We start from the raw sequence: 70,465 nt of genomic DNA on the forward strand, positions 1-70,465 counted from the left end.
TCACTCTGAATGTCTCTCTCTCTCTCTCTCTCTCTCTGTATGTGTGTGTGTGTGTGTCTTTCCCCCCACCCTTTGGGCGAACATCCTCCTCCTCCCCCCCCTCTCGTAACTCCCTGGCCAACTGTGGCTGAGCCGGGAGCATTCGCACATGCAGGGAGACTCCAGCCTGAAGTGGCAGGAAGTGAAGGCTGCCTTATGTGCCAATGTGGCGCAAAAATTCATGCATAATTCAGAATTCCAAATCCAAGCCAAAGTCCAAAGTCTGAGAAGCAGGTCCAAAGTCCAAATGGAGGCAACATGAAGCACAGATCCAAAGTCATGTGAACAGCAGTCACAGAGTTATAGTGCCTGCATGTTAGGAAAATGGTGGTTGTTTCTGACACTGCATTGCCCAAATGTTGGACTAAGAAGGCATGTGCTGGTGTAGCTCCTTAGGAGGAAAGAGGCTGCCTCCTTGCGAGTAACCTCACTGACCTCCATTGTGCCTCTCTCTGTTCAGGCCCAAGGGGGAGGAGGCAGTTCCTCCTCATCCTTCCTGATCAGCTGCAGCTGCAATTCTTCTCCATCCTGGGCTTCTGGCTGGATCTGTGAGCCCTTCCAGCTGCATCTCTCCCCTTTCCTCTCCAGCCAGGTGCTCATCCACTTGTTCCTCTGAAGGATCTGGACTCCCTTCTTCCTCCAGCCCCTCCATTCCTTGCTTGGTGGCTTCAGCATCTTCAAAATGTTCTTCTGGGCCGCACTCTGAAGTCTCCATGGCTGGCTCTTCCATATTGTCTGGATAGGCATCCGATGAAGCCTTCAGAGGTGTTTTCTCTTCTTCCCTTAGTTGTCTATTCTGCCCACAGCAACCCTGTGGGGAAGGAAGCAACCAAAGAAGAGAAAGGTTTGCACTGCCCTTCTATACAAACAGATCCCTCTTGAGAGAGGGATCTTCTAGGAACAGATGATCGCTATTCCCCCCAGTGTTTCCTTGCTCTTGTCTCTCTTATACCTCCAGCTCATGATCATCAAGAAGCCTTTATCCTAGAGCACCTCCCCCATGTTTTTCCAGCTCACTGTCTCTTTCTCCTCCTCTCCTTCCTGGACAGAAATTCCCCATTTTCCCAGGATGCCCCCCTTCCTACTCCCATACCCTTTCCTGTCTCAGTCTCCTTCCTTGGAGCTGGAGGACCAGAGAAGCTGAGCTTTGACTGATTTTCCCTTGTAGAGCAGTCGATCGGAGGGTCCCCAAGAGGAGGGGCTGAACCCCACAGGAGCCCCAGACATCCCACCATCCCTCCATGGCTATCTTGGGAAGACTTTCAGGATGAATTTTCAACCCCAACAATCCTGAAGATGTTGGTTCTCAGCAGGGGTGAAATCCAGCAGGTTCTAACAGGTTCTGGAGAATCAGTAGTGGAAATTTTGAATAGTTCGGAAAATCGGCAAATACCACCTCTGGCTGGCCCAGAGTGGGGTGGGAATGGAGATTTTGCAATATCCTTCCCCCAGGAGTGGGGAAGGAATGGGGATTTTGCAGTATCCTTCCTCTGCCATGCCCATCAAGCCACGCCTACCAAGCCACACCATGCCCACCAAACCACGCCCACAGAATTGATAGTATAAAAATTTGGATTTCACCACTGGTTCTTCTTGAAGCCCCAAGTTTTGTCTCTTAAATAGACTTCAGCAATTGTGAGGCTCACCTCAGATGTCATTTTGGGTGGGAGCATTGCCGTTGATCGAATCTCATCTTCAGTGCCATAAGGAGAGGAAGGACAAAGTTTTTCTAAATGAATATCCTCAGGGTGAGTTGTCGTTGCCTGACGGAGTTTTTTCCTGTAGTACCACCAGCAGCCTTATAGAAGGCAAAGAGAGGAGATGGTTAGTTTATTTCTGGGGCAGTAGCTCCTGCCTGAGATGGATTTAAGCTGAAGACCCCAAAGGGCCCAGGTGATAAAACTGCCTGGATTATAACTCAGCATCTTAATTTGCTTATTATGGATGAAAGGCAAAATTATTGGCTGCCTACCAGTAGAGGTGCTGACCATGGGGAAGTGGAAGGGGCATTCTTGGGAGTATTAAGAAATAATAAAGTTGAAACTGTCCGTGTTCCTATTAGAGCTCCTATAGGACAACAGAGTCCTGTTTCTCCACCACCAGTGAAGCCATTCAAAGGTGGCCAGCAGGGCTGTTCCCAATAGGGGTTTTCTACTAAATGATCAGTGACTTTTATTCAATGATGCTACACCTCTGGGAATTCTGTCATTGGGATAAGACAGATGACGCTTCCCCATGTGTGTTTTGATTTCTACTCCAAAACCCCAATCCCGACCTTTCCTGATAGGACCTTGGCCACCATCAATTACTTTTAAGCAAGGATGTTAAACTTCTGGGAATTGGTACACGACAGATGGTAGTCCCCATATATTCCAGACATGGTAGTTCTTAATCCAACTCTCGCAACATTTGGTTTGATTTCTACTCCAAAACCCCAGTCCCAACCCAGCAAGATCCAAGTACCAGCAACCTTGGTAGAGCCTTGGTAGTACCCTAAGGCACCCTGTTATTAAGAACAGCTGCCTGCAATTACTGCAGGTTCGAATCTCGCCAAGGCTCAAGGTTGATTCAGCCTCCCATCCTTTCTAAGGTAGGTAAATTGAGGACCCAGTTGTGGGGGCAATAAGCTGACTTTGTATAAATATACAAAAGAATGAAGGCTATTGCTTAGCACATTGTAAGCCACCCTGAGTCTTCGGAGAAGGGCGGCATATAAATCAAATTAAAAAAAAAACAAAAAAACCTTGTCTGATCTTGAAAAGCTAAGCAAGGCCTAAGTGGCTTAGCACTTTCATCTGAGACTGGCCCAGCAAGCAAGACCAATTGCAAGCAAGTCAGAAGGCCCATCCTAGAGGAGAGAAACGGCAAAGCACTTCCGCCTTGTTGCTGACAAAATGACCTGGATGTTATTGGGCCACACTTGGCGAAGCTCAATTGAGGGAACACTTCCTACATCTCACGTCTCTTGCTCTGAGCCAAGCAAGCAGAAGCTCCTTCCACCGCTGGACCTTCCCCTCTGCAGTTGTCTGTTCCCAAGTGTGATTGCAAGCAAGGGCAGAAAACATGGGTCCCCTCACTCAAAGACCCCCACCTTCCACCAGAGCTTTCCTGAAAATCCTTCTTGCCAGGTGAGAAGACACTGGGCAAGTTTATGGCTTTTCTGGCATTTTAGAGATTATTTATCGGACTTTTCTTGGATTCCTGACCCCCTGATATTCTGTATTTGCTCCTCTGAAGAAAGTCTATAGAGCTCAAAGAGGCTCCCTCCCAAACAACAGCAAGGATGAACATTCTGAGATTTACAGGAAATGGAAAAAAATGGCTGCATAGTTTCTTCTTCCTTTTTAATTCTCATTCAAAATGAGAATTGTGGGGAAAGGTTTTGTGGAGATCCTGGCTGCAAATGCCAGGGAGGCTCTCTCCCATCACACCAGAACAATCAACACAAAAAGACACAGGGCTTGGGGTCAATAAATGGGTTTCACTTACCGATCAGGAAGAGAATCAGAACAGCTGAGATTACGATAATCACAACTCCCACTAAACCAAGTGACATTATAGCTAAAGAAAGAGAAACATGGTTCTGATTAGACAGATGCCGACTTCCCTGACATGGAGATGCTGAGCAATGGAAGCATTTCCCAACCTGAACTGGCCTCCAGGCAGTGTCTCCACCTGAAGGAAGCCTCCCTTCCCTCTGAGGCTGAGGAGGGCAGAGCAAATGGCCTTGAAGGGCAGAAGGAAGATCTACAACCCAGGCACTGTCAGATAAACGGTGCTTAGGCCTGAGCCAAGAAATCAGCTTAAGTACAGGTGTCCCACAGATCCTTTCTTTCTTTACATAACGATAAATGGAGGAAGGTTGAAGCATGTCCAGACTACAATAGTTACAGTACCATAGTTTTGTAAAACGAGTAGTACTGAAGTAGCTGACATTGCTTTCTACTGTATTTTGTTGGGCTGACAAAGATCCAGCCTCGTCTGCCGAAAGGGGCAATGAATGACCTGGTATAAGCTGTCCCATCAGATCATTCTACAATGTTTCATATCACATCTCCCATATCTCCTTTGTCTATATAGTATCATATCATACTGTATTGTATCGTATCACATTTTCATGCCTTGCTCTTAAGTTCCAACTTAAGAGTTCCAACTCTCCTGTCAAAAATCACTACCATCACTAAATGCAGGATGTTCCCTTGGATGTCACCCATCTCGCCAAGAGGTGACATATTACAAATGCAGAGCCTCTCACCTGTTTTCTCTTCCCATGCCAAGACCAGGGGCTCCGGCAAGCCCTCGTGCTCCAGGTGACACCTAAAATGGTGCCTCTCCTTGGGGTCGATCTCAATGCTGAGCCGGACATAATAGGTCTCGTCTGAGTTGGGGGCCACGTTCCTATGGAGGATCTCATTCTGGCAGACCTCTCCGTCCCTCCTCCAGGTGGCCTGGATCTCCTTGGGGTAGAAGCCAAAGGCCTGGCAGATGAGCACCTCCAGGCTGTCATTCACCACCTTGCGAGTCAATTTCCCCACTGGAGGCTCTGCAGAAGCAGCAATAACACCTGAGTTCTCAGGATTTCAAGAGTTTCCGTCAAGGTGATTTACTAAGTGGGAAGACCTCCTTTGGCCATCCTCTCCCGCTCCTCCCTCTCCTCCTTCTCCTCTCTCTCTCCTCTGGGACATGGAACTCTTTAGATTCATTTTTGAAAGGGACACGTAGACTTTGGGATAATAGTCTCACTCGGACCAAAATGATTGTAATGCTTGAGCTTTGATTCCATTTTGACATCCTAAACTGAATTTGTTCAAGTTGTTTCAGATGGAAATTGGGAAGAGAATCATCTTTAGGTTCTGCCCCAAATGCAGGATGTGAGAATTAGATTTCCTCAAGAAAATGGAACTGGATCTCAGCCCTGATATCTTGCTGGTTTGGTTTGGTTTCCTTTTCCATTCCCCCCTCCCCTGCCCTTCCCTCCCCTCCCCTCCCCTTTCCTCTCCTTTCCTTTTTTTGAAGAACTTAGTTTTTGGGGGCTGAGGGCTTGGATATTATTTTTCCTATTGTGTTTTGATAAACGTCCCTAGTTCATTTTGATAAATTCCCAGTTAGGGCAGAAAGGAGTCCGAAAGGAGAAGGGCAGTATATAAATCTAATCTAATAAAATCTAATAAAAAATAAGAAAACATGAGGGGATGGGGAGAGAGCCTACAAAAAAAATGTCACAAGTGTTTCCAGGATTGCTGTGGCTATCTGCCTACTCACAAACAGTATGGTTTTAATCAAGCCATCTGCTGTTGGCAATTACCTGCAAGCCTTCCCCGCCCTAGTTAATTGCAGGTTAACTCCCTATATAAGCAAGGACCTTTTGCTTGCTACTCGGGCCTAGTTTTCTAGGCCTAAATGCACAGCTCCTGCAGGAAGCTTGGTGCAAATGCTGCAGATGGAAGAAGAATGCAGATAAGGACTCCAGACACTGTTGCAGAGAAACTCCTACGGATGCTTGCCTTTTGCTGTTTTGTAGCACGCAAGCTATCATCGGGACTGCTGTTGCTGGACCTTCTTCCTCCCACAAGCTTCAAGCAATGTTTGCTGTTTGAACTGTTTTTACTTCAGGTGACTTTCAGCTGTGAAGCTCGTGCTGCCCCCACCATGATTGCCTTGATGATGTATCGACGCCGAAGCTGCTTACCTTCATGCTAGCTTTATTCTTTTGTGAACTGTTTCGGTATTGTGGAGAGGGATCTAGGGAGATAGCCTTGCTTCACATACCCAGATAAGACTTTGTTTTTAATGTGTTTTCTTAAAGACATAGTGCTTTTTAAATGTTTTAAAGTAAATTATATTTTTACACAAGACGCCTCTATCAGAATCATTTCAGTCTCAGTGTGTTTACTCATGAGCTGGTTCACGGTCCGGGGTACCCCTCAACCCCATTTCGTCACAAAAAATGCACAACCTGGAGCCCATTTGGCCACTCACCTGTCTTCTTCAGAGCCTCCTTCTGGTAGGACAGGTATTTCTGCAGCCACTCCATGCAGGTCTTCTCCAGGAAGACTTTGTTTCTCTTAGACAACCTTAGGTTCTTCCACTTCTCCTTGACCTTCTGGGCCTGGGGCTGAACTGCCACCCATCTGAGGGTCTCCTTGTTAAAGCTGATGAAGTCCATCCCGTTGTAGCTGTACTGCAAGAACCCTCCTTTGCTCCCATCTTCCCAGAGCTCACAGCCCACACTCCCCTGCCAGATGTGAAGCTCTGAAATACACAGAGAGGGTGGAATTGTCCAGAGTTCGTCTCCCTAGAGACCACCCCCCACTCAAATGATTGAAGTGTTTACTTCCCCCCCCCCATCCCACCAGGGGAGCGAAAATGGGTCTTGCCTCCCCTCTTTCTTTCAATGGCAGGAGGTCTTTTCTGTGATCTGGGGCTACACTTAGACTTTTTGATGTGGGACTGAAGATCATGAAGATTATGAGAGAGAGAAGATCTTGGGGAGGGGGAGGCTGTTTTCTTTCCTTTGCAGGAAAGCATCTCCCATCCTCATGTTCTTTACAGCCATTGGTGGTCAAAGGCAGAAACAATATTGTCCTTTCCTGGGATGGGGCTCATCTCAACCCCCCAAGATCCCAGCCTCTCACTTTCTATTCTTTGCCTGCTTGTCTTTTTTCCCAATAACCCAAGTGAGAAGATGTGGGAAAGTGAGATTTGAAGGAGAATTCAGGGCTTGAAGGCAGTTCTGCCTCTGCTCACCTCCAGTCTGGGGGTTGAAATTTGATAACTGCTCCAGGTCACTTCTGAACATCCCCTCAGGTGTCTTCAACTCCACCGCCTCCATCCAGGGCACCAGAGAAACCATCTTCCTGTTGAGGATGTCATATCGAGCAATGGGCTGACCATCCAGGTAGATCACGGAGAGGAACTGGGGCAGTCCCTGGCTGGGCTCTGACACCTTCAGGTAGGAATAACGCAAAGAGTGCCTGGAGGAGTCTGGAAGGGGAAAAGGGTGAAGGACAGAATTAGGAGGGTCTGTATCTCCAGCTCCTCCCTCAATGCTATCATGAAAAGCAGCTCCCAAACAGAAGACCAACTGTCTGCTATACTTTGGATGATTTCAGTCACCCCGGAAAGTGGCCAAAGGAGACCCTAGCAACTCTTGGTTGACTTTGGAAATGGCTGGACATGGCCACATCAGGTGAGGGCACCCTCAGGACCCTCACAACTGCTTCTGTGCCTGACCCCATTGGACCCTACATGCCCATGGCCTGAAGGACAGCAGGACAGGAGCTGCTTGGAGTTTCACCTGAGTGTGGAGACTTCCTGCTCCTAGAAGCTGCACCACACCCAGAGGAGGCCACTCTTGGTCATATTCCTTCGGGGGAGGGGGGACTTTTCTGATCAGGAGGGAGCTGGACTGGAGGGAGGCTCAGCCTTTGTCCTGGTAGGAGTGGGGAGGATTCGAAGGAAGAGAGCAGAATTCAGAGCATTCTGTTTTGACTTTCACTCCTTGCTCAGAAATTCACTCAGAATTGGAAACTTCTAGAAAATGGCATGTTGAATTGTGGGGGTGATTTTTTTTCTTCTGTTGACAATCAGCTGACTTTGCTGCCAAAGCCAGTTCTTTGGCAGCCCCTTCCCCAAGTTTTAAACAGGAGCAACTAGGAATAATCCACGCTGACCTTTGGATGACTGTATATATGTCTGGGAAGAGAATCTGGAGAATTGCAATTCTCAGTAAGGGTAGTCATTGTGGTCAGTTTCCATCTTTTGCATTTTTAACATCACATGTTGTTGTTGTTTTAATTAACTTTTTCAATTGTTAAATAGTCTGGCTGCAGGCTGATGCAGTCTTATATTCATGTTGAATCACAATTGTGAACATTCGTTCTTTTATTTTGGACTTAAAAATAAAAGGACTTTATTTTTGGACTTTCACTTTTGCTGCAAGGAAGCCAACAGCATGAGAGATTTTTTCCTTTTGTAGTGATAGTAATTGGATCTGATTTATACTGGATTCTTATTGTAAGAATTTTGTATTTTATTAGTTTTTAAAAGCACTCTGATGTTTCGTTTTACTTTTGTACATATCTCTGTTTTTTTACTTCAAAAGATGGGAACTTTCCCTTTTTTCTTTCTTTCTCTCTTTCTTTCTATTGTGGGGACTTTTAATTCAGCTTCTTCTGTTAGGGAACAGTTTTTCTTTGCCCTTGAGAAAGAATTGCCGTATTTTTCAGAGTATAAGATGCACCTTTTTCCCCCCAAAAAGAGGATGAAAATCTTATACTCCGAATGTAGTCCCGCCCAGCCTCACAAATGGAGATTTCACAGGCTGAAAGAAGCCTCTGAAAGAAGCTTCACAAAAAAAGTCCCTGAAAGGATTTTATCTAAAATAATATGGCAAGCAACAAAAGAAGAATCAGTAAAGGTTCTTGTTAGATCAGGCGCAGGAACAGAAGACGTGACCAGCTCGATACATGTAACAACTTTATTTACAGTGTAACAAGTAAAAGAAGACTGCTGGCGCGCTGCCGGAGCTCTCCTTATATTCGCTCCCGGCAGACGCACCGCCCCTAGACAGGGATTCAAATCTCCCGCCCGATGGCTGGCAGCCAATCAGGGCGGATGCCCTTATAAGGACATAACACTCCTCCTCCCTTAGTCTGAACTGTCAATCTCGTTTACAAAAGTCACGTAGTCGCGCAGGTACGTAGGACGCCTCGGCACCCTAGCTGACCTGCGCAGTCTCACTTGTTCTCCGTCTCCGACCTGGATGGACGGGGCTCTGTCGTCTCCGGGCTCCCTCTCCGGAACCGGGCTTGGTTCGGCTGTCGAGTGAGCGGGGTCACCCCCAGCGCCTCCGGCCGGACCGCAGACCTTGGATGGCTGGTTCTGATGGTCTTCTTCCTGGCCTGTGGATCTGTTGCCTCGTCTCGGTGGCTCGGTTCCGACCCGGGAAGAGCGTCTGAGTCTCGGTAAGTCCATCGTTTGCTCCTCCCTGGTCTCCCGGGCGCTGCGGTTCGGTTGCGGTTCGGCCTGGTGCCGGGTGGGTGGTGGTTCTGTTTGGTGCCCTCTGGACCGGCCCGCCGGCTGCGGGTGGTGCTGGCCCGTGTTGCGTTGTCCGACCTCGCAGGGGTGGCGTTGGTCTGCTAGGTCGGGCTGGCGTTGGTCTACCCCGTCTGGTCGGTGGTGGTCGACCTGGTCGGGCTGTTGTTGCGGCACTACCTCTGCGGGGCGGCGGAGGTCTCCCCTGCCGGGGTGGTGCAGGTCTACCTGGCCGGGTTGTTGTCGGCTCTCCCTTCCCCCTAGTCCCTGGTCTACCGTCGGGTGGTGCCTGGGGTCATCCGGGTCGGGGTGTCGTTTGTTGGCTGTCTTCTGTGATGGGCGGGGGTCCCCCACGTCGGTGATTCGTGTGCCACCCTCGCCCGTGGGTCGTGGGGTGCCCCTCTTGGCTGGGTCCCGGTCTACTCGCCTGGAACTGCAGTCTCCCTGGCTGGGCTGGCATAGGCTGCTGTAACTGGTGGGGTGCGCTGCTCCTCCTCTGGGCAGGTCCCGGTCTACCTGCGGGCTGGGTTGGTGGTCCCTGGCCTTGCCGTGCCCGGTGCCCACCTGGCTGGGTTGGTGTTGCCATCCCCCGTGCGGTTGGCCCCGGTCTACCTCGCTGGGCTGCCGGTGTGACAGCATTTGGTAGTGGGCTGGGCCAACCTTGTCGGGGTGGTGCTGCTCTGCCTCGCAGGGGTGTGGTAGGCCTACCTCGTCAGGGTGTTGTAGGCCTACCTGGTCTGGGTGTTGTAGGCCTACCTGGTCTGGGTGTGGTAGGCCAACCTCGCCGGGGTGTTGGAGGCCTACCTCGTCGGGGTGTTGTAGGCCTCCCTCGTCAGGCTGGTTTTCATGTGCCCCCCCCACCTTTTTCGGAGTTGGTCGATGTGGCGTCTCGTGAACTGTCCATCTTCCAACTCAACGATGTAGGATTTGGGCCCGGTTGTGCTGGCAACTTTCCCCTTCAGCCACTTAGGGGAGCCGCTGAAATTCAGCGCGAAGATTGAATCTCCTTTGCTGAAGGCGCGGAGCGGGCGGCTGGCGGTTGCGGTCACTTCCGGGCTGTATTGGGGGTGCAGCCGGTCCAAGGGTGACCTCAACCTTCTGCCCATCAACAGTTCGGCCGGACTCTTGTGGGTGGTGGCGTGTGGCGTGATGTGCTGGGTGAGGAGGAAGTTGTCTATGCGCTCTTGCCAGTCCCCCGGGCCCATCTTGGTGAGGGCCTCTTTGGTCAGTCGGACCATGCGTTCGGCTTGTCCGTTTCCGGCCGGCCTGTAAGGGGCGGACAGGGCGTGGCGGATGCCCAGTCCTGCCAGGAAGGACTCCATGGCCAGGGATGTGAGCTGGGGGCCGTTGTCTGAGACCAGCACATCCGGTAGGCCATGTGTGGCAAAAAGGCGGCGCAGGGCTCGGATGGTTGCTTCAGTTGTGGTAGATGCCATGGGCACCACCTCGAGCCATTTGGAGAAGGCATCTACCACGATGAGGAGGTGTCGCCCTTGCATCGGACCCGCGAAGTCAATGTGGATCCTCGACCAGGGGTTGCTGGGGGTCTCCCACTTCGCGACTTCGGATTGTGGCGGCGCTGGGCGAACTTCTTGGCACGGGTCACATCTGGAGACCCATTATTCAATGTCTCTGTCCATGGAGGGCCACCAGACGTAACTCCGTGCCAGGGCCTTCATGCGGACGATGCCCGGATGCCCCTTGTGCAGGGTTTCCAACGTCCGCCGTTGCAGAGTGCTTGGAATCAGCACCCTGTCTCCCCATAGCAGGCAGCCTTTTATGGTGGACAGCTCCTCCTGCTTCCTGGCGAACGGGCTGAACCTTTCCTCTGGCTTTTCTGCTGGCCACCCTCTGAGGATCCAGGACTTCACTTGGCGGAGTGTGGGGTCCTTTTGGGTGTGGACGGCCACATCTGCGGACGACACCGGGCAGCTGGCGTCGTCATCAATGTGGAGTAGGTGGAGCGTGGGGGCTGGGTCTTCGACCGGCTTCTTCGATGGGCATCTGCTGAGAGCATCAGCGTTCCCTATGGCTGTGCCTGGCTGGTGCACGAGCCGATAGGAGTAGCCAGCTAGGAAGATGGCCCATCTCGTCATTCTTGGGGACATGAAGGTCGGGGTTGGTTGGTCGCCTGCGAGGAGTCCCAGAAGAGGCTTGTGGTCTGTGACTATGGTGAAACGTCTTCCGTAAAGGTATTCGTGGAAGCGCTTCACTCCAGCCACGATGGCCAGGGCTTCTTTGTCCAGCTGGCTATAGTTCCGTTCTGCGCCGGACATTGTCTTTGAGAAGTACGCGATTGGGGCTTCCGAGCCATTGGGCAGGTCGTGGCTGAGGACTGCCCCCACCCCGTAGGGCGACGCGTCGCAGGTCAGTCTGATGGGGAGCGTCTCGCTGTATTGGATGAGGACGCTTTTGGACGTCAATAGTCCCTTGATGGCCCGGAATGCTGCTTCCTCTTCCTGGCCCCACTTCCAGGAAGCCAATTTCCCCAGCAGGCGGTGGAGTGGCTCAGCAACTGTGGCTTTCTGTTTTAAGAAAATGGCGTAGAAGTTGAGCAACCCAAGGAAAGCCTGAAGCTCCGTTTTGTTTTTTGGGCTTGGAGCTTCATGGATTGCTTCCACTTTTGATTTGGTGGGGTGTATGCCTGTGCTATCAATGAGGAAGCCCAGGAACTCGACTTCCTGTACTCCTATGATGCACTTGTCCCGCCTGACCCTCAAACCCTTGTCCTTGAACCGCTGCAGGACAAGCCTGAGCCTTTCAAGGAGTTGGGGTCTCGAGTCACCGGAGATGAGCACATCATCGAAGTAAGGCACCACCCCTGGAACGCCTTGGAGAAGGCGTTCCATCATGGATTGGAAGATGCCAGGGGCAGCGCTGACTCCAAATTGGAGGCGGTTACATTTAAATGCCCCTCTGTGCGTGACAATCGTTTGGGCCTCCGCCGTTTTGTCATCCACTGGCAGTTGCTGGTAAGCCTGGGCCAGGTCCAGTTTCGCGAAAATTGATCCAGATCCCAGGGAATGCAGCAGGTGTTGCACCACTGGGACTGGGTATGCGCTCTGTGCCAACGCCTTGTTGATGGTACAACGGTAGTCAGCACAGATGCGCACAGACCCATCATGCTTCAGTGGGGTCACAATGGGGGTCTCCCATGAGGCATGATCGATCGGTTCCAGGACGCCCTGGGCGATCAGCTTATCCAGCTGTTCATCTACTTTAGGCCGCAGGGCAAATGGAACTCGGCGGGGCTTGAGCCTGATTGGGGTGATTCCCTTGTCCAGATTAAAGGAGATTGGCCTCCCCACAAATTTCCCCAGCTTACCATCGAAGACTTCTTTGAACTCTTCGATGATGGAGTCGAGTTCGTCCCTGCGGATCTCGTGGATGCCCTGAAGTGAAAGTCCTAGAGGCTTGAACCACTCCACGCCCAACAGGTTCGGTCGGCTGTGCTGCACAATGGTGATGGGTAGCTTTCCATCGAAGTCGTTGTACTTCACATGGATGGTTGCTCTGCCTAGGATTTCAATGGGGTTTCCGTTAAAGTCCACAAGTTTGTCTTTCGGGGCTTTCAGCTGGGTTCTTTTGTATGCCGGTTTCAGCTGTTGTAGGTGCTGCCAGTCCATGATGGAGAAGGCGGATCCGGAGTCTACCTCCATCTTGCATGGAGACCCCTCTGCTAGCAGCGTCACGTGGAACTTGGTGGTCCCCTCGTCACTTGTGTGAGCAATGGTGGTGGTCTGGTGCACCGTTCTGTTTCGGGGATATTCCTCCTCCCCGCGCCGGGACTGGTTTGAGGACCGTTTGGATGTCCTCTGGTTATCTTTGCGATTTTCCCGGAATCGCGGTCTGGGCGGCTCCGGGGCTGGGTCTGTGGCTCTGCAGGCCTCGGCGATGTGGCCCCTCTTCAGGCATCGGCGGCAGGTCGCGTCCCTCCATCTGCAGGTTGCTCTGGGGTGGTCGCCTCTGCAGCTGCCGCATCGCTCTCCACGGTCGCCATGCTGTGGTGTTTCCCGCCTGGGAGGGCGGGACACCTTGTGGACGGCCATTTCCTCATCAGACTCGGATTGAGTGGTTGCCTCGTCTGATGAGGTTGGGCCCGACTTGTGGATCTTATGGATCCCTCTTGCTTTTACCATTGCAGCGGCTGCTTGTTCGGACGTCTCCGCCGCTGTTGCCTCGTCGAGGACGTCTTTAAGCGGAATCCTCTTCCTGCTGAGGAATTTCTTTTGCAGCCCCACATCTCGCATTCCAAAAACAATGCGGTCCCGGATGGCGTTGTCCACATTGTCGAACTCACAGTTGGCAGCGAGTTGGCGGAGCGCTGCCACGAATTCTTTGATGGATTCACCTTCCCGCTGGTTTCTTTGCTGGAAGGTGAACCTGTTTGCGATGGGGGTGCCTGTAGGTGCATAGTGCTCCTGTAAGACGTCCTGCAGGTCGTTCCAGGACATCTCCTCGATGTCCCTAGGTGCCACGAGGTCCATCGCCATCTCTAGGACGTCCGATCCGCAATGAGCCAGGAAGAGGGCTCTTTTCCTCTCATCATCGAGGTTCTGGTATCCATTGCCTCGCAGGAACTGCCGGAATCGGACCATGTATGACCTCCACTTCTCCCGGGATGGGTCGAACGGGTTCAGCGCGGTCATCGGGGCTTGCGGGGTAGCCATTCTGGAAGTCGCTGTGGTGAAGTGACTTCAGCTCTTTGGGCGATCGTGCCGTGAGTCTTTCTCAGGTTCTCTTCTCTAGTCCTTCGTCGCCAGTGTTAGATCAGGCGCAGGAACAGAAGACGTGACCAGCTCGATACATGTAACAACTTTATTTACAGTGTAACAAGTAAAAGAAGACTGCTGGCGCGCTGCCGGAGCTCTCCTTATATTCGCTCCCGGCAGACGCACCGCCCCTAGACAGGGATTCAAATCTCCCGCCCGATGGCTGGCAGCCAATCAGGGCGGATGCCCTTATAAGGACATAACAGTTCTAACCAAACTATGCTAACAAATCTGGAGAATGACACAATAACCAACAGTTCAGAAGAGGTTAATCTATATACCAATACCAAAGAAAGGAGATTAAACAGAGTACAGCTAGTCCTTCAGAATAAAAGCCTCTGAAAGAAGCGTCAGGAAAAAAAGCTTCTGAAGAAGCTTGAGAAAAAAAGCTTCTGAAGAAACTTGAGAAAAAAAGCCTTAAAAGAAGCTTGAGAAAAAAAGCCTTGAAAGAAGCTTGAGAAAAAAAGCCTCCAAACAGAGCTTCAGAAAAAAAGCCTTTTCGGCAATGGAATTTCAGAAGTTTCAGAGGCAGAAAAAAAACAAGGCACAGAGCTCACAACCAACTAACCCAGTGGTTCTCAACCTGTGGGTCGCGACCCCTTTGGGGGTCAAACGACCTTTTCATATGGGTCGCCTAAGACCATCAGAAAACACATATTTTCAATGGTTTTAGGAATAATTTAATGGTTGGGGGTCAGCACAACATGAGGAACTGTATTAAAGGGTCGCGGCATTAGGAAGGTTGAGAATCACTGAACTAACCTGTTGCTAAAATTCACCTCTGGGAACAGCTGATTGGGGGCATTCCTGAAGGCTTATCCACCCACCAATCAGCTTTTTTCTTATTTACCTCCCCAAAAACTAAGGTACGTCTTATACTCCGGTGCATCTTAGACTCCGAAAAATATGGTACTTATAGTCTACCCTGAAAGCTTGGCTATAAGAGGATTCCCATCATATTAAAAATTAAAGTAACAATAAATTAAGGACTTTGGATATGACATACTATGTATTTTCTACAATGTACCTAAAAAGAGATTTAAGATAAGAACCAAATGACTCTAATGCAGTGGTTCTCAACCTTCCTAATGCCGCGACCCTTTAATACAGTTCCTCATGTTGTGGTGACCCCCAACCATAAAGTTATTCCTAAAACCATCGAAAATATGTGTTTTCTGATGGTCTTAGGTCAGGGGTCCCCAACCTTTTGGACCTCAGGGACCACCAAGTTCATAATTTTAAATTTCGCGGACCACTAATACGAATCCAGTACGCCGCTTGCTGAAGCACCTGGACTCCCAGTGACGGGATGGGGTCCTTCAGGCACTCTCCCTCCTCTCTCTCTCTCGCTCTCTCACTCACTCACTCACTCACTCACTCACTCACTCACTCACTCACTCTTTCTCTCTCATTCTCTCTTTCTCTCTCTCTCTCATTTTCTCTTTCTCTCTCCCCCCTCTCCCTCTCATTCTCTTTCTCTCTCCCCCTCTCTCTTTCTCATTCTTTCTCTCTCCCCCTTTCTCTCTCTCCCCATCTCTCTTTCTCTCTCCCCCTCTTTCTCGCTCTCTCCCCCACTCTCTCTCTCTCATTCTGATTCTCTTTCATTTTGTCTCTTTCTCTCTCATTCTCTCTCTGATTCTCTCTCTTTCATTCTCTGTCTCTTTCTCTGTCTCTCATTCTTTCTCACTCTCTCTGATTCTCTCTGTCTCTTTCTCTCAGTCTCTCTCTTTCATTCTGTCTTTCTCTTTCATTCTTTGTCTCTTTCTCTGTCTCATTCTGATTTTCTTTCTCTCTCTCTCTTTCTTTCTCTCTTCCATTCTTTGTCTCTTTCTCTCTGTGTCTCATTCTGATTCTCTCTCTTTCTCTCTCTCTCTCTCTCATTCTCTCTCTCTCATCTCATGGGCCAGCCAGTGTCTTGGGGCTGAGAGGAAGTCAAGCATCTCCCTGAGAGACTGAGGGCCGGAAGAAGTGTGGGAGCAAAGCACTACTTGAACTTGCATGGCATGAGCATTCGCCTTGGTATATTTGCACCAGCCGGTGGCCAAGGCAGCCCTCCGCTGAAAGTGCGGCATCAGGATTCCGCCTTGGTATATTTGCGGCGCAAGGCAGCCCTCCTGCGGCTTGGGACTCAGAGCGGTAAATGGTGACTGGTCCGGGGAGCAGCTGGATTTTGCTCTCCATTGCGGACGCCAGATTGGCCCCCTGCAAGCTCTCGTCTCTTGAGGAGCACTCCCTGAAGCGGCGCTGGAACCTTTGGTCGGGCTTCTCGAGAGACGAGAGCTTGCAGGGGGACGATCTGGTGTCTGCAATGGAAAGCAAAATCCAGCTTCTTCTCTCTGCTGTAAGTGCGGCATCAGGATTCCGCCTTGGTATACTTGCGGTGCAAAGCAGCCTTCGTTTCCTGCCACTTGGGACTCGGAGCGGTAAAAAGCATCTGGTTCGGGGAGCAGCCGGATTTTGCTCTCCATTGCGGATGCCAGATCAGCCCCCTGCAAGCTCTCGTCTCTCGAGGAGCCCAACCAAAATTTCCCGCACCACTTCAGGGAGCTCTCCTCAAGAGACCAGAGCTTGCATGGGGCCGCAATGGAGAGCAAAATCCGGCTGCTCGCTGGACCAGTCACCATGTACCGCTCCGAGTTCCAAGCATCAGGAGATGAATCCTGATGCCGTACTTACAGCGGAGAGAAGAAGCTGGATTTTGCTCTCCATTGCAGACACCAGGTTGCCCCCCTGCAAGCTCTCGTCTCTTGAGGAGCCCGACCAAAGTTTCCAGCCCCGCTTCAGGGAGCACTCCTCAAGAGACGAGAGCTTGCAGGGGGCCGATCTGGCGTCCAGATTAGACAGCAAAATCTGGCTGCTCCCCGGATCAGACGCCATTTACCGCTTTGAGTCCCAAGTGACAGGAGTGGAGGGCTGCCTTGCGCCACTGGCTGGCACAAATATACTGAGGCGGAATGCTGTTGCCGTGCAAATGAAAGTAGTGCTTCGCTCCCGCAGCTTCCAGCCATCGCAAACGCCACTTCTTCCCGCTTCTGCCACCCTCTCCCCCACCGCCACAACAGCACCATTCATTCCGGATGGTGAGGGCTGTGCTCCTTTTTCCGTATTGCACCACCTGCAAAAATACGAAAATTTCTCCGCGGACCACCAAAGGACCATTGGATGGTGACCACTGTCTTAGGCGACCCCTGTGAAAGGGTTGTTCGACCCGCAAAGGGGTCACGACACACAGGTTGAGAACCACTGCTCTAATGTTAAAGCCATCTTGGAAAGTTTTTTAAAAATATTAACTTTAAAGTTTTAAATGAAAAATTAGATAAAAGGTTTCATGAATTTGTAACCATTTCAAATCAACTTAAAGAAGACATGGCATTCAAGTGGAGATTTGCCAGGGAATTGCGCAGCAGGTGTCCAAATGAAGTCAGAGACACTGACACAAACTTGTAGTTTTATAGAAATATATTTTATATCAATATATACAGTGGACAAAAACATCATGAGGTAAATCTTAACAGCATAGAGCAGGGGTGTCAAACTCAAGGCCCGTGGGCCAAATCCTGCCTCTGGGGTTCTTAGATCTGGCCCATGGGGCTGACCTAGCAAAGGATTGGCCACGGTGCCTCTGCTAGCAAAAATGGGGCACGGGAGGGCCATGAGTGGCCCCCCACACCCTGTTTTTTGGCTGGCAGAGTGCTGCAGGAGGCCATCCAGGCCGGAAACGGGGCCCAGGCGGAAGGTCCGCACCAAATGGCTGACCACCAGAGACCTTTACCAAGCGGAGGATGACTTCAGATGCCATGGTTCCCACTTCAACAGCTCAGGCAGCTAGCCCTCCCCCAGTCCCATCAGAGAAGTCAAGCCCGGGGCCATGATGAAGCCCATCTGATTATGACAATCACAGCTCCCACAAAACCAAATAACACTATAGCTAAAGAAAGAGAAACATGGTTCTGATTAGACAGATGCCGACTTCCCTGACATGGAGATGCTGAGCAATGGAAGCATTTCCCAACCTGAACTGGCCTCCAGGCAGTGTCCCCACCTGAAGGAAGCCTCCCTTCCCTCTGAGGCTGAAGAGGGCAGAGCAAATGGCCTTGAAGGGCAGAAGGAAGATCTACAACCCAGGCACTGTCAGATAAACGGTGCTTAGGCCTGAGCCAAGAAATCAGCTTAAGTACAGGTGTCCCACAGATCCTTTCTTTCTTTACATAACGATAAATGGAGGAAGGTTGAAGCATGTCCAGACTACAATAGTTACAGTATCATAGTTTTGTAAAACGAGTAGTACTGAAGTAGCTGACATTGCTTTCTACTGTATTTTGTTGGGCTGACAAAGATCCAGCCTCGTCTGCCGAAAGGGGCATTGAATGACCTGGTATAAGTCGTCCCATCAGATCATTCTACAATGTTTCATATCACATCTCCCATATCTCCTTTGTCTATATAGTATCATATCATACTGTATTGTATCGTATCACATTTTCATGCCTTGCTCTTAAGTTCCAACTTAAGAGTTCCAACTCTCCTGTCAAAAATCACTACCATCACTAAATGCAGGATGTTCCCTTGGATGTCACCCATCTCGCCAAGAGGTGACATATTACAAATGCAGAGCCTCTCACCTGTTTTCTCTTCCCATGCCAAGACCAGGGGCTCCAGCAAGCTCTCGTGCTCCAGGTGACGCCTAAAACGGTGCCTCTCCTTGGGGTTGATCTCAATGCTGAGGCAGACATAATAGGTCCTGTCTGAGTTGGGGGCCACGTTCCTTTGGAGGGTCTCATTCTGGCAGACCTCTCCGTCCCTCCTCCAGGTGGCCTGGATCTCCTTGGGGTAGAAGCCAAAGGGCTGGCAGGTGAGGACCTCCAGGCTGCCATTCACCACCTTGCGAGTCAATTTCCCCACCGGAGGCTCTGCAGAAACAGCAACACCTGAGTTCTCAGGATTTCAAGAGTTTCCATCACGGTGATTTAATAAGTGGGAAGACCTCCTTTGGCCATCCTCTCCCGCTCCTCCCTCTCCTCCTTATTGTAAGAATTTTGTATTTTATTAGTTTTTAAAAGCACTCTGATGTTTCGTTTTACTTTTTACATAGCTCTGTTTTTTTACTTCAAAAGATGGGAACTTTCCCTTTTTTCTTTCTCTCTCTCTCTTTCTATTGTGGGGACTTTTAATTCAGCTTCTTCTGTTAGGGAACAGTTTCTCTTTGCCCTTGAGAAAGAATTGCCGTATTTTTCAGAGTATAAGATGCACCTTTTCCCCCCCAAAAAGAGGCTGAAAATCTTATACTCCGAATGTAGCCCTGCCTAGCCTCACAAACGAAGATTTCACAGGCTGAAAGAAGCCTCTGAAAGAAGCTTCAGAAAAAAAGCTTCTGAAAGGCTTTTATCTAAAATAATATGGCAAGCAACAAAAGAAGAATTAGTAAAGGTTCTAACCAAACTATGCTAACAAATCTGGAGAATGACACAATAACAAACAGATCGGAAGAGGTTAATTTATATACCAATACCAAAGAAAGGAAATTGAACAGAGTACAGCTAGTCCTTCAGAATAAAAGCCTCTGAAAGAAGTGTCAGGGAAAAAAGCCTCCAAACAGAGCTTGAGAAAAAAAGCCTCTGAAGAAGCTTGAGAAAAAAAGCCTCCAAACAGAGCTTCAGAAAAAAAGCCTTTTCTGCAACAGAGTTTCAGAAGTTTCAGAGGCAGAAAAAAAAGCAAGGCACAGAGCTCACAACCAACAAAATGTTTCATGAATTTGTAACCATTTCAAATCAACTTAAAGAAGACATGGCATTCAAGTGGAGGTTTACCAGGGAATTGCGCAGCAGGTATCCAAATGAAGTCAGAGACACTGACACAAACTTGTAGTTTCATAGAAATAAATATATTTTATATCAATATATACAGCAGACAAAAGAATCATGAGGTAAATCTTAACAGCATAGAGCAGGGGTGTCAAACTCGAGGCCCGTGGGCCGAATCCAGCCTGTGGAGTGCTTAGATCTGGCCCATGGGGCTGGCCTAGCAAAGGATTGGCCACGGTGTCTCTGCTAGCAAAAATGGGGCACGGGAGGGCCATGAGTGGCCCCCCCACACCCTGTTTTGGCTGGCAGAGTGCTGCAGGAGGCCATCCAGGCCAGAAACGGGGCCCAGGTCTAAGGTCCGCACCAAATGGCTGACCATCAGAGACCTTTATCAAGCGGAAGAGGACTTCAGATGCCGTGGTTCAGTTCAGGAGCTAGTGAAGGACCTCCCAGTGACCCTGACGAGGGAGTCCGTGACCACCATCCCACAGTGGAGAGCAAAAGGACCATTAGACCTGGATGAGTCTGGGTGTCAGCTCTGGCATGCTCAGGTCGGAGCTGCCATTCAGGGAGGGGGAGAAAAGACCATCAGGGGACAATCCCAGGGGAGGCAGCCTTGCTGCAAACAGCCGGACATTGTCAAGTCCCTTACGGGGCCTCCAGAACTGTCTCAGAATGTTTCCAGCAGCAGGCGACCCTCAGAAGCACAACGTACAACTGCAAAATAACTCAGAGTGACTCAGCACTTTTGGGAGCACTGGGTGAAGGGGCAGGGACATAGGAGAGGGGGTGTGGTGGTGGTGGGAACTCTTTAAAGGTGGTGGGGAGCACCAGATGTTAGCTCTGTCAATTCTTTCTTTGCATTATTTATTGCTTGGGTGGTCAGCGAGTGCTGGAGAAGATAAAAGCTTCAAACTGAAACATTGTTTGGCTGGGGGGGGGGGTTTCTGCGGAATCTGACACTGGGGACTGGAGATATTGGATGGCAGTCCACAGCCAAACCTTAGAGGGTCTACTGAAGAGGTTTGGCTGGATGAGCAACGGGCCTGGTAGCTCAGCAGACTGATAGCATTGTGATTAACACCAGCTGTCTGCAATTACTGTAAGTTCGAATCTCGCCAGGCTCAAGATTGACTCAGCCTTCCATCCTTTCTTAGGTAGGTAAATTGAGGACCCAGTTTGTGGGGAATAAGCTGACTTTGTATAAATATACAAAAGTATGAAGGCTATTGCTTAATGCATTGTAAGCCGCCCTGAGTCTCCGGAGAAGGGCGGCCTATAAATCAAATTAAAAATAAAATAAAATAAAATAAATAAAATGAGCCTCGAAAGCCTGGGGCAAGCATGCAGGGCCAAACAGACAAGAGTGATCCTGAGCCAGTCGACCTTGACATTCCCTCCCCGATGTGACCAGGTTCCCACTTCAACAGCTCAGGCAGCTAGCCTTCCCCCGGTCCTCCCCCGGTCCCATCAGAGCAGTCAAGCCCAGAGCCGTGGTGAAGCCCACCAAGATGCCATAGAGCGGACAGCCCGCCTGGCCACCCACACCGCCAGCTGGGGTGGCAGGTGCCTCCCAGTTGGGCTTACTATCCCAGGCACAGCTGGGTCCAAGGGCTCCTGCTCTGGTGCCACCACAGCCCCCTGCGCCCGCTCCTCCACTCCCCACCCAGCTGCTCCAACAGCAATTAAACCCACCTTCGATGGACACCCAGATAAGCTTGCATTCTTCCTGAACTAGGTGTGGGCTCACATCGACGACTATGGTCGTGACTACCCCACGGTCCAAGCAGTAACTGCATACTCAGAGGGGGAAGTAGCCAAGTGGGTGACCCAGCTTCACGATGAAGATGCACCAGAGCTGGGAAACATTGATGCCTTCTTGCAGGAGTTGAGGGTTAGATTCAAAAATGAATCCCAAGCCCTACAAGCTGAATCCAAGGTCTGTGAAATCAAGTAGAAAGGTCACCCTGCCAAAGAGTATTTCAGGAAATTCAGAAGAGTTGCTGGGAAGCTGCAGGACTGGGCAGAAGAACTCCTGGTCTACTTCTTTAAAGAGGGCCTAGACCCAGAACTGCTTCACACATGCATCTGCTGAGGGGTCCCTGATCACATCCATGAGTGGTACCGAACGGCAGTGGCTGTGGACCTCAAACTTAACTGGCACAAAAAGCACGGATCAACCAAGAGGAGCCTGAGTGGCGTAGGAGGCTAATGCCTCCTACTAAGGCAGCATTTAACATCCAGCTGCCTGCAATTACTGCGAGTTCAATTCTCACCAGGCTCAAGGTCGACTCAGCCTTCCATCCTTTCTAAGGTGGGTAAAATGAGGACCCAGATTATTGGGGGCAATGTGCTGACTTTTTAAACCACTTAGAGAGGGCTCTAAAGCAGGAGTCACCAACCTTTCGGACCTCAGGGACCACTAAATCCATAATTTTAAATCCCGCAGACCACTAATATGATCTGCCTAATGACCGGCTGGGTGGGCGTGGCTAGGTGGTCATGTGACTGGGTGGACATGGCCCACTCAATGTCACTCATGTCGAGGGGAGCCTCGCCAGCCTCTACTCACCCCTCCCCTCCCAGCCACTCCTCCCCTTCCCACCCGGGCTCCTTAGGGCCCCAACAGGAAGCAGATGTTGGAGCTAAGCAGCCACTATGAGAAAAAGTTGGCAAAATAGCTCAGTTCAGATTGGATCTGACCGAGAAGGAGGCTCAGCAGAAGCATCTGACTGAGGACTAGGAGCATAGGCTTTCCAAGCAGAGGGAAGACCTGCGGGAGTGCAAGGCCAGATACCGGCACCTGGAGGCTCAGCAAGATGAGATGGTCAGCCAGTTCCAGGCCATGATGCAATCCCACTGGAATAAGGTCCTCTGGCTCTTCGCCACCAGCGGCACTTCCCTCCAGCCTTCTCCCAAAGCCCTGAACCAGGAGGTCAAAGCAGACCCCAAGTCGGAATTTCTGTCCCCTCTGACCCTGAAGAGGGAGACTCTCTGCAGCAACTCAAAAGTTCATTGCGTGTATCGGTCCCAGGGGCCGTAGTTTGAGGACCCCTGATTTAGTGCAATATAAAAAATGCAAATAATTTTTCTGCAGACCACCAAAATTTTCTCATGGACCACCAGTGGTCCATAGACCACCATTTGGTGACCGCTGCTCTAAAGCACTGTGAAGCAGTATATAAGTCTAAGTGATATTGCTATCTTAGGTCCTTCCTAATCTCACCTTCAAAAAAACAGGGAGTAAAGCCACAAAATGACCAGCTTTGTTTGCAAAATCAGCCATTTATTGGCAGGAGAAAAATAACTTCCTGTCTGTTTGGACAACCATTTGTCTGAAATGGCATAGAGTTTCCTGCCTGATCAGGGGGTTTAACTAGAAGACCTCCAAAGTCCCTTCCAACTATGCTATTCTATTATTCCACTCAATATGCCATGATAGGGAGGAGTCCCATTTTATGTGTATGTTTAATATTTTGGTTTCTGCATGGTTTTTTTTTTTTGTTTCTGTTTTTGTCTTTTTTGTCCTTTTTGCATTTATTTTGGGGTTGCATTTTAACTTTGGAAATAAAGGGGGGGGAGAAATTCACATAGAATTGATTACAAACGAAACACCAAAAGTTATTGTCCCACAGCAGCAACTAGTGATTAAAAACTTTGTTGTATTGTACATATGCCCCTCATTCATAAGTTGATAACAGAAGTCCCTAAGCAGCTCTTGGCTGACCTTGGAAACAGCTGGGCACATCTGGTGAGGGGTCCCTCCAGGTTCACACAGTTGTTTGGTCAGGAGAGAGCTGATTGACGCCTCGGCCTTTGCCCGCTGGGGGTGGCGGGGAGGAGGAAGAGTTGACCTGAGCTCTAAACATTCTCTAAGACTGAAAGAAAGACTTTCAGACTTTCTCCTCTTGCTCATTTGAGATCCAGGCACAACACACTGGAATTGGGCAAAAGATCCTCTAATAAGCATTCAAGAAGAAGAAGAAGAAGAAGAAGAAGAAGAAGAAGAAGAAGAAGAAGAAGAGGAAGAGGAAGAGGAAGAGGAAGAGGAAGAGGAAGAGGAAGAGGAAGAGGAAGAGGAAGAGGAAGAGGAAGAGGAAGGAGAAGGAGAAGAAGGAGAAGCATTCTGCGCCAACTCAGAAAGCTCAAACTGCCCAAGGAGCTGCTGATCCAGTTCTACAGAAGAATTATTGAGTCTGTCATCTGCACCTCTATAACTGTCTGGTTTGGCTCTGCAACCCAACAAGACAGACACAGACTTCAGAGGATAATTAGAAGTGCAGGAAAAACAATGGCTACCAACCTGCCTTCCATTGAGGACCTGTATAGTGCATGAATCAAAAAGAGGGCTGTGAAAATATTTACAGACTCCTCACATCCTGGACATAAACTGTTTCAACTCCTACCCTCAAAACAAGGCTATAGAGCACTGCACACCAGAACAACTAGATACAAGATCATTTTTCTCCGAACGCCATCACTCTGCTAAACAAATAATTCCCTCAACACTGTCAAACTATTTACTAAGTCTGCACTACTATTAATCTTCTCATCGTTCCCATCACCCATCTCCTTCCACTTATGACTGTAACCTTGTTGCTGGTGTCCTTACAATTTATATTGATATTGTTTCCTGATTGCTTATTTGTAACCTATGACTATCATTAAGTGTTGTACCTTATGATTCTTGATGAACGTATCTTTTCTTTTATGTACACTGAGAGCATATGCACCAAGACAAATTCCTTGTGTGTCCAATCACACTTGGCCAATAAAAATTCTATTCTATTCTATTCTATTCTATTCTATTCTATTCTATTCTATTCTATTCTTTTGACTTGTACTTCTTGCTGAGAAATTCATTCAGAATTGATGACAAATCAAACACCAAAAGTTATTGTCCCACAGGAACCACGAATTATTTTTTTCTTAGTATTTATTAATTTATCAAAATTTAAAATGAAGAAGTACAAAGAGAAATGAAAGTAATGGGTAAATAAGGGAGGAAAAGGGGGACGGAGAAAAGTGTAAGGGAAAAGGGGAAAGAAGAAGAAAAACATTGCTTTCCGACTCCTTTTGATGCAGTAGTAGAATAAGGAAATAATATCAAACTTCAACTTTTTACTTTTATATATGAAAAGAAGGACTAGGGGTGACATGACAGCAGTGCTCCAATATCTAAGGGGTTTCTGTGAAGAGGAGGGAATCAACCTATTCTCCAAAGCACCTGAAGAAAGGACAAGAAGCAATGCATGGAAACTAAGCAAGGAAAGAGGCAACTTGGAACTAAGGAGAAATTTCCTGACAGTGAGAACAATTAATCAATGGAACAACTTGCCTCCAGAAGTTGTGAATGCTCCAACACTGGAAGTTTTTAAGAAGAGATTGGATAACCATTTGTCTGAAATGGTACGGGGGGGGGGGGGGTTTCCTGCCTGAGCAGGGGGTTGGACCAGAAGTCCATCAAGGTCCCTTCCAAATTTGTTCTGTTCTTCTAATCAGCAAAACCCCACCCAAATCAGAAGCAACCAGTTATTAAAACCTTCCTTATATTGTGCATATGTCCCTCATTTATAAGTTGATAATAGAAAATAAAAAACTACTAGAGGAAGCGGGAAGAGGCTGGGCTGATTTTGGATATTAAATGATCGCCGTTCATTTTCACTTCCTTGCTCAAAAACAAATAGGAACGGATTACAATTAAACAGAGTGGATAAAAATCAATGATTTAAAAAAAAAATCAGATTTTTTTTATTTAAATCAGATTTTTTTTTATTTTTATTGAATTTATTTTAATAAAAAACTTTTGGGGTAAAAATCTATCGTAAGATAGTTTTCTATTTAAGATAATCTATTTCTATTTAAGATAATCTAATTCTATTTAAGACATCAATAATTTAGTTTATTCAGCATGAAATGGAGCTTAGTTATGTAGCAGGAGGCTGTATATTCTGCAACACTGGGACTATCGGTGAGTCAACAGCGGGTCAAAGGAGCAGCAGAGATGACAGTTGCTCTTTAAAAATTACGATTTAAATCGAGTTGATTTACATCAAGCCTTTTTACTAGTGATTTAAATCATGATTTAAATTGTGATTTAAATCGACTCGATTTAAATCAAATCCACCCTGCAATTAAAATAGAAAAAGTTCTTAAACGAGGCTGAGCGAGGGACGGGAGACGTTTCCTACTGGGAAAGGAACTTGCCACGGAGGGTAAATGTGGGGGGGACCTAGGCGGGACACGCTTCCTACCCCCTCGCTTTCACCTGCCTCCCACCACACCGCAAACCCTTCCAGAAACTCCACCGCAGCGCCTCCCGCCCCAAGGATCCCAGCACAGACAGCCCACAGGAGCGAGAGGGGCGCCCGGTGCAGGGACCAAAGACACCAGTTGGCACCCAGAAACTGTAAGCGCCGAGGGTTGCTGATGAAATCAATCTGTACTCCGCTATTAATCACGCAGGCTACGCTTCCGCTCCAACCTCCCCACCCCCACAACTCCGCCTTCCGAGCACGCTCGGGTCCCTGGGACCAGCCACCGAAGACCGCAGCTCGTGGCGCAACTCTTAAATTATGCCAATTCAGCGACCCGCCCTGCCCACTCCGAGCTCCGCTCCCCTTAAAGCGACCCCCCTTAAAGTTCTCACCAGCCAGGTTTACGCCTGTCTTGTAAACGCAGAATAACAAGAGTGGGAAAGGGACCTTGGAGGTCTTCTAGTCCAACCCCCTCCTCAAGCTGGATGCCTTTTAACAGAGGTGGGCAACTATGTCCCTTTTATGACTGGTGGACTTCAATTATTATTATTTTATTTCTATACCGCCCTTCTCCCGAAGGACTCAGGGCGGTGTACAGCCTATTTAAAAACACAAGACAAAACAGTAATTAAGATTTAAAATGATTAAATAAATTTGGCTCAATTAAAACCCCAGAAATTTAAAAATACCCCAATTTAAAACTATTATGTTGATAGATATGTTGAAGTCCCTATAACATTCCAGATAATGGAATGCCTCCAGTGATGGAAGAGGCATACCTTGTGGTGGCAAGTCGTTCCAATGCTGATTTATGGTTCTAACTGTAAAGAAATTTCTCACTTCTAGGTTGCTTCTCTCCTTGCTTGGGGTGCAGCTCAACTGGTTCGAAAGGCGGGCTTGTCCCCACCCACTCCCCAAGGTTGCGGGGTGGGATGCTCTAAGGCAGTGTTTCCCAAACTTGACCCTTTGAAGATGTATGGACTTCAACTCCCAGAATTCCTCAACCAGGCATACTGGCTAGGGAATTCTGGGAGTTGAAGTCCATACATCTTAAAATAGCCAAGTTTGGGAAACACTGCTCTAAGGGGTGGCCCTTTTACAACCTTTGGACTTCAACTCCCAGAATTCCTGAGCTAACATGGCTGGCTCAGGAATTCTGGGAGTTGAAGTCCACAAGTCCCTATAACATTCCAGATGTTATAGAGAAGAAGAGACTGTCCAGTCTCTTCTTAAAAGCCTCCAGTGATGGAACAGTCATAACTTGTGGTGGAAAGTTGTTCCAACGCTGATTCATGGTTCTCACTGTAAAGAAATTTCTCACTTCTAGGTTGCTTCTCTCCTTGCTTGGGGTGCAGCGCGCATGCGCGTGCAGCTCAACTGGTTCGAAAGGCGGGCTTGTCCCCACCCCCTCCCCAAGGTTGCGGAGTGGGATGCTCTAACGGGTGGCCCTTTTACAACCTTTGGACTTCAACTCCCAGAATTCCTGAGCCAGCTTGGCTGGCTCAGGAATTCTGGGAGTTGAAGTCCAAAGGTTGTAAAAGGGCCACAGTTGCCCACCCCTTTAGACTTTTGCAAGTCTAAAGTAAAACATTCCCTTTTGGCTTTCACTCCTTTCTCAGAACTGCACTCCGAACTGATTACAAATCAAACACCCGAAGTGATCGTCCCACAATAGCAAACGATTATTATTACAAACTTCATTCTATATTGTGTGTATAGATCTCTGCTTCATAACTGGATGCCAGAAAATTTTGCAAAAGCAGATTTAACCCAAGGAGACACTGGGTGAAAGTTGAACGATCCCATTCATTTTCAGTCCTTGCTCGAAACTACAAACTGAATACAAAAAGATCTTAAGCGAAGCGGAGCCAAGGGGGGGGGAGGGAGACGTTTCCTGCTGGAATGTGGAGGAGGGGGGGGAAGAGACCCAGGGAGGATCCGCGTCCCCCTCCTCGCTTTCAGCTTTCTCCAGCTTCTTCGCAAAAAAGAGCCTTGATAGTACAGGGGTTTAGTGCACCCTGTTATTAACACAGCTGCCTGCAATTTCTGCTGGTTCGAATCTCTCCAAGGCTCAAGGTTGACTCAGCCTTCCATCCTTTCTAAGGTAGGTGAAATGAGGACCCAGTTTGTGGGGGCAATAAGCTGACTTTGTATAAAATATACAAAAGAATGAAGGCTATTGCTTAACGCATTGTAAGCCGCCCTGAGTCTCCGGAGAACGGCAGCATATAAATCAAATTAAAAAAAAAAAAAAAAACCCTTCCAAAAACTCACCGCAGCGGCCCCCCGGCACAAAGGATTCCAGCACAGCCCACAGGAACAAGAGGAGCGCCCGTTGCAGCGGCATCGCTCTCCGACCACTTGCACCTTCGCACCTACGACCGAAGACTCCGGTTCGCACCCAGAATTGGAAGTATCGCCAGCATCACATTTAACCTGCACTCCGCTATCAAAAGGCTTCGGCTCCGCTAAAATCATCTCCCGCAGGGCCCGGCGCCCGCTTTAAATAGCGGGCATTTTAGGCTACGCCTCCGGCCAGCCTTCCCCGCAACCCGAGCTCCGGGGAAAATCTCCGCCCCGCCCTGCCCGGACCTGTGACGGAGAAAGACAAGAGCGTTTGTTCCTTTATGTGCCTGATGTGGGGAAGAGTCCTTTGCCCCTGCCGCCGAAGACAGCAGCTCATTTCGCGCCTCCGAAGTCTACCAATAGAATAGAATAGAATTTTTTTTATTGGCCAAGTGTGACTGGACACACAAGGAATTTGTGTTGGTGCATACGCTCTCAGTGTACATAAAAGAAAAGAAACGTTCATCAAGAATCATTTATTTATGGATAGATTATGTGCAGAACAAATATCAAGTTAGGAAGTACCAAATAGTTTTTCATTGAAAGTATTATATAAAAATAGAAATGTATGAATACTGTGAAGATAAAAAAATTTTAAGCGGGTTTGAGGGGTTCAAGTTTTATAAAAAGGGGATTTTGATGGGATTATATTTTGTGGAAGTCGGGGGGGAGGGTTAGGGGGGGTTTGGGGGGGTTAGGGTGGAGTCTGGGGGGTGGGATGGGGGGGAAAATGGGGTGAAAATGTAATTGTAAAACTTTTGCAATAAAAAAAAAGAATCATTTATTTATTTATTTATTTATTTATTTATTTATTTATTTGTTTGTTGGTTGGTTGGTTGGTTGGTTGGTTGGTTGGTTGGTTGGTTGGTTGGTTGGTTCGATTTATATGCCGCCCTTCTCCGGAGACTCAGGGCGGCTTACAATGCGTTAAGCAATAGCCTTCATACTTTTGTATATACCTGCTTAGTAGGGCTTTCGCCCCCCCCCCCCCAAGCGGTGTTATTTTTTATACAAAGTCAGCTTATTGCCCCCACAATCCGGGTCCTCATTTTACCTACCTCGGAAGGATGGAAGGCTGAGTCAACCTTGAGCCTGGTGAGATTTGAACTCGCAGTAATTGCAGGCAGCTGGCACCTAAGTGCTACTTTAACAGCACTTTAGTCCACTGCGCCACCAAGGTACAACTCATAAGGTACAACACTTAATGATAGTCATAGGGAACAAATAAGCAATCAGGAAACAATATCAATATAAATCGTAAGGATACCAGCAACAAAGTTACATATAACAGCATCGCTTCCCGTCCCGTTCTCCCCCCCACCCTCCCCAGTTCCATTGAAGTTTTCTGCCCCGCGCTAAATCCGCGGATCCGCCACAAAACCGCGCTGCTATTTGCACGTCCTCTGGAACTCTGGAAGGTCCTATCCTGACTTTGCCCACAACACACAGCGACACCCCCCCTTAAAGTTCTCAGCAGCAAAAGTTCAGCATGCAAACGACCAATAGAATAGAATAGAATAGAATAGAATAGAATAGAATAGAATAGAATAGAATAGAATAGAATAGAATAGAATAGAATAGAATAGAATTCTTTATTGGCCAAGTGTGATTGGACACACAAGGAATTTGTCTTGGTGCATAGGCTCTCAGTGTACATAAAAGAAAAGATACGTTCATCAAGAATCATAAGGTACAACACTTAATGATAGTCATAGGGAACAAATAAGCAATCAGGAAACAATATCAATATAAATTGTAAGGATACAAGGAACAAAATTACAGTCATAAAGTCATAAGTGGGAGGAGATGGGTGGTGGGAACGATGAGAAGATTAATAGTAGCGCAGATGATTAATGCAGGAGTTCTGTCTCTCCGGGTGCCTGGAGATGTTTCCTGCACACTCTTGCTAGCCCCAGCCCTGTGCTAATGGTAGAAGTAAGAATTCCCAGCCGGTGGCAGAGGCGGAGCGCTGGTGGACATTGAACGCTGGAGATGGGTCGGCTGCCAGAAAGGGCCCAGTCAAGTCAGCAGGACGTTGTCACCCACCGTGATCAATTGTGCTAGACCAGCAAGAGGCCTTAGGGAGCTACGGGCATTAACCCTGAAGAGTGAAGAGCTGTCTTCTTTAAGTCTCTATGGAATTCATTTACCAAGCCATCCGAGGAATAGAATACAATAGAATAACAGAGTTGGAAGGGACCTTGGAGGTCATCTAGTCCAACCCCCTGCTTAGGCAGGAAACCCTACACCACTTCAGACAAACGGTAATCCAACGTCTCCTTAAAAACTTCCAGTGTTGGAGCATTCACAACTTCTGGAGGCAAGTTGTTCCACTGATTAATTGTTCTGTCAGGAAATTTCTCCTTAGTTCTAAGCTGCTTCTCTCCTTGATTAGTTTCCACCCATTGCTTCTTGTCCTGCCCTCAGGTGCTTTGGAGAATAGCTTGACTCCCTCTTCTTTGTGGCAGCCCCTGAGATATTGGAAGACTGCTATCATGTCTCCCCTAGTCCTTCTTTTCATTGAACTAGACGTACCCAGTTCCTGCAACCGTTCTTCATATGTTTTAGCCTCCAGTCCCCTAATCATCTTTGTTGCTCTTCTCTGCACTCTTTCTAGAGTCTCAACATCCTTTTTACATCGTGGCGATCAAAACTGAATGCAATATTCCAAGTGTGGCCTTACCAAGGCATTATAAAGTGGTATTAACGCTTCACGTGATTTTGATTCTATCCCTCTGTTTATGCAGCCTAGAACTGTTTTGGCTTTTTTGACAGCTGCTTCACACGGCTGGCTCCTATTTAAATGGTTGTCCACTAGGACTCCAAAATCCTTCTCACAGTTACTAGCTGCAGTCCCCTATCTAGTATCCCTCTGGTATTTCGCATCAAGGTGTGGACGTCTAAAAAAAGAGAAAACCCCTTGTTGGAAGAGAGGGAGCAGAGGCCCAGAAACTTCTTTCCCAAACCCTCTGGCACAGCGCACACCTGCGCGCCCACACAAAGATCTGCTTAGAACACTGTTGCTATTCTCAGAAAGATAAACACCTGAGCAGTGGTGAAATCCAAATTTTTTTACTACCGGTTCTGTGGGCGTGGCTTGGTGGGCGTGGTGTGGCTTGGTGGGCGTGGCAGGGGAAGGATACTGCAAAATCTCCATTCCCACCCCACTCCAGGGGAAGGATACTGCAAAATCCCCATTCACTCCCCACTTCTGAGGAAAGGATACTGCAAAATCTCCATTCCCACCCCACTCCAGAGGAAGGATACTGCAAAATCCCCATTCACTCCCCACTTCTGAGGGAAGGATACTGCAAAATCCCCATTCACTTCCCACTTCTGAGGGAAGGATACTGCAAAATCTCCATTCCCACCCCACTCCAGGGGAAGGATACTGCAAAATCCCCATTCACTCCCCACTACTGAGGGAAGGATATTGCAAAATCCCCATTCCCACCCCGCTCGGGGGCCAGCTAGAGGTGATATTTGCTGATTCTCCAAACTACTCAAAATTTCCGCTACTGGTTCTCCCAACTGCTCAAACTTTCTGCTACCGGTTCTCCAGAACCTGCTGGATTTCACCCCTGCACCTGAGGCTTCTCTCCATTGGCTGCACCTTTTATTACGTGCAAAACAAACTTTTTTTTTTGTTTGTTTACCGTTTTCTCTCTTTCCCTCACTGACCCGAGAACTTTGGACGGGAGGAGAACTTCCGCAGAGCTCGGAGGGAGCAAGATAGGGGCCAAAGGGGTGGAGAGAGCGGTGCTGTCATTGGCGAGGCGAAGGCATCTGCGGTGGCAGGTGCTGTCATGGGTAAATGCCTCATTCTTGAATGAAAGAAATATATATCCATGGAGTATCAAGAGTTAACTTATTCTCCCCTTCCTAATGTATTCCTCACTAACCACTCCCCTCTTCTAATCCCGCCTCCCTGGTATAAAAGATGATGTACATTCATTCTCCTCGCTTCTATCTGCAATCATCCTGTGAATATAGAAGGCCTTCTGTAAATAAACGATCTTCTGTTTGAATATAAAAACTCTGAATTCATTATTGAGTCCGATCCTCGAATTACGGCAACAGGTGCAAATGCTCGTTCCGCGCCCGGCGTCCCAATTGCTCCTGGTCCTTCGTGTCGGGGGCTGTTGGTGATGCGAAGCAGGAAAGGAAAAGAGCGCGGCTCCTTTGCGGGTCTCCCGGGGCGCTTGGCGGAAAGGAGCGGGATCCGAGCCGGACTCTGCCCAAACACCCGGCCAACCCCCTTCAGATCATCGACCGCCACCTTCTGCCTAAAGATCCCCCCAAAGCTCTATGGGGCGAAGGGGGGGATCGATCGGAGAGCCTCGCAAGAAGAATTAGCGAGGAAGACGTCGCGGTGGCTGCATTCACACAACCGGGGGAACCAGGACGTTTGAGCGCTACCGTTGCCCGGTTGTAAGCAGCATCTCCCTCCAGGGCTCCCGGAAGACCCCAAGGGAGCAGCGCTGTTTTCTCTCTTCTTCGCGGACCCAAACTGGGCGGAGAATTTTTTTTTAGCAGTTGGATTTATTTGTGGAGCCGAACCGGGGCAGAGCCTAAGCGACCGGGGGCGCCTGGTTGGAGGGCGATGCCGCTGCACCGGGAGCCCCTCTTGGTCTTGGGAGGGGGGCTGGGGTCCTTCGTGCTGGGGGACTTTTGCGGTGAGTTTCTGGAAGGATTTGCGACGGGGGGGGGGAGGAAAAAAAAGGGAGGGGCGCATGTCCTGGATTTGGTCTTTCTCTCCCCCAGCCCTTCTCAGTTGCAAACTCCTTTCCCAGAAGGAAAAAATTTTCCTTCTCTTGTGCTTCAGCGAGCCTGGTTTTCAAACTTTGGTACCTGGTTTGTAATCAGCTCCCATTTTTTTTTTATTTGATTTATATGCCGCCCTTCTCCGGAGACTCAGGGCGGCTTACAATGCGTTAAGCAATAGCCTTCATCCTTTTGTATATTTATACAAAGTCAGCTTATTGCCCCCACAAACTGGGTCCTCATTTCACCTACCTTAGAAAGGATGGAAGGCTGAGTCAACCTTGAGCCTGGTAAGATTCGAACCAGCAGTAAATTGCAGGCAGCTGTGTTAATAACAGGGTGTGTAGACCACTGTACTATCAAGGCTCTTGTATTTCTGTGAGAACAGACAGTAAATGGGAAAAGAGACATTTCAGACTTTAGCCCTGTGGTTTTAGTTCCTGGCTTCCTTCTCTTGCCTGGGCAATGGGCCAGAAGAATTGAGCAACATCGCTGTGGCGGCGTTCCCGCAACACGCGTCACCGGATCGTCTGTGTGGCTAAACTTAGCAGATCGCCATCCTCTAGAGCAGTGTTTCCCAAACTTGGCTATTTTAAGATGCATGGACTTCAACTCCCAAAATTCCCCAGCCAGTATGCCTGGTTGGGGAATTCTGGGAGTTGAAGTCCATACATCTTCAAAGGGTCAAGTTTGGGAAACACTGCTCTAGAGCAGTGTTTCTCAACCTTGGAAGCTTGAAGATGGGTGGACTTCAACTCCCAGAATCCCCCAGCCAGCGCTGCTGGCTGGGGGATTCTGGGAGTTGAAGTCCACCCATCTTCAAGCTACCAAGCTTGAGAAACACTGAGGTAAATGAACACTGGTTAGTTAGAGAGTGCTGACTCGTGCATGAGGCAATCTACGGCATGCTCTGATTGGTTACTGTAAACCCAGGGAAGAAAAGGGCGGGGTGGGGTGGGGAGTGGAAGGAAACTCCACCTTCGTGCTTACAGTAACCAATCAGAGCATACCGTAGATCGCCTCATGCACGAGTCAGCACTCTCTAACTAACCGGCTACAGCTGTGTGTTCTGGCCTATTGTAGACTTGTATCTCAGAAGGATCATCATCAGAAGCACCATCAGGACGCTTGGAACTAGCCATCCTCTGGCTAAAAGGGGAGAAACTTAAGGAGGCGCCGAACAGAGGACGCATCTCCCCACTTGCAGGAGCCTCCATGCTGGGGCTTCATTTGGAGGACATCCCTGCCCTCCCCAGTCCATCCTTTCTGCAGAGGAAGGGATGGTTTGGGTTGTTAAAAACTTCCTGAGTGACCCCCCCATAACTTGTCCTGATGCATGACAATGAAAACAACAACAGTACTTTTCAGTTTCGTTTCTCACAAAGACTATCCACTTGCTCTCCAGTCTCACTTTCCCCTCCCCTGGTCCAAACCTGCTGTCAAGAATAATTTGGGGTTCCAACTCGAACTGGGGCTGCGCAAGAATAAATAAAAATGAAATCCAGGCAGCTGTAAGGAAAGAAGAAATATTTATCCCTAAAAGCAAAAGAGTTTCTTTTAGGAGCAACTGCAGAGAAATGGGACACAGCCACACAGTTTTATGGGGGCTGCTTGTCTGGGATGTGGAAATGTCTATGTGCTGATTCTAAGGTGACACTTGAGGTGTGTGTGTGTGTGTGTAGCTATGTTTATTCTTGTGAACATAGAGTTCCTCCGGGAGACCTAACTTACTTAACTCTGTGTTTGCAGACCTTATCCTTTGATATGTGGATTAGGTCTGGGTCATTTATTTGGGGGTTTGAGGAAGTTTGCTAATTTTACTTGATTAACGTAGTTTCAGCTTGACTTATCAATTATGTAGTGGAGATGCTGATTCTCAGACCATTGTGGATTCCGTTAATATTTTAAGGGAAGATGGAAACGGTATAAAGAATAACATATATTTGGATATATCAAACTTCTCACACTTCTTTTTAGGAAGTAGATCTGCATGATATTGTGTACACGTCCCTATTGATATGTTTGTAAACGGACCTAAAACATAGACGAAGCAAATTTAAATCGAATGCCAGATTTAAATGAAGTACCAAACTTTCTTAAAGGGGGCGAAGCAGGAGGGAAGCAAGGGGGAGGGAGGGAGGGGGCGGGAGAGATCCCTTTCAGTTTCTTCCTCGCCCAGATCTCAGATCTTACCAGATACTCACCGTAGTAGCTTTCCAGCCCCAAGGACCCCAACGCCGCCCCCAAGACCAAAAGGGGCACCCGAGGCAGCGGCATCGCCCTTCAAAAATGCATGCCTTGGCACCTGTGACCAGACACCTGCGCTCCTCCTTTATATGTTATGTTTTATCATGGCTGTTCACCGCCCTGAGTCCTGTTGGAGAAGGGCGGTATACAAATAAAATAAAACAAAATAAAATAAATAAATAAATGGCAGCGCCGCTCTTGGCCCTTGTCCCGTCCCTTCTGAGTTTTCCGTCGAATCAAAGTCTTCGGGTCCACGAAGGAAGATTAAAATCAGTGCTGCTCCTTTCCTGGAGGAAGGTGGGGGGTCCTATCCAACAATATGCAGGGACCCCCTTCAAATTTTTATTTATTTATTTTTATTTATTATTCATATTTCTATGCCGCCCACTCTCCGAAGACTCTGGGCGGCTTACATCAAAGACAGTATACTAAATAGCATATTGCCCCCAACAATCTGGGTCCTCATTTTACCCACCTCGGAAGGATGGAAGGCTGAGTCAACCTTGAACCGGTGAGATTTGATCCGCTGATCTGCTGAATTAGCAGTCAGCTGAAGTAGCTGCAGTACTGCACTCTAAGCACTGCGCCACATCGGCTCGATTCTCCCCAGCCAAGTTGAGCACCCAAACGATCTGGTCTTCCCGGTTGTGTGAAGGCAGCCTCCACGACTCCCACCACATGCTGGCTGTTTCTTCTTGCGAAGCCCCTCCGAGAGACCCCCGTCCCACAGGGGATCTTCTGGCGGGATCTGGTTGTAGCTTCCAGCTGCTGTTTTCCTTCTCAATTTCTTTCAGAACTCCGGAGACCTTCACCCGTCATTTTAGGGGGGCGGAAAATAGGGGGTTTTTTTCATTGGGTCTTCAGGGGTAACAGAAGTTCCCGTTTCTTGGCAACAGAATTACCTTTTCACTCTATTATTGCGATCTTTTCTTCTCCTGATCTGGTCTTCTCCCACTTTTTCCAGCGAACACAGAGAACAGTGGCTAATACTGTTGGGGGGGAATGAGAGTTGGAGCGAAGAGTATTTCTGTCTATGCAAATCATTTCATGCTATGGGAAGATGGGGGGAAAGCGGGGGGGGATGGAGAGATAGAGAAACCGAGGCTTACCCCCTACTTTCCTGGAAGCCCTTAGGAGAAATGGCAGGTGTGTTTCAGCAACTGTGAAAAAGAGGCGATCTTAAGGCAGATGCTCGCTGGCCCTTGGAAAGAAGCCCTCCAAGTATGGTTGGGTGCCAGGGAGGGGAGGGGGTCCTTCCAAAGCCCTTTACAGCGCAGCTCCGTGTTTTGAATGGGGCACAGCCCCCACAATGGCACCCCCTTCCTTCAGGATCTCCTTATATAAAGCATTTCAGGAGCCTGGATAGCTCAACAGACTAAGCACTGTAATTTAACACCAGCTGTCTGCAATTAAAGTAAGATCGAATCTCGCCAGGCTCAAGGTTGACTCAGCCTTCCATCCTTTCTAAGGTAGGTAAAATGAGGACCCAGTTTGTGGGGGCAATAAACTGACTTTGTATAAAAATATACAAAAAGTATGAAGGCTATTGTTTAACGCATTGTAAGCCGCCCTGAGTCTCCAGAGAAGGGCGGCATATAAATCAAATTAAAAAAAAAATTCTTTCTGTTTGTCCACACAAGAACCCTGCAAGGTAGGCTGAGCTGAGAAATGAAAGAGAACTTCAGGGTCGGTTCACCTGACAGGCATTGCCTGGGCCTGGAATCGAAACCTGCTTGAAGACTGAGAGATCCTGGAGGAAGAGGAGCGCCCAGGTAGAATCGGATCCCTCTCCACCTTCTGGGAAGGAAAAAAAATTCTTGGCACCTGGAAAGCCTTTCTCCCTCCCTCCCCCCACCGCGAAAAGCAGCAAAAAAAATTGAGTCCCTTTGGTGCTAATGAAAGAATTATCGATATATTCGGAGTCTTCCCCCCCCCAATAATTATATTTTATTTCGAAAGTTAAAATGCAAACTCCAAAACGAAAGGAAACAAGAACAAAAAGAAATGTAGATATAAAAAAAGAACAGACACCACATAGATACCCCCAATTTAATACTGAGAAGTATTTTTCAGCAATCAAGAGTTTTGTTTTTTTTTTAATTTGATTTATATGCCGCCCTTCTCCGGAGACTCAGGGCGGCTTACAATGCGTTAAGCAATAGCCTTCATACTTTTTGTATATTTTTATACAAAGTCAGCTTATTGCCCCCACAAACTGGGTCCTCAATTTACCTACCTTAGAAAGGATGGAAGGCTGAGTCAACCTTGAGCCTTGGCGAGATTCGAACCTGCAGTAATTGCAGGCAGCTGGTGTTAATAACAGAGTGCCTTAGACCACTGTACTACCAAGGCTTTGGGCCTCCCCCCCTTTTTTTCAAAACAGCTCCAATTCGAAGAACAAAAAGAAATGTAGATATAAAAAAAGAACAGACGCCACATAGATACCCCCAATTTTATACTGAGAAGTATTTTTCAGCAATCAAAGTTTGGGGCTCCCCCCCTTTTTTTTTCAAAACAGCTCCAATTCGACCTGCCAAACTCTCTCCTGTAGAAAAAAAAGGATCGATCCATTTGTCCTGACGTAGGATTCTTTTCAAGGGTGGGGGGTGGGGGGTGGCTGAAGGAAGGAGATCCCTTCCCCGTCACTCCCGCCGGGCACGGCCAAACCCTGAAGGTCCGGACCCTCCCCGCTCGCTCTCTCCGGTCTCCTCTCCGTCTTTGCTTGGAGCCTCCCCGCAACTCCGACGCCCAGCCCGGCGCTGCTTCCCTCCTTGCCCGAGCTGGGGGTGGGGGGGGAGCGGTTTTATCCCTCTGCAGCCTCCGCCTCCACACCGAGGCCGCAGGGCAAGAACCGGGAGCCCCGGAGCGCCTGCCTGGTTGCTGCGCCTTCCTTTGGGGTTCCCTCCGGAGAAAAGGCGGTCTTTGTAAATAAGTTAATAGGGAGCGAAGCCAAGGCTTCACTCAGGTCCGCCTTCCAAGCGGGAAACCAACCTTAGTTTAAACTAAAGTTATTTTCCCGCTTGGAAGGCGGACCTGAGTGAATCATTGGTTCACACGAAAGGCGGGAAAATGGAGCAACCTCACTGGTTAGAATGCCAGGCAAAGAGCCCGCTGAACCAATCGACTCAGTGAAGAGCTGGAGTCCCCAGACGGAGTCCCGCCTCTTCAGTCGGTCCTCCCATTTAACGCTGGCAAGGAAGGCGGGATGCAAAGAGGAAAAAGGACAGAGAAGCTGAGCTGAGCCGGGCATCCACACGGCATCGGCCATCATCGCAGCAAGTTGAGAATTTGCATCGGCTTTTTTTTTTTTGTTCCCCAAAATGACCACGCTCGCCCCACCAGCTCTGTTCAGCCCAGCTACGGAGAGTTGGAAATCGTATATGCTGCGATTCAATGGCTTCCTGGAAGCAAACGATCTATCGGCTCTGCCGGACAATAGGAAGAGGGCGTTTTTCCTATGCCACTGCGGACCCGAAGTCTTCGAGATGGCTCAAGCGCTCTCGGAACCAGCCGAGGTGCAGAAGGTACCGTGGGCAACGCTCCAGGAAACGCTACGAGCGCATTATGCACCCGTACCGTCAAGGATGGTGAGCAGATTTGAATTTTGGCGCAGGAGTCAAGAGGAAGGGGAGACGGTCGATCAATACGTCGCCGCACTACGAAAAGCTGCAGCTCATTGCGAGTACAGAAATCCAGAGGAAGCGATGCTAGAGAGGCTTGTTTTGGGATTGAGGGACCGCAGACTGCAGAGAAGATTGCTGCCAAATCCTAATCTCACGTTTAAAATGGTGCTCGAAGAAGCCAGAGCAAACGAAGACTCAACAGATGAGGGCGATGAAATCCAGCGCCTACGTTTCGAAAGAAAGACGGGAAATCCGGAGACGGGAGAAAGGCCGCCTTTTTGTGCCAGATGCGGGGGCGATCACCCCAAAGCGGGCTGCAGATTCCAAGATGCCATTTGCCAAAGATGCGAGCGGAAGGGGCACATAGCGAGGGCTTGCCGTGCCAGCCAACCTGCCCTGCGCCGCCAGCGGCAGCCTGCAACACAAACGGGCTTCCGAAAAGCGCAGTTTCCAAAGCCCAAGAGAAGAGAAACACCCCAAATGACCATAGGGTACATCAGCGAATATCCCTGCGAGCATCCCTTAAAGAAAATCCACGTCACCGTTCTCATCGAAGGGTCTCCGTGCGACATGGAGGTGGTCACGGGTTCGTGCATGACCATCGTGTCCTGGAAAACCATAAAGGCGGCGGTTCCGGAACTGGCAAAGAAACAATTGACGCCTCAGAAGGTACTTTTAAAGACCTATCAAGGATACCACATCCCCGTCATAGGGAGGGGATCCTTCCAAGTGAAATTCAACGATTTTGACGGACCTTTGCAGTTGACGGTGGTGAAAGAGGACCGGCCAAGCCTGCTTGGACTGGAATGGTTCAACGCTCTGGGTTTAGGACTGTCCTTCCAAGATGACGGCATCAAGGAGCTGACCAAGGAATTCGCGGACGTCTTCAACGAGAGTTTGGGCAAGTACATGGGGAAACCCATCTCTTTCACCCTAGACCCCAAAGTCGCCCCCACCTGAATGAAACGTTGGGGAGGGTCCCTTTTGCTCTCCGGCCCCAGATAGACAGTCAATTTTAACAGGAAGGGACCTTGCAGGTCATCTAGTCCAACCCCCTGCCCAAGCAGAAGATCCTACATCTGCCTCTACCTAGGATCAAGCTCACAACCTCCTGATTGTGAGGCAAGAGCTCCACCTTTAGGCCACATCATTCCCCGGGGGGGTTCTGGGGCCGTTTGATCACGCTAAATGGGAGACCTCAATAAGGCATTACAACAGAGTGCCTACCCTGTGCCAGTCGTTCAGTATTTATTGCACTTCTTAGGAAAGGGCAAAACTTTTGCAAAACTCGATTTAGCTCAAGCATATCAGCAACTGCCGGTGGACGATGCCACTATTGTAACACACAAAGGGGCATTTAAATGCCGCCAGCTGCAATTTGGTGTAAGCGTGGCACCAGGGCTCTTTCAAAGTATAATGCAGGGGTCCTCAAACTTGGCCGCTTTAAGACTTGTGGACTTCAACTCCCACAATTCTCCAGCCAGCATTTGCATAGCTGACTAAAGAATTCTGGGAGTTGAAGTCCACAAGTCTTAAAGCGGCCAAGTTTGAAGACCTCTGGTATAATGGAACGTCTCCTACAGGGCATTCCGGGGTTGGTGTCTTACTTTGATGATGTTCTCGTGTTAAAGAAGATCTCATCCACCCACTAAGGAGAGTCCTGAGTCGGTTTCGAGAAGCCCGGACTTTAGGTTAAAAAAGGAAAAATGCCAGATAGCCATGCCACAAGTCGAATTTCTGGGATATTTAATTGACGGCTCAGGGATACACCTAGAAGTGGTTTCAGCAGGTTTAGACCAGTTCTGCAGAACCAGTAGTGGGAATTTTGAGTAGTTCAGAGAACCGGTAGTAAAAATTCTGACTGGCCCCGCCCCCATCTATTCTCTGCCTCCCAAGTCCCAGCAGATTGGGAAGAAATGGGATTTTGCAGTATCCTTTCCCTGGTGTGGGGAGGAAATGGGGATTTTGCAGTAACTTTCCCCTGGAGTTGGGTGGGAATGGAGATTTTACAGTATCCTTCCCCTGCCACGCCCACAGAACCGGTAGTAAAAAAAATTGAAACCCACCCCTGGATAGACCCTACCAAAAGCCAAACATCAAGGCCATACAGGAAGCTCCCACCCCAAAGAATCAGACAGAACTCCAGGCATTTCTAGGCCCATTAAACTTTTATCGTATTTTTCTGCCACAGAAGGCGACAGTAGCTGAGCCGCTACGCCGACTGCTAAACAAGAAGGCGAATTGGACCTGGGGACGGAAGGAAGCCACTGCCTTCTCTGCAGTAAAGAAACTATTATCGTCCCATAGCATCCTTGCACAATATAAGGAGACTCTGCCCCGCCTCTCTTAACCCTCGTTGGGGCGGTCATCAGCCACCGGATGCCAAATGACAGTCCTTGCCTCCCTCTCTCGTCTCCGGCCATCGGCTCCTTCTTCGGTCCTGGGCAGGAGACTCCGCCAAGGCAGCCCTGCGACCATTCGTTCTCCGGGAGCCTCGCCTCTCACCCTCAGCCCAGAAAGGGTATTTCTCACCTCTGCCTACCTCACAGGATTGTTGGGGGGGGGGGGGCGAGAATCAGAAGAAATGTGTTGTTTTTTTTACAATCTGAAGTGCCTGGAGGACCTGAAGCATTGCGGGGGGGGGGAGTGCGGGGTGCAGCAGAGTGTTTGTGGGGGGGGGCAGGCCCCTAAGAAAAGGCTGTTGTTTTCTTTTAACACTATATTTTGTAATAACAAGTCTCATGTTTCATTATATTTGTCCCTACAAGTCTACGCATGCAGGTCATCCACTTACCTGTTGAGTGTAGTCAGGGCCTCCCCCCATTGAGTTAAAGGCCCCATTTATCTTTTCAATGCTGCAATATCCATTTTCTCCATAAAGACAGGGAGAATGCCATGAATCAGAAGGAATGCTTTGTCTCGTATAGCAAATGCACAGAAGAACTCAAAAGTCCAGAAAGTGCAATGCAGAAAATCTTGGAATTTAAATTTGAAAATCAACTTGCAATTGATTTTATAGGGGTAATCTCGCGGGGGGGGGACGACCCCCTACAAGAAACATAATTTAACAAGATCTATGCTGAGAGCAGCAAGAATAAACTTGACTCAAAGAAGAATCAACTTCTCTTGTAAAAATGCCCAAGAACAGCAGGGTTGGGGAGGGACTGCACAGGACCCCCAACAAATATCCTGTTATATACTTCTCTTTTGAGAGGGATGATGGGCAACAATAGCAGGAAAGTTTGTTTTTTTTTGGAAAAAACTTTATTGAGTTTTTTAAAAAAACATAAATATATTGACATTTTCAATTAACATCAGATGTGCAGTGTTTTAACTATACAGAAAAATATTTCTGGTGATATTTCAAATTACTTTTTACCATTATTTAACACATCTTTTGGTCTTTCTTTCATTTTATCATGCATCCATTTATACCACCTTTCCCACTCAATATAATAATCTGACTTCTCATCATCGTTTAATTCATAAGTTAATTTAGTCATCTCTGCGCACTCCAGTATTTTCCTAATTATAAGCTCTTCTGGTGGTTGGGTTTTCTCTTTCCAATACTGTGCATACGCCATTCTGGAGGCTGTAATTATATGAATCATTAAGTGGATCTTTTCCTTTCCGTATGGCTTCTTAACTATTCCCAGGAGAAATATTTCTGGTGTTAATTCAATATCTTCCCCAGTTATTTCGTATAACCATCTCCTGATCTTACTCCAATATCCTTTCGCTTCCGGGCATGTCCACCACATGTGAAAGAAGGTGCCTTGACCATGGCCACATTTCCAACAATTAGGGTGTATATTGGGGTATATCTTTGCTAGCCTAGCCGGGGCTAAATACCATCTATGGAGCATCTTGTAATGGTTTTTCTTGTATGTCGCCGCTCTGGTCAATTTAAGGTTCCTATTCCATGCCTCTTCCCATTCACTAAAATTTATATCTCATCCAATATTTTTCTCCCATGCATTTATTTGATTCTTTGCTGTATCCTCGGACTTATCATCATCTAATAAATAATTATATAGTTTAGCCAAAATCTTTTTGCCTGTTCCCATCAGGACTTTATCCAACCTATTAGGTCCAAATTCTAAGCCGTATTGTTCTTTGTCTTTCTGATATCTGGATTTTATTTGTAAATAGGTCCACCAATCTAAAATTATTCCTTGCTCTCTCAAAGTGTTATTTGATTTGAGATTCCCTCCTTTATCTAAGATATAGATCTCTGTGGGGGCACCTACCCTCTGGAATCAGCTGCCCCCAGAGATAAGGAGAATCCAAGACCTTAGCGCCTTCCGCCGTGCCCTTAAAACCCACTTTTTCCAGCAAGCTGGGCTGGCTTAAGAAGAAATTTTAAATGTTTTAATTGGCTTGTATTTTTAATTTTGGGCCAAATTTATATATATATTAATTGTTTTTAATATTTGTATTCCATGTTTTTTTTAATTCTGGCTGTACACCGCCCTGAGTCCTCAGGGAGAAGGGCGGTATATAAATTTAAAATAAATAAATAAATAAATAAAATGTCTTTATACCTGCCCATTTTCTCCATTCCCCATCTATTGGGGTAGATCAGGGCCTCCATCGTAGAGAGCCAACTTGGGACTTTTTTGTAATATCTTTGCCTAATCGGGATCCATGTTTGTATCAATGAGTCTCTAATTTTGTGTCTATGAAAGTATGTTTTCCTTTTCTTCTCTACGTCCCAAATGTGGGCATGCCGCCCTTTTTGTAAATCGTGGCCTTCTAGGGTTAAAATCCTCTCGTTAGCAGGAAAGTCTTTGTCCATTTTTGAGTTGACTGCCTGCTACTTGATCTTTCATTTGCTTAAGGGCTTCACCTCCCCCCAAATGTTTCTACTGTTTTTGTTCTAAATCCGGTTTTAACATTTGCAGATAAGATCACTTTTAGGAGGAAGCAGTAAAGGAAAAAAGAGGGGAGAGGAGAGAACAAAAGTCACTGGGAAGGGAAGGGAAGAGAAGGGAAGGGAAAGGGGGAAAGGGACAGGAGGAAAGGGGGAAAAGATCCAATCAGAAGGAAAGGCAGATACGTGGGGGACATGATTCTCACGGAAAGCCGCTATCTCATAGACCACAAGGCTGCCCTGCACACATCGCCCCACCTACCTGCCAGCCCCCACCTGCCTTCTGGAGGCTGAGGAGGCCAAAAATGGGACGCGCAGAGCAGGGCTGGGTTCTACTTGCCTTTTACTACCGGTTTGCAGTGGGGCCGCGCGTGCGCTCTTCTGCACATGCACAGAAGCGTTTTGGTGACATTGGGGTCAGTGGGCGGGGCTTCCCACCGGTTTTACTACCGGTTCTATAGAATCGGTGCGAACCGGGGGGCAATCCACCACTGGCGCGGAGGCCCTGGGAGGCCAAAAATGGGCCTCCAAATTTTGATCTCCACAGCCTCCAGAGAGGGAAGGAGGGAGAGACACAAAAGATGGAGACCCCCAAGGACTGGGTCCACTATAGGTGAAAGGGCCTCATAAGTGGAATAGCCTAGGGCCTCTTTTCATCTAAATCCGGCCCTGCTTACAGGTGCCAAAGGCCTCCCTGTTCGGAGGGCGATGCCGCTGCACCAGGGACCCCTCCTGTCCCTCGCGGCGGCGCTGAGGCCTCTAGTGCTGGGAGGCTTTTGCGGTGAGTTTCTGAGAGCGAGGGAAGAGGGAAGGAGGGGGAGAGCCAGGGTCCTGGCTTGGATCCTTCTCTCTTCCTCTCCCTCCTTCCCCAGCTCTTTTCCCAGAAGGAAACCCTTCCTTCCTCCCTTGGCGTGAAGCTGAGCCTCCTTTAAAGAAGTCCGTGTTTGATCTGTAAGCAATTTGCGTTTCTATTAATGAGAAAAAAGACTGAAAGTGAAAAGAGACGGTGCAGAGTTCAGACATGTTGCCCTCCCCCTTCTCCTCCCCTTCTCCTCTCCTCCTTTCTCCCCCCTCCTTTCCCCCTCCTCTCCTTTCCCTCCTCCCCTTCTCCTTCTCTTCCCCTCCCCCTCCCCTTCTCCTTTCCCTCCTCCCCTTCTCCTTCTCTTCCCCTCATTTCTTTCCCTCCCTTTCCCTCCTCTCCTTTCCCTCCTCCCCTTTTCCTCTTCCCCTTCCCTCCTTCCTCCCCCTCTCCTTTCCCTCCCTCCTCTCCTTTCCCTCCTCCCCTTCTCTTCCCCTTCCCTCCTTCCTCCCCCTCTCCTTTCCCTCCTCCCCTTCTCCTTCTCTTCCCCTCTCCCTCCTCTTCTTTTCCTCCTCCCCTTCTCCTTCCCTCCCCTTCCTCCCCCTCTCCTTTCCCTCCCTTTCCCTCCTCACCTTTCCCTCCTCCCCTTCTTCTCTTCCCCTCCCCTCCTCCCTCCCCCTTCCTCCTCCCCTTCTCCTTCTCTTGCCTTCTCCTCCTTCCTCCCCCCCTCCTATCCCTCCCTCTCACTCCTTTTCCTCAATTCAATTCAATTTATTAAATTTATATACCACTCTTCTCCCGAAGGACTCAGGGCAGTGAACAGCCAAATATTAAAATACATACAATATAAAAGTTAAGATAGTTTAAAAATAATTAAATCAATTTAGGCTTTCCCAATTTAAAACCCCTCACTAAAATTAATCCATTAAAATATTTTTAAGCCAGCCTGGCTTGCTGAAATAAGAAAGTCTTCAGGGCCTTACGGAAAGTATGGAGGTCTGGGATCAGTCGTATTCCTGGGGGTAGCTCATTCCAGAGGGCGGGTGCCCCCACCGAGAAGGCTCTCCCCCTGGGGGTCGTCAGTCATTGCCTGACCGACGGCACCCTGAGGAGACCCTCTCTGTGGGAGCGTATTGGCCGGTGGGAGGTTATCGGTGACAGAAGGTGGTCTCATAAATACCCAGGCCCTATGCCATGGAGCGCTTTAAAGATGAGAACCAATACCTTGAAGCGCACCCAGAAGACCACTGGGAGCCAGTGCAGCTCGCACAGGAGAGGTGTCACATGGGAGTGCCAAGTCGCCCCCGTAATCACCTGCGCGGCCGCATTCTTGACCAGTTGGAGCCTCCGGGTGGTCCCCAAGTGGAGCCCCATGTAGAGAGCATTACAGTAGTCCAGGCGAGAAGTGACGAGGGCATGAGTGACCGTGCATAGGGAGTCCCGATCCAGAAAGGGACGCAACTGGTGGATCAGGCGAACCTGATAAAAAGCCCCCCTGGCCACGGCCGTCACATGTTCTTCTAAGGACAGCCGTGTATCCAGGAGGACACCTAAGTTGCGAGCCCTCTCTGTGGGGGCCAACAACTCACCCCCAATAGTCAGAGATGGCACCAACTGACTATATTGGGACACCGGGAGCCACAGCCATTCAGTCTTGGATGGGTTGAGCCTGAGCCTGTTTCTCCCCATCCAGATCCGCATGGCCTCCAGACACCGGGACATCACGTTAAGGGCATCATTGGGGTGGTCCGGGGTGGAGATGTACAGCTGAGTGTCATCGGCGTACTGGTGGAACTGCACCCCGAAACCACGGATGATCTCACCCAGCGGCTTCACATAAATGTTGAACAGAAGGGGCGAGAGGACCGACCCTTGCGGCACCCCACACACAAGGTGCCTCGAGGTCGACCTCTGGCATCTCAGGTGTCCATCAAAGATGCACAGGGGTTTGTCCCCAGCCTCCAGAGATTCCTAGAGCAAAAAACGTCACTTCCTGTCCCACCGGGAGTTGGGAAATGGGCCCTTTCAGGCCTCCTGAGGGCTTCAGAGGGAGAGGGAAAGGCTGTTTTCGCCCTTCCCAGATGCATAGAGAGGATCTGGAGCCAGGTAAGAAAGAAAAACGGGCCTACCAGGCCATCGCATGCCAGAAACAGGGGGGAGGGGGGTTGCGCACGCATGCGCAGGGCAGGGCTCATAGAATTATGGGTGTGGCCACACGCATGCGCGAACCTCCCCCGCCCCCTACTCTCCTGGCACGCGATGGCAAAAAGGTTAGCCATCACTGCCATAGATGAACAATAGAAAATGATTTTTTTTCTTGGCATCGGGCATTCTTAAGTTGCTCCCGTCTATTGATTTATGGGAGATGTTTTCCTGCCTGTTTAATTGCTTTGCTCCTCCCTTTTGGTTTCTATGGAAAACAGAGGACTTCCAAGAAGTGTATCTTCCATGGTGCTGTCCTGAGATTTTGGCACCATCTACAAAGCATCTCTCTACCAGCCCCCACCTCTCCCTCCCCCACAATCCCTGTGCTTGGAGGTTGAAAGAGCCCCAAGGAATGGAAAGGTCCCATATCAGGAACCATAATATTTTCTTTGGTTGATTTACTTTTCCAGGAATGGGTGGGTATCGGAGGCAGAGGGAACCATTTTCGTGTCCTTGCTTCATGCACTGCCTGGGGTACTGTACTCTTTTCCCCCTGACTTACACACCTCCACAATTTCACATCTGTTGGTGCTGCAACCAACCTCAGAGCCTGAAACCACCAAGTGAGGCTTCTTTGAAGGATGAAAGGGCAACGGATGGAGAGATGGTGCAGATGTTCATCTCCAGAGCTTCTGAGAACAGCTGTGTTTAGTGACTTCGTGGAAGTTAACTACACAGGGGAGGGGGCACAGATGAGGGGCTTCTTCCTGAGGGCTCGGGAAGTCCCACCCTGGGCCTCTGCCTCCTCCTTTCCCCTCCCCATAGCATCCTTCCACAAGCAGGACATCCAGAGTCCGTTGAGAGTTCCTGTGGACCATGTTGAGCCAGGATGTCTGTGGAGATGCTCAATCATCTGGGTCATGGTGGTCCCAAAGGTGATTTTTCAAAAGGCAACTGGATTTTCTTGGGTTTTTTCCTTGAAAACATTTCTTTTCTCATCCAAGAGTTGGGAACTGGAGAACTGAAGAAGTTTCTTGGATGAGAAGTGAAATGTTTTTAAGGAAAAAACCAAGAAAATCCAGATGTCTTTAGAAAAAGCACCTTTGGGTTGACCCAGATCAGGGGTGGATTCTAAATTTTTTTACTACCGGTTCTGTGGGCGTGGCTTATTTTGTGGGTGTGGCTTGGAGGTCATGTGACTAAGTGGGCGTGGCTAGCTGGTCAGAGTCATTTCTGGAAGGTCCTCGCACTTACGACCAGTCCTCGCACGTACGACCCAACTCGTTTGTTTGCTTTTAACACTGATCAGCCGTAGGGCGGCCCTTTGAAGCCCCGCGGCAAGAGTTTAAACAGGTTTTTTCCCTCTAGTCATCAGCTGGGACTCAGGAGGCAGCAATAGATTGGGGGTGGGACCAAATAAAAGGTAAGAATAACGTGGGAGGGGGGGAGAACCGGTTCGGTGACGTCATATCGTCACCGCTACCGGCTCGGCCGAACCAGACCAAACCGGGAGGAACCCACCACTGACCCAGATCCTCCAGGGAAGAGCCAGAAATCTTTCTCTTCTTTCGCTGCTTCCTTCATGCCTGTCTAGGTTGTGGCAGAGGTGATGATGAAGAGGAAAGTAAAGGGAAGAGAGAAAATGCACATTCTCTCAGACAAACGTGTGTTCACTTCCTCATTTTTCTCTCAGCCATCCTGTGCAGTACAGAGGCCCCAGAGGGCACAGCCAAGAAATGACACCTCAAAGAAGACAAGTGATTTCCAAAAACCTTTCTCCATGCATGCTATGCTCTGTTCCTCCATTTTCTCTCACTCCCTGCATTGACTCCGTCTGGAAAACTATTCCGCAGAGGAGCCCAACCTTCCATACTCTTCAAGGTCCCTCCTGGAAGTTGCAAAAATGCAGAGAAACAAATGTAACAAAATGGAGGCAGCACCCTCCTTCCTCCTTGTTTTGGACATCACCTGGGCCAAACTCGGTTTATCTCTTAGCCGAATCCTGTTAGCCCCAAATCTGAATTCTGATCACATGATCATGGAGATGCGGCAACGGTCGTAAGTGTGAAAACTGGTCATGTCCCCTTTTCAGTGTCACTGTAACTTCAAACAGTCACTAAACGAGGATTGTAAGTCGAAGATTACCTGTCCAAGGGTGGCCTCTATTTTAGCAGAGGCAGGCCCGGCACCTCATCTCTCCCGAAGAACAAGAACGAAGAACAATTCCCTCCGTTCCTTGGTTCAGGTGGGAGAAGGCTGCGGTGAGGCTCTCTCGGAGCACAACTGGGGGCTAGTGTTGCTGAGGTGAAGGCTGCTGGGGGGGGGGAGATGAAGGCCGGGAAAGGGGGTTTGGGTGGCAACGAGGCAGGGGCTCCATGATTCTGGGTACTTATCCTGCAGCGTCAGCCTCAGCATGGAGGTGTGGGGAGGGCAGAGCACTGGTGGATCCGCCACATTGATCCTTTGCTGTGAAGGAGGGAAAGGCGGGAGGGAGAGGTGGGCTGCAGGTTGGAGTTGTGGGGAAGTTACACATGGGAAGAAATCCCCCCTTCCTGACTGAGTACCAGCCTCCCCCGGCCTCCTTCCAAGGGCCAGCTGAGCTACCCCTGGCCTCTGTGGGAATCAGGTGGCCATAGTATATGTGTAGATTGGCCTAGCTGGTTGGACACGTGTACGGAGCTTGGCACCGAAATAATCTGAGTATGAAAAGCGGGTTCAGCTGGATGACCACTGGAGGGGCTCTATTTAGAATGGAGGCTGTGTTTGCAAGGCATAGACATCTCCTTGTAGAACATTCCTGAGGACTGAGGTAACCTCTGATAATGGGGAGATGGGCCACTTGGCTAGCAGAAGAATATGCTGGGAACGAAGCCAAATATGATAACATAGCAAGGGTTAAGTTTTGTTTTTACCTTAGGTATCGCTTTCCTAGAATTCATGTGATTTACTGTAATATGGTAGGATGTGAAAGTTATGTCCAGATATGGAGAAAATCCTTTGTATCACGGATGTAATATGAGAATGTATAGCTGTAATCATGCCTTCTGATACGCCCAATACCCTTGTATAATAAAAGAGGGGTCTGGGGTTAGCTCGAGGCTTTCTCATCCCGAGAAACACTTGTCCTGTGTCTTCTCTAATCTGGACCTCTCATGGGAAGCCCGCCAAAATGATTGCAACAGGCCTCATGTTTCCTTTCCTTCCATCCATGAGGAGTTTGCCCACCTGTGCTTTCCCGTGCATGCTTCCAGGAGAGATTGGGGGGGGGCAGGCTTTCTTTAAGCTTCCCAAATTTCCCAGCCGCCGTTCATTCTTTTCCAGTGTCTCCTTTCGAAGTCTCACACCTCACTGCTAAGCAACAATCCGGCATGTCACCTGCCTGGTTTGCTGTACATACCTGTGCAAAGTACACACACAGATTATTTTTCTCTCTGACTCTCAGGCTTCCCCTCCGCCTCAAATCAGACAGAACCGTTTGTTCAGACTCTCTGCAATTTAGTTGAGGGAGAAACCACTGGATGGGATGGGGAGTTTATAAGCCCAGGCAATTGTCTCCCAGCCCAGAGGAGAAATTGTGGCTTTAGGGCAATAAAAGGGAAGGATAAACTGAAGGTCTTCTGCAGCGGAATGGGACTTTTGGGCTCGTACCCTTGGCCCTGCCTGTTCCTCTTCCAGGGGTTCGCCTCTGCGTTATTATCCACAAGCATTTCTCCTCAGCTGGCCCAGCCCCATTCTTTCGCCCCAGCACATGGGCCTCAGCCCCTCCATCCCAGGCCCTTTGCCACAACCCATTCACCAAAATACCGTTCACCCCAGGCTTTTGGGCGCACGGGACTGTTCACTGCCAGCCAATCTGCTGGCTGCCAATGCTGGAAGCCAGAAGTCATGGCACAATTGAGGCAGGGGCTTGGAGGCTTTGGGGGAGAAGGAAGGGGAGGGGTGGAAGCCCCCCTGTACCTGATTGTGCTTCCCTGACACTGAATGGGAAGAGAAGAGTAGGACGGGGGGAGAAAGAAAAAGGAAGGAAGGAAGGAAGGAAGGAAGGAAGGAGAAAGAAAGAAAGAAAGAAAGAAAGAAAGAAAGAAAGAAAGAAAGAAAGAAAAAAAGAAAGAAAGAAAGAAAGAAAGAAAGAAAGAAAGAAAGAAAGAAAGAAAGAAAGAAAGAAAGAAAGAAAGAAAGAGAAAAAGCACTGGGCTGGGCATCGCAGCTGCGGGAGGGCTCCAAGCAGAGACGGAGGAGGCCGGAGAGAGCAAGCGAGGGCAGCCGGAGAGCCTGCGGGGCACATTCATGTCCCTCTTGGACCTTCAGGCTTTGGCCATGCCCGACGGGAGTGACAGGACAGGATCTCTTCCCTCACCCCCCTTGAAAAAAGCCTTTCGCCTGAACAAATAGATCGATCACTTGTTTCTGGAAATCAAACTGGTTGGGTAAATAAAAGCAGGAAGAAGTTCATAAATTGTGGAGTTTTATAAGGGGTGTGTGTGTGAAGCTATTATTGTTGAAATACACTTATCAACTCCTACCCTCAAAACGACGCTATAGAGCACTGCACATCAGAACAACTAGACACAAGGACAGTTTTTTCCCCAAACGCCACCACTCTGCCAAACAAATAATTCCCTCAACACTGTCAAACTATTTACTAAGTCTGCGCTACTATTAATCTTCTCATCGTTCCCAGCACCCATCTCCTCCCACTTATGACTGTAATTTTGTTGCTTGTATCCTTACGATTTATATTGATATTGTTTCCCGATTGTTTATTTGTACCCTATGACTATCATTAAGTGTTGGGCCTTATGATTCTTGATGAACGTATCTTTTCTTTTATGTTCACTGAGAGCGTATGCACCTAAGACAAATTCCTTGTGTGTCCAATCACCCTTGGCCAATAAAATTCTGTTCTATTCTATTCTATTCTATTCTATTCTATTCTATTCTATTCTATTCTATTCTATTCTATTCAGTATTAAACGGGGGGAAGGGGAATGTATGTGTATGTGTTATTTTCTTTTTATGCACATTTTTCATTTTGTTTTGTCCTTGTTCCCTTTTCTTTTGGATTTTGTATTTTAACTTTAAAATATTTTTTTTAAATATTGGGGGGGGGGGGGAAACCTGAATACGTAAAGAAATCTTTTATTGGTACCAATGTTTACTTCTTGTAAAAAGGGGGATTTCCTCGCCCACAATTCCCTCCGGAAGAAAAAGGCTGTCTAGGTGCCAAGAATTTATTTCCTTTTCTGGAAGAGTTTCTCCTCTTGCAGGATCTGAGTCCTGGAGACAAGCCCCATCTGGTTTAGATTCCAGGCCCACACCGCGCCCATCACAGCAACAGGGGAACAAGACCCTCTGAGACGTTTTCTTGGAGGCTGAAGTTCACCCTCAGCCCTAGAACCTCATTGCTCAGCTCAGCCTACCTCACAGGGTTCCTGGGTGGAAAGAAGGAAAGAAAAGCTTTTGATGAGGAGGCCCTGAAGGAAGGGGGGCGTTGGGGGGGATGTTGGCTGAGTGGGTTCTGTGACGGAGTGTTTGGGGAAAGATCCAGGCCTCTTTCTCCATGAGGCTGAGTCTCATTCAGAGCTTGGCTGTAAAGGGCTTTGGAAGGAAATCCCCCCCCTCCCAGACTCACAACCACACTTGGAGGGACTTCCGTGTCTTCTTTCCAACAGTCAAGGAGCGCCTGCCTTAAGATCTCCTTCCTTCCACACTCGCTTCTTTGCACAGCTGCCAAGTCCCCTGCGGGTTTCCAGGAAGGCACGGAGACAAGTTTTTTTGAGCACCTGGGAGCCTCTCTAGACCAGGGGTCCCCAACCTTTCGGACCCCGGGGACCACTAAATTCATAATTTTAAATCCCACGGACCACTAATATGATCTGCCTAATGACCGGCTGGGTGGGCGTGGCAAGGTGGTCATGTAGACTGGGTGGGCGTGGCTAATTTGATGTCACTCACATTGAGGGGCACCTTGCCAGCCTCTACTCGCCACTCCTCGCCCTGAAACTTTCTGGTTGGCGGGAGAAGGAGTGGGCAGCAGAGCTCTGAACAATCTCCTACCACTTCCACTCCCACTCCTGGCTCAGAAACACGAACGGACAAAACACGGAGGCTCGGGGAAGCCGTTTTCTTGCGAAGGAAGGAGGCGTTTCGGGGGGGGGGGAGGCAGCCCGGGACAGCAGCCCTCACCCCCCCCTTGCGCCCCCATTGCAAGACTCCCCGAAGGGCCGCTGAGCCTGCGGGGAAAGGCTGGCGCTTAACGCTGAGGATCGAGGCGCCAAATTGGGCTCCGTTTTGGGTCCCGCCGAGAGTAACTGGCGGACTAGCAGCGTCGGAAGGCAGCAAAGGGGGAGAAAAGAAGCGGGAAGACCTGGCAGGTGAGAAGGGGAAGGATTTGATTTCTTGAATAACGTGGATTTAAAGACCGGCTGATCCCAGACGGCTCTCATTTAACCAGGTAATCCAGTTTGAGACAACTCCCATCATCCCCAGGCCGCAGGGGAAGAAGGGCATTGTAGTCTCACGCCCCCCCCCCACCCCCAAGGAGCAGGCGGGTCTCCCTCCTGGGTAACCAGAGACGCTGAGCTGAGCGGCTCCTCCACAAAGGCCGTTCCCACGACGCCTGGCCCACCAACTAAGGGGTTGGACTAGAAGACCTCTAAGGTCCTTTCCAATTTCACTATTCGATGTTCCTCTGCGCACTCGGGGCTGGGCAGATTTATGGCCCGAAGCCTCCTGTCGCTCTGGCTCCTTCCCTTTCCGGGCTCTCTAGGGGGGTCTGCCCAGGCGGGGAAAGGCGGGATAAAACCGGTCGCAGCTGGCCAGACCCCAAGAAGGAGCCGAAGGTCGGGGACGGGAGAGGGAGGCAAGGACCACCTCCTCTCCGGAGGGAGCCCCGAAGGGAAACGCAGAGCGGGGGATGGGAAGGGCGGCAACGAGGCAGAGATTGCGAAACCGCCGCGCCGGGCAAAGAGGGAAAAAAAGCCAGGCTGGCCGTCGGAACTGCGGGGAGGCTTCAAGCAGGGACGGAGGAGACCGGAGGCAGCGAGCGGGAGAGCTTGAGGGGAATCGGGGTCCCACTCGGACCTTCTGGCTTTGGCTGCGGCCGGCGGAGAGACGGGGCGGGATCTCCGCAACTCCGCCCCTCCCGCCCCCGACCACTCCCCCCTCCCGCCCCGCCCACTCCCCGCCCCTCCCGCCCCTCCCACTCCCCGCACCTCTCGCCACCGCCCACTCCCCACCCCTCCCGCCCCCGACCACTCCCCGCACCTCCCGCACCTTCGTCCACCGACTACTTCCCCCACCTTCCGCCACCGCCCACTCCCCACCCCTCCCGCCCCCGACCACTCCCCGCACCTCCCGCACCTTCGTCCACCGACCACTTCCCGCACCTTCCGCCACCGCCCACTCCCCACCCCTCCCGCCCCCGACCACTCCCCGCACCTCCCGCACCTTCGTCCACCGACCACTTCCCGCACCTTCCGCCACCGCCCACTCCCCACCCCTCCCGCCCCCGACCACTCCCCGCACCTCCCGCACCTTCGTCCACCGACCACTTCCCGCACCTTCCGCCACCGCCCACTCCCCACCCCTCCCGCCCCCGACCACTCCCCGCACCTCCCGCACCTTCGTCCACCGACTACTTCCCGCACCTTCCGCCACCGCCCACTCCCCACCCCTCCCGCCCCCGACCACTCCCCACACCTCCCGCACCTTCGTCCACCGACCACTTCCCGCACCTTCCGCCACCGCCCACTCCCCACCCCTCCCGCCCCCGACCACTCCCCGCACCTCCCGCACCTTCGTCCACCGACCACTTCCCGCACCTTCCGCCACCGCCCACTCCCCACCCCTCCCGCCCCCGACCACTCCCCGCACCTCCCGCACCTTCGTCCACCGACTACTTCCCGCACCTTCCGCCACCGCCACCGCCCACTCCCCACCCCGCCCACTCCCCGCCCCTCCCGCCACCGCCACCGCCCCACTCCCCACCCCTCCCGCCACCGCCCACTCCCCGCACCTTCCGCCGGCCGAAACCGAGGTTAATCGTCCCGCGGGGGAAATCAGCCGTGGAGATGTGTATGCTTGGCGCATCGCCGGTGAGTAGACGGCATCGGACGAACATCTGAGCAGTAGCGGAGGCAGTCAAGAGAGCGCCAACCGTTGAAGAGGTCGGGATTTTCCTCTGCCAAGATCCGAGTCCACCCGCCCGTTTCTCCTCCTCCTCCAGGACGCCACTGTTCCAGCCTGGGACAAGCCCGATCTAGTTTAGATTCTACACCAGGCTGCGCGGATGGGATTTGCCCTTGGAGCAATGTAACCTCAGACCTGGAAGCTGATTTCTCAGCTGGGCTTCTTCTCAGGGTTCCTGTGAGGACAAACGAAAATAAATGCCTTTCTATAAGGAACGGGGGTGTTGTGGGGGCTGGCTGGTTCCCATTCAGAACACAGAGCCTCCCGGACTCACAACCACACTTGAAGGACTCCCGCGGCTTCTTTCCAAGGGTCAGCGAGTGTCTCCTCTCTTCCACGCTTGTTAGGTTGCACACCTGCCATTTCCCCCAGGGCTTCCAGGAAGGTAGGGAGACAAGCCTTTCTGAGGACCTTGGAGCCTCCCTTGACAGTCTCCAGGGGCAGCCCAAGAACAACCCTGGCTGGCAGTCTAAGCTTCCCTGGATCTCCCAGCCCAAGAATCTCTTTTCCAGCTTCTCTTTCTCACCTCTCAGGCATCTGTGTGATAAGCAACAATCCAGTTTGACATGATTAGCCCTTCTTGTTGTACACACCATGTAAAGTATTTCATGCACACGCAGAGACACACATACTCCTTGACTCTCACTCTCCCACTTGCCAAGGACTGTTTGTCCATATAGGCATACTCTCTGCCATTTAATTTAGGGAGAAGCGGCTAGACCTCGTGGTGAATCCGGATGAGACTGAGCTCACAGCCCTCTTTCCCTAAAGATCCAGGTGAGCCTCTCCCAGCCCGGATGGGAAGATTGTGGCTTTGGGGGCAATAAATAGAAAGGAGCAACTGAACTCAGAAGGGAGGCAGTCAAGAAAAAGACGAAGGAGGGGAGGATCGGATCCAACGTGAAGACAGACTCACTGGGGGCTCTTGCCGAAAGTCGTTATCCAATAAACAAACGGGGACTTTTTTTTTTTTTATTTGATTTATATGCCGCCCTTCTCCGAAGACTCAGGGCGGCTTACAATGTGCTGATGGTCTCGTGACTAAAATGCCCATTATCCGCTCATAGAACCCCCTCGCTAAATTCAATATTAACGGTCCAGAATCCTCAGAGGAATAAAACTGCACCTGAAGGCTACAATCACCTTCTGCCAAAAGGCCCGGGAAGCCCTGGGAGTTGGAGAAGAGCCGTGTCTCCCGAAGGAGCCTCGAAGGAAGAATTAGCAAGGAGGGCATCGCTGTGGCTGCGTCCCCACAACGCGCGTAACCTGATCCTCTGCAGTGCTAAACTTGGCTGGAGGTCACATAAAGGGGATCGCCGCGTGTCGTGGGCAGCGCCTGGCTAGGACCCCGCGCCCCCTTCCTGGGCACCGGAAAGAGAGCAAAAGAGTTCTCTTACCTTTCGTTTCCGTTCTTCTTTAGCCACGTAGGGAATGTAGGTCATCACGACCAGAGGCTTAGGAACAAGAGATTGAGAAGGGGTTCTTGGCTGAATTTCTAGGTTTCCTCGGAGGAAGGTCTGCGGTTGCAGGTGGAAAAGCCGCGCGTGGCTGGAGGGCGATGCGGATGCACCGGGCGCCCCTCTTGTTCTTGGGAGCGGTGCTGGGGGCCTCCTTGCAGGGGGGGGGCTTCTGCGGTGAGTTCTTAGGAGGACCTGCGACCCAGAGGGGAGGAAGCAGAAGGGGAGGGGGAGCAAGTCCTGGACTGGGTCTCTCCCCTTCTAAGCAACGTTCCCAGAAGGAAACACCTGCCTTCCCTCGCGGCGCTTTGCCGAGCCTCGTTTAAGAACTTTTGGTGTTTCCGTTTTAATCAATTCGCATTTGTTTTTTTCTGAGAAAACGGTGAGAACCACAGGCCATTTCGGCAGCAGAAACCTAGCCGAATTATGGAATATCCTGGCCTGATTTACATATGCAAGTGGTGGTGGTTGGGGGGGAGTAGGGAACAGTAGATAGTGGGAAAAGAATGGACATTCTCAGTCCTCCAGGTTGTCCCAAAGGTGCTTTTTTCAAGAGGCAACTGGATTTTCTGGTTTTTCTTTGAAGATGTTTTGCTTCTCATCCAAGAAGCTTCTTCAGCTCTGAGCTCTGACTGCAAGAAATTTTCTTCTTGGATGAGAAGCAGTGGTGGATGAGTCCTGAGTCCTTCGGGAGTAGGGCGGTATACAAATCAAATAAACTAAACTAAACTAAACTAAACTACCGGTTTGCACAAACCGGTAGTGGTAATTTGGCCCCGAACAGGTCGCCCGGTGGCTGCTTGCCCAGCCGGTAAGTAGGGAAACAGCTAGCCGCAGCCGAAGCGGATTCGCCTCCTTCCCGCCTTTCTCCCCGGGATCCCCCGTCCCCTCTTCCCATCCCAAGGCCGGAGAAGCAGAGTCCGAGGGGTGTGTGAGAGAGCGCTGCGTGTCTGGGTGAAAGATAAACCGGCCGCCTCCCCGGCTGAAGCCCCTCTTGCCAAAGCGGGTAGCCTCGAACGGCCTCACTTTAAACCCCCAATTTATAATATCTCCCGTAGGGCTTCCTTGAGCTTCTAGTGATTGACAAGCTTTTCGGCGTGAGAACAGGCAAGTTTAGGCAAGCGTGCCGGAGAGAAGCGGTTTCTGCCATGAACGCAATGTACAAATTAAGTGAGGGAAGTCGATGAAATGCAATTATGGTATTTCCGTGTTGTTGTCTGAGGATGTAAATATGTCTCACTCTCCTAGCCTTTGAAGGAGGAAAGGTTACTGATTACCATTACTGATGCGGAAATGTAAAGAAGAAAAATTGTAAAAATTTCTCTCTTTTTTTTGTTTTAAAAAAACTGTTTAATAAAAATATATTTTTTAAAGAAAAAGGAGTAAGGGAAGGAGATGGAGATGGGGAGGGGAGAGAGAGAGAAAAGAAAGAGAGAGACAAAGAAAGAAGAAAGAAAGAAAGAAAGAAAGAAAGAAAGAGAAAGAAAGAAAGAAAGAAAGAAAGAAAGAAAGAAAGAAAGAAAGAAAAAGAGAGAGGAAGAGGAAGGAAGAAAAGAAGGAGGAGAGAGAGAAGAGGAAGGATGGGCCACAAACCCTGGCACTAGACGTGGCTTCAGAAGACGCTTTGAACAAGCACAGCAATTTAGGGCCTGGAAGGGAACTTGGAGGCCATCTAGTCCAACCCCCTGCTCCAGCAGGAAACCTTATATCATCTGGATTATTTTGGTGCCTCTAACAGAGAGGAAAATTGCCAGAAAGGAGAAGGAGTTTACTAGGATAAGGCTGTCATGCAGAGGAAGGCAGAGATAGTTCTTGACTTATAACCACAATTGAGCCCAAAATTTTGGTTGCTAAGCAAGAGCATTGTTAAGTGAGTTTCACCACATTTTACTCAATCCATGACCTCTCCTGGCTCTAACAGTCATGTGCAGGCTAGGGAAGTAAATCTGAAGGCGTGTGTAATGTTCTAAATGTACAGAAGTTATAGTTAAATGTGTGGCAGAAAATGGACTCTGGGTGAGTTTTTCCAAATGTAGTAAGTGAGGTTGAATGTCCTGGGGCACAAACAGTTGCAGGGCCACCTTGGTGGAGGCTCCTGCCCAGAACCGAAGAAGGAGCTGAAGGTGCAGGGAGGCAAGGACGGCTTCTCTCCGGAGGGATCCCCGAAGGGAGGCTCAGAGCCGGGCAATGGGAAGGGCGACAAGCAGTGGGAGCTTTTGCTTGCGGAGGCTGCCTCAGCCTGGAGGCTGAGTCTGCAGAGGGATGGAGAAAACGCTGCCCTGAACAAGAAGGGAAGAAGCGCCTGGGCTGGGCATCGGAGCTGCGGGGAGGCTTCAAGCAGAGACGAGGAGGCCGGAGAGCCTGTGGGGCGTTCGCATCCCACTTGGAACTTCAGGCTCTGGCCGCGCCCGGTGGGAGTGATGGGACAGGATCTCTTCCCTCCACCCGTCCCCCTCCCCCGAAAAGAGCCTTATAGATCGATCACTTGTTTTGGGAGATCAAATTGGCTGAGTAAATAAAAGCAGGAAGAAGTTCATCAATTGTGGAGTTTGGTAAGGAGTGTGTGTGAAGCTATTATTGTTGAAATACACTTATCAGTATTAAACTGAGGGAGGGGCAATCTATTTATTGCCCCTGTGTTATTTTCTTTTTATGCACATTTTTTCTTTTCTTTTCTCCTTGTTCCCTTTTCTTTTGGATTTTGGATTTTAACTATAATATTTTTAAAAAATATTGGGGGGGGGGTGAAACTCGAATAGGTAAAGATCTTTCATTGATACCAAAGGGATTCAATATTTTTGCTGCATGTAAAAAGGGGGATTTCTCTGCCCACAATTCCCTCCCAAAGGAAAAGGCTGTCTAGGTGCCAAGAATGTTTTTCTTTCCTGGAAGAGTTTCTCCTCCTGCAGGATCTGAGTCCTGGAGACAAGCCCCATCTGGTTTAGATTCCAGGCCCAGACCACGCCCATCACAGCTACAGGGGAAAACCCTCTAAGATATTTTCTTGGAGGCTGAAGTTTGCCCTCACTTCATTGCTCAGCTCAGCCTACCTCACAGGGTTCCTGGGTGGAAAAAAGGAAAGAAAAGCTTTTGATGAGGAGGCCCTGAAGGAAGGGGGGTGTCGTGGGGGTTGGCTGAGTGGGTTCTGTGACGGGGTGTTTGGGGAAAGATCCAGGCCTCTTTCTCCATGAGGCTGAGTCTCATTCAGAGCTTGGCTGTAAAGGGCTTAAGAAGGAAATCCCCCCCTCCCAGACTCACAACCACACTTGGAGGGACTTCCGTGTCTTCTTTCCAACAGTCAAGGAGCGCCTGCCTTAAGATCTCTTCCCTTCCACACTTGCTGCTTAGCACAGCTGCCAATTGCCGTCTGGCCGTCGTCTTAACGGGACCGCCGCGTGTTGTGGGGAGCGCCTGGCTTAGGACCCCGCGCCCCTTTCTGGGCGCCGCAAGAGAGCCAAGGAGCAGCCCAGGTTCCTCTCTCCCTTCCCGGACCTGAAGGCGTGGGGAGGAGAACCTGCGGACAGAGTGGAGAACTCCAGTCAGGGCCGGATTTTCCTATAGGCTAACTAGGCTTCAGCCTAGGGCCTCAAGATCAAGAGGGGCCTACATTCTAATTGTTAGCAAAATTAAAATTACACTTTCACTGTAGGTGAAAGGGCCTCATAAGTGGAATAGCCTAGGGCCTCTTTTCATCTAAATCCGGCCCTGACTCCAGTCCTGTTGGCTCCGCGCTCTGGAGCGCGAGGGGCGGGCTGGGGCAGAAGGGGCTGTCCTCCTTGAATTTGGCTGCTTCTTCGCAGGTCGAGTGTCTTCGGTTGCAGAAAGCCCAGGTGGCTGGCGGGTGATGGCGATGGCGCTGCGACGGGCGCCCTTCTTGCTCCTGGGAGCGGTGCTGGGGGTCTCCGTGCCTCAGGGCTGCTGCGGTGAGTTTGGGGGGGGGGGGCAGGAGAAATTGCAGGAGGAGAGTCGTAGGGCAGACAGGAGGGGCTTACATTGCAGGCCCAGACAATGCCCGTCACGTGCTGCGTGGGCCGTTCACCCTCAGCCCTAGAACCTCATTGCTCAGCTCAGCCTACCTCACAGGGTTGTTGTGAGGTCCCTGTCCTCTTCCTACCCTCTCCTCCTCTCTCCTTTCTATCTTCTTTGCTGTGGAATATTCTCCTTGTTTGGTATCCGAACAACTCCTGTATTCTAATATTATATACTTTCTTTCAGTTTCTTTTCAGATTTATTCTATCTTATCAGTATCATCATCATAATTGTACATTTATTCTTATTATCTTCTTTCTTCCCCCCCCCTCCCATCCCCCTTTTCCATTTACTCTGGTGTCATCTTTCTATTTCTTTGTTGTCCTCTCTCTCGTTTAACTTTCTATTATCTAAATGATTTATCTATCTTATCTTCATATTTCTTTTCTAACCATATATAAAATCTCCCCCATGTCTTGAAATACACTGATTCCTCTTTATCTCTTATTCTTAAAGTTGATCTATTCATTTCTGCACAGTCCAAAATCTTTTTTATTACTTCACCATCTGACAGATTTTTTTCTGTCTTCCAATTTTGTGCAAATACAAAGAGTGATGGCATGGGGGAAAAACTGCCTGTGTCTAGTTGTTCTGGTATGCAGTGCTCTATAGTGTCGTTTTGAGGGTAAGAGTTGAAACAGTTTATGTCCAGGATATATTTTCACAGCCCTCTTTCTGGCTCGTGCAGTATACTGGTCCTCAATGGAAGGCAGGTTGGTAGCCATTGTTTTTTCTGCAGTTCTAATTATCCTCTGAAGCCTGTGTCTGTCTTGTTTTATTATTTTGTAATTTTTCCATCAGATAAGAACCTTCAGAGTTCAGTACCTTTTCACCCATCTCTTTCCTCTCCTGGGATGGCCAAAGGCCATAGCAGCCTTCCAGGGCCGGATTTTCCTATAGGCTAACTAGGCTTCAGCCTAGGGTCTCAAGATCAAGAGGGGCCTACACAGTGGTGGGATTCTGGGGGTTCTAGGGGGTTCGGCCGAACTCTTTGTTAAATTGCTGGCTCGCCCACCCCTCACCTCCCACCCACGCGGCACCAGCCTACCGTAGCCAGCTTGGCTGTCTCAGGAATTCTGGAAGTTGAAGGCCACAGGTTGTAAAAGAGCCACAATTGCCCACCCCTTCCCTAGCCTGAGTTCCGCTGCCTGGGATCCACGTGGGCTGCCACGTGGTTCCCCACCGGCTCCGGACGCAAGAGAGCAGGATGGAGAAAGCAGCTTCCACGCCTTCACTCACCCTCACTCTCTGCTCTGTTGGATCGCCGGCCATTCGCTTACCCCGCCCACTCCCAATCTATTGCTGCCTCCGATGGCTAAAGGAAAAAAAAACTTCAAATTCTTGCCTCGGGGCTTCAAGGGGCCGCCCTAGAGCCAGTGGTGCAGCCGAACCCTTTGTTAAATTGCTGGCTTGCCCCCCCATCCGCACCACTATTTATTGCCAATAAATAGTGGTGGGCGAGGGGCAGGGGAGCCAGCAATTTAACAAAGGGTTCGGTGTTTTTTTGTAATTTTATTGGCCCACGGAGCTTTAGCATAGGCTAATTGGCCTCCCGGCTCTCAGCTGATTTGTCTCAGCTGTTTTGCTCAGGGCTCTTCTGCTTCCTTGCAAAGAGTGCTGATTTTTTTTCCCCTAGCTATGCTGAGAAACGAAAGTGAAACTGCTTTGCTGTTGCTGCAAGGTTGGAAAATTAGGCAGGCAGAATTCTTTTCTTTTTCCTCACCAAAAAAGGTAGGTGCAAACAATGGGAAATTTAGGGAAAAAGAGGAGAGTTCAGGGTTTTAAAACACAAAAGAAAAAAAGCTCTATTTAACTAGGGAATTGTAATAATTGAGATACTATTAATTGTATATTTCTGAAAGCAGAAATGGTTAAATTGTGGTTTGGAGGAATATATGGGGGAAATTATTTGGTTTATTATTATTGGTAAATATAATTAATGGATTTGTAAGAAATTGGATTGCATGGAAATAATTGAAATATTCATGTTCATATTGATTAATATACAAAAAAGGTAGTTATATAACTAATTGATTTATATTAAAATGTTGAATTTATATTAAACAACTAATATTACATAATTAACCAATGTGAGGATGGATATAAAAATAGATGACAATGGGAAGGGGTATAATATAGAATAGAAGGGAAAAATTGAATTTGATTAAGATTAGAGATGAGGATGAAGGGTAATATTGGTTTTTTACAAAAATAGATGAGGAATAAATATGGCAAAAAGGAAATATAGAAATTGTAAATTTAATTGAAATGACTAAACACTGTTTAAATTTGTGAACCGGCCAAATACTCTGTTCAAAGAAAATACATTGTATGTTTGTATGTGTGTTTCTAATTATTGTTATTTATTCATATTTGTTCTCTTTTATTCTTTAAAGTTTAACAATTCATTCTTTATCTTAATATCTTTATATTTGTTTGGGGTTGGCTTTCTTCCCTTTCATCTTTTTTATTGTACAGCAGTCTTTCTCCTCAAACCTACCACCTCTCTCTTTTCTTTCCTTCTTACTTTCTCTTTCTCCCCCTCTTCTTCTCCTCCCTACTTCCTCTTCCTTTCTCCTTCTCCTCCTCTCTTCCTCCCTCTCTTACCCTCCCTCCTACTCTAATTTCCCTTCCCTTCCTTCATCCCTCTCTATTGCTGTATCCTTTTGTGCATATGGACTACTCAGAGGGCTGAAAAAGTTATTTTTGACTGGTCCTCGCACTTTTGACCAGTCCTCGAACTTACGACTGTCCTCACATTTTACGTTTTTGCCCTATCTTGTCACCATGGTGAAGAGAAGCAGTTGTGAAAAGAGTGACATGTTTGTTAAGAAAGCTGCACGGGCATAAATGTGAGGATGGTCATAAGTGTGAGGACCGGTCAAAAGTGCGAGGCCCAGTCAGAAATGACTTTTTTCAGCCCTCTGAAAAAAGTCTATGCACATAGCCATGCCCACCCGGTCACATGACCAGCTACCCACGCCTACACAGTCACGTGACCAGCTAGCCACGCCCACCCAGTCATATGATTGCCAAGCCACACACCCCAACTAAGCCACGCCCACAGAACCTGTTGTTAAAAAAATTGAATCCCACCACTGGGCCTACATTCCCTACATTCAAATTGTTAGCAAAATTAAAATTACACTTTCACTATAGGTTAAAGGGCCTCATAAGTGGAATAGCCTAGGGCCTCTTTTCATCTAAATCCGGCCCTGCAGCCTTCACACAAGAAGGAGTGCTAGGATTGCCTCTCTGGAGACAGCCAGGTTTCCAACTTCAACAAGGAAGCTCCAGGTCAATCCTCCCCTGCCAAGTGGCAAGGAGCATTGTGATCGGAGTCAGGCACACAAGCAGCTGGCTGGGAATCCCGAGGGTCCAGAGGAGCTGGGGGGGGCACCTTAACCAGATGTGGGTTTGCCCAGATGTTTTTAGGGTCAGCCAAGGGATGCTTAGGTTTAAAGGAAGGAACCTCCCCAAGCAGAGCAGAAAGAGAGCAGCTCAATTGTTGGGGGTGCTGGGCGACAATGAAATGTTGGAGGGAATGGAGTTGCAGCGCAGACCCCCTCATTCTCCCCTCCTCCCTCTCCAGACTCCGTCTCACACTCCCTGTGCTACTTCTACCTGCATCTGCCAGAGCACAGCCAGGGGCTGCCCCAGTTCTTCATTAGGAGCTACCTGGATGACCAGCCCATTGCTCGCTTTGACAGCCTCACCAGGAAGATGGAGCCTCTGGTGCCCTGGGTGGAGGAGATGGAGAAGGAGAGATTTCTGGATCCCGAGAGGATCTTCAGGACTGACCTGGAGAAATTACCAAAACTGGACCAGCTTGCTGGAGGTGAGCAGAGGCAATGCCAGCTTTGGCCCCCCCAGTGCCTGCAGGGGGCATAATAGTGATTTTTTTTATTTCCTGAAAAGGAAAGACACCCCATCCCCACCCGTGATTTTCTCCCACACCTAGAATTTCCTCATGGCCTGACACCAGCCAAAGAGGGCTAACTGAAGTTATTTCTCCTTGTGTGCTAAAGAGGCAAAGGAGAAACTGAGTTTTTCTTCCTAGGAGGGATGGGAGGTAACTATATTTGTGCCTTGGAGAGGAATCCTGACTGAGCCCTTCTCACCCATCCCCTCTGGGTCTCTTTCAGGGCTTCACACCTGGCAGGCAATTTTGGGCTGTCAGCTCTGGGAAGACGGGAGCAAAGGAGGGTTTTTGCACTACGGCTACGATGGGATGGACTTCATCGGCTTCGACAAGGAGACCTTCAAATGGCTGACAGCTCAGCTCCAGGCCCAGAAGGTGAAGGAGAAGTGGGAGGAGGATACAGGATGGACAGAGAAAATTAAAGTCTACCTGGAGAAGACCTGCATTGAGTGGCTGCAGAGATACCTGTCCTACCAGAAAGAGGCTCTGCAGAGCATCAGTGAGTGGCAAAGGGGGTCTCCATTGAGCATGTTTCTTTAGACTTCTGCCTCCTCATATTATTTCTGTCCTCCATAGCCAAGCCACCCTTTGCAGAAAAGGGTCAGGAAATATCCCACATCACATTACAGGAGGAAAATCATCTTCTACACCCCTCTAAAATAAGTACTTCAAAGAAAAAGAAACTGAGCAAGAAATTAATGCTGAAGATCTCATTCTAGTTCCCTGAGAAAAACATGTAAAGCAAAAGAAATGAATGTTTGGGTCAGAACAAAAAGATCAGTCTGTTCCTAATTCTATCTGAAACAATTTGACCAAATTCAATTTTAATCAATCCCCAAATTGAGATTTATGTTGGTCAATTGGAGAGCTTTACTCCAAATCCTCTGTACCCCTTTCAAAAATAGACCCAAAGAGCCTCAATGTCCCATCTTGAAGGCTCCTAGAGGTTCAGACGAGGAGAAAGAGAAAATGGCCAAAGGTCTTTCCTGTTATTAAATAATCTTGACAGAAACTCTCTGTTGTGTATGTATCTATTTTGTGCAGGAAATTCAAATGCACGGTGAATCCTGATTGGTTCTTGGTTGCCTCTGGAAAGTATATAAAGAGGGCTGTTGCCTGTGAGTTTTTGCTGAAGTCTCACCCTGAATTAAAGAGCTGTTGTTACTAGCCTGCTTGTGCCTCTCGTTGTTCCCGCGCTACAACATTGGCGACGAAGGTGGGATAGAGGCCACAAGAGGCAATTCAAAAAGAGCTTGGAGTTTCAGCCAGCGTGACTGGTGAACACGGAGACACGGCATGTCTGCCTACGTTCCGCCAAAACCTTTCGACCCGACCCGAGAGAAGTGGGGATCGTATCTGACCAGGTTCGAGTGCTCCCTAGAAGCGAGCGAAATGCAAGGGCTCTCTGCGAACAGAAAAAGGGCTCTGTTCTTAAGCCACTGCGGGCCAGACATATTCGAGATGGCCAAGTCCCTTTGCGAGCCAACCCCAGTCCAGACCGTTCCCTGGGACGTCCTTCAGGCCAACCTGAGAGCCCACTATGCTCCAGTTCCGTCTAAATTCGTTCAGCACTACGAACTCCGGCAACGAGTTCAAAAAGAAGGGGAGCCGGTCAGTGCTTATGTGGCCGTGCTTCGAAAAGCCGCAACACATTGTGACTATAGAGACCTAGACGACGCGTTGCTTGAACAACTGATTTGTGGGGTTCGAGACACCTGGTTACAAAGGCGTCTTCTAGCCAAGCCAGACCTAACGCTAGCCAGCGCGCTAGACGAAGCCCGAGCACACGAGGCCTCAACGAAAGCTTCAGAAGCGCTGCAGCGACCAAGTTCAAGCAAAGATGGGCCAAAAACAGCTCCCTTCCACAGAGAAGAGGTGCGAACCAGCACAGAGGAAGAATCGGACGAGGAAGTCTTCCATACAGACAAGAAATTGAGCGAACAAAGCCGCCACCACGAGAACTGCCCTAGCTGTGGTGGGGATCATGAGAGACAATCGTGTAAATACAGAGAAGCCATTTGCAGGCATTGCGACAGGAAGGGCCATTTAGCGCGAGTTTGCAGAGCTCAATTTCCGTGTAGACGAAAGCCACGTGACCAACCGCGACCAACCAGAACCGGCTCATTCAAAACAGCCAATCAAAGATGATGGCGCGAGAAAATGGCGCGAACCTCAAAAGCGGGAGACCTACAGCACGAGAATCGGCCAAGCCGATGCGCATGCCCCAAGATGGCGATGCCCGTCTGAATCGCATCTAGGGATGGGTGGCTCGTGGACTGGCAGGGGTCTTTTGGGGCTGCCATGAACATTGGCAACCCCTTTCCCAGCTAGAGGAGTCTCTCCCCAGCCTGACGAGGGCTTTTTTGCCCTCCGGAACTTCGCGGCTGGGGAGAAGTGAGCGGAAGACGGCGTGGGTGGAAGAACACCGAGGCTGAACGCCGACAGCCCGGCCGCATCGGCTCCGCCATTTTTTCTTCCTGTTTGGCTGAGGCGGCGGCGGCCGGAGCGTTGGTGGCGGGTGGCGGCGGTGATGCCCAGCGAGCTCCCCCCTGACCCTGGATGCCTCTGTGGGTTTCTTTTGGATGTTCCGGGGGCGCTAGGGTACGCTGGGAGCTCGGGTGTGGCTGGCGCCGAGGACGACGCTGTGGCAATGGCGGCTGCTGCGTGGCAACTAGGTCGAGGGCGGGTGGCGGCTGATGATGGTGCTGGAGAGCTGTTGGCGTTGGAGGAGAGGAGAGGAACATCAAGCCTCAGCATTGAAATGGGGGAGTTAAACCCCATTGTGCTCAGCGGTTGAAGGACACATGGCTGACATTAAGGGCTTGTGTGGAAAGACCTGGGGTTGGAGAGGCTGGTGGACGGCTCAAGCATTGGGTCGCTATGGATGGCCTCCCCCCCTTCCCTTTTTCTGGCCTTGTTATCGGCCTATCGGCCAATGTGGACTTTCTTACCCCAGAGCTTGGGACCTGGCTCTGTCTTTCGTCCTGTCTCCTGGCTGTATGGAGGACAAGGCAGTTACGGGAGGATGGATGGAGCCAGCTCCAGACTACGTTCGCCGCGGATGGGATTCATCTCTCCAGGGCCAGTAGGGCCAAACCACCGTGAGAGGGTGGCTTTGGACTTTTTCTGACTTTTTCCATCTTGCCTTGATTAGGATGGCCAACCACCGTGAGAGGGTGGTTGGATAGTTCCCCCAGCTGGACTGAACGTGAGGACTCCTACCCATTACCTTGAGAGGGTAATGGTGACTCTTCCGATTAACTTAGTCTTGCTTCCTGGACATTCGAAACCATCATCATAGACCCCTAGGCCATGTCTAGGCCAAACTTGTATTATCACTCTAGTGTTTTAAATGTATTCTAGGGCAAAGCTTCTTGCGCTGCGAGATTCCCCCCTCTCGCAGGCCTGGCCCTCTATGTTATCGAGGGCCCACCTTAATGACGGATCTTGGGACCCCGAGAGGTGGCATGTCGCAAAAAGGGGATTGAGGGGTTTTTTAAAGACATTTTTAAATAGACTTTTAAGGGGTTCTGAAGGGGGGGGAGGTTATGTGGGTTTGGGGGAAAACCCATGGGGGTTGGAGACTAGTCCGGCTGCTATTAATGGTGCCATAGGGGGTGCGGACTCTGGGGGAAAGGGGACTGTTAGAATGCCCTCTAGTGAGGGCTTCTCTATTAATACGCTGAGTGGGAGGGACAGGTATGGCGGGAGCAGGGGGCCGTATCATGTGGTGGGGGCACGTGCTCGCTATCTCCGAGCGATTGCGTGCCCTGGTCCCCTTAGCTCTTCCCGTTCCCCAGGCTGCTTAGAGTCTCAGGGCCCGAGTCTCCGGCTGATGTTGTGTAATGCCAGGTCCGTAGTAAATAAAGCCCCCCTCATTTGTGATCTTATTCAGGAGGGGGGAGCGGACCTGGCAGGTATCACGGAGACCTGGTTGGGCCATGAGGGGGGAGTTCCCCTCGTGGAGATGTGCCCATCAGGCTTCCATGCATTTCATCAGCCGAGAGCTCAGGGCAGGGGCGGGGTGGTGGTGGCGGTCATTCTAAGAGAAGGTCTTGATCCGAGGGAGACCACTGTACCTCAGATAGCCGGATGTGAGTCCCTTTTTGTGAAGTGGGGTCGTGGGGTGCAGATGGGTCTGTTGATCACGTACCTGGCTCCCTGCCATGTGGCAACGATCCTGCCCGAACTCCTCAATGTTATAGCCGAGGTGGCGGCTGATACCCCCAGACTTGTGGTCATGGGGGATTTCAACCTGCCATCCATCGGTGAAACATCTGAGGTAGCTCGGGAGTTCATGGCTTCCATGACGGCCATGGACCTGACCCAAGTAATTCACGGCCCTACTCATATGGGGGGACACACTCTGGACTTAGTTTTTATCTCTGGTCAGTGGTTGAGTGGCCTTGATATAGGGGATGTAGATATTGAACCCTTGTCATGGTCTGACCACTCGCTCCTTCGACTTGACTTTCTGACCGCCGTACCCCGTCGCAGGGAGGCGGAGCCGACCAGGTGGTTCCGCCCCAGGCGCCTGATGGACCCCGATAGGTTCCAGATGGAGCTTGGGCCATTTCCTGAGACTCTAGCTCATGACTCGGCTGATGACCTGGTGGCCGCCTGGGATAGGGCGGCTGCCGGGGCTTTGGACCGGGTCGTGCCTTTGTGCCTCTGACCCGGCACCGAACTCACTTAGCTCCTTGGTTCTCCGAGGAGCTGAGGGAGATGAAGCGCCGGAAAAGACGCCTAGAGAGCGGTTGGAGGGCCAGTCGTTCCGAATCCAACTTGACACTAGTAAGGTCTCATATTAAGACCTGCCTAGTGGCGATAAAAGCGGCGAAATCTAGCTATTTTGCCGCTCTTATCGTGTCATCAGATAACTGCCCAGACGCCCTGTTTAGGGTGACCCGCTCCCTTCTCCATCTGGGAGCGCGGGAGGACCCCTTGCAGGGCCGAGCTGAGGATTTTGTACAGTATCTGGATGATAAAATAACTCAGATTCGGGAAGACTTGGCCGCCGACTGGGTTAGTTCAGACGAGATGACTGAGGCAGGCCTTGAGAGTGTTATCTGGGAGGAGTTTGATCCCGTGGCTCCCGAGGACGTGGACAGGATCTTGGGACGGCTGAACGCAACCACATGTTTATTGGACCCGTGTCCCTCCTGGTTGGTGCTGGCTTCCCGGGAGGTTACACGAGGCTGGCTCCAGGGGATTATCAATGCTTCTTTGAGTGAGGGTGCCCTGCCGGCCGCCTTGAAAGAGGCGGTGGTGAGGCCTCTCCTCAAGAAGCCATCCCTAGATCCGGCTGTTTTGGCTAACTATCGTCCAGTCTCCAACCTTCGCTTTATTGCGAAGGTTGTTGAGTGTGGTGGCGCGACAGCTTCCCCAGTACCTGGATGAAGCTGTCTATCTGGATCCGCTCCAGTCCGGCTTCAGACCTGGGTACAGCACGGAAACGGCATTGGGTGCGTTGGTGGATGATCTCTGGAGGGCCCGGGATAGGGGTTATTCCTCTATCCTGGTCCTATTAGACCTCTCAGCGGCTTTTGATACCATTGACCATGGTATCATGTTGCGCCGGCTGGAGGGACTGGGAGTGGGGGGCACCGTTTTGCGGTGGTTCTCCTCCTATCTCTCCGACCAGTCGCAATCCGTGTTGACAGGGGGGCAGCGGTCGACCCCAAGGCGCCTTGTTTGTGGGATGCCACAAGGGTCGGTCCTCTCGCCCCTCCAGTTCAACATTTATGTGAAGCCGCTGGGTGAGATCATCCGTGGTTTTGGGGTGGAGTTCCATCAGTACGCTAATGATACTCAGCTGTACATTTCCACCCCAGACCATCCCAATGATGCCTTGGAAGTGATGTCCCAGTGCCTGGAGGCCGTGCGGGTCTGGATGGGGAGAAACAGGCTTCGACTCAACCCTTCCAAGACCGAGTGGCTGTGGCTGCCGGCGTCCCGGTATAGCCAGCTGACGCCATCGCTGGTTATTGGGGGCGAATCATTGGCCCCCACGGAGAGGGCCCGCAACTTGGGCGTCCTCCTGGATTCACGGCTGTCTTTAGAAGGGCATATGACGGCCGTGGCCAGGTGGGCTTTTTGTCAGGTTCGCCTGATATGCCAGTTGCGCCCCTTTCTGGACTGGGACTCCCTACGCACGGTCACTCA

General features: G+C 49.7%; 2 protein-coding genes across 2 annotated transcripts in view; one reads left to right on the forward strand and one right to left on the reverse strand.

The window, feature by feature from the left end:
• Window positions 1-526: 526 nt before the first annotated feature.
• On the reverse strand, window positions 527-28,252 carry LOC139309287 (major histocompatibility complex class I-related gene protein-like). The gene is made up of 7 exons (XM_070933343.1): window positions 28,180-28,252; window positions 6,787-7,023; window positions 6,019-6,291; window positions 4,295-4,582; window positions 3,529-3,600; window positions 1,686-1,837; window positions 527-850 (listed from the first exon to the last, which is right to left on the reverse strand). The coding sequence occupies exons 1-7, from the start codon at window positions 28,250-28,252 to the stop codon at window positions 527-529; spliced, it is 1,419 nt and encodes a 472-aa protein (XP_070789444.1).
• A 31,906-nt stretch (window positions 28,253-60,158) lies between these two features.
• The window catches only part of LOC139311775 (major histocompatibility complex class I-related gene protein-like), an 18,644-nt gene continuing 8,337 nt past the window's right edge, over window positions 60,159-70,465 (forward strand). Inside the window, exons 1-3 of the mRNA XM_070936282.1 lie at window positions 60,159-60,272; window positions 63,971-64,216; window positions 64,524-64,799. Coding sequence (XP_070792383.1) covers window positions 60,194-60,272; window positions 63,971-64,216; window positions 64,524-64,799 — 601 coding nt within the window. The 5' untranslated portion in view covers window positions 60,159-60,193. The remainder of the gene's footprint in view (window positions 60,273-63,970; window positions 64,217-64,523; window positions 64,800-70,465) is intronic.

The sequence above is a fragment of the Pituophis catenifer genome, unplaced genomic scaffold, assembly GCF_029215685.1.
Source record: "Pituophis catenifer annectens isolate HBS135680 unplaced genomic scaffold, rPitCat1.0.hap2 SCAF_2, whole genome shotgun sequence".
NCBI classification, from domain to species: Eukaryota; Metazoa; Chordata; class Lepidosauria; order Squamata; family Colubridae; genus Pituophis; species Pituophis catenifer.

What these genes read in the sequence shown, in the direction of transcription:
- LOC139309287 (XM_070933343.1), bottom strand. Translation starts at nt 28,252, where the DNA reads ATGCCGCTGCAACGGGCGCTCCTCTTGTTCCTGTGGGCTGTGCTGGAA. An exon ending in TTTCAACCCCCAGACTGGAG is followed by an intron (nt 6,292 to 6,786) that starts GTGAGCAGAGGC and finishes TGTGTATTTCAG; the next exon opens with AGCTTCACATCTGGCAGGGG. An exon ending in GGCATGGGAAGAGAAAACAG is followed by an intron (nt 3,601 to 4,294) that starts GTGAGAGGCTCT and finishes CTCTTTCTTTAG; the next exon opens with CTATAATGTCACTTGGTTTA.